The 66,503-nt window shown below is 33.2% G+C and overlaps 1 protein-coding gene across 1 annotated transcript; it reads right to left on the bottom strand.

Annotated features, from left to right (window-relative positions):
* Positions 1-21,315: 21,315 nt before the first annotated feature.
* LOC107866144 (ferric reduction oxidase 4) lies at positions 21,316-29,088 on the bottom strand. The gene is made up of 8 exons (XM_016712321.2): positions 28,843-29,088; positions 28,181-28,277; positions 27,888-28,088; positions 27,383-27,617; positions 26,684-27,011; positions 25,839-26,076; positions 23,631-24,358; positions 21,316-21,723 (listed from the first exon to the last, which is right to left on the bottom strand). The coding sequence occupies exons 1-8, from the start codon at positions 28,991-28,993 to the stop codon at positions 21,584-21,586; spliced, it is 2,118 nt and encodes a 705-aa protein (XP_016567807.1). The 5' UTR covers positions 28,994-29,088; the 3' UTR covers positions 21,316-21,583.
* Between the last annotated feature and the right edge of the window lie 37,415 nt (positions 29,089-66,503).

The raw sequence follows: 66,503 nt of genomic DNA, 5'->3' as shown, positions 1-66,503 counted from the left end.
AAATCCCATTTTTCAGGAGGGTCCTGAACAGAAAGTAAAATCTCATTTTTCAGGAGGGTCCTGAACATAAAGTAAAATCCTATTTTTTTAGGAGGGTCCTGAGCAGAAAGTAAAATCCCATTTTTTTAGGAGGGTCCTGAACAGAAAGTAAAATCCCATTTTTCAAGAAGGTCCTGAACATAAAGTGAAATCCCATTTTTCAGGAGGGTCCTGAACTAAAAGTAAAATCCCATTTTTTAGGAGGGTCCTGAACATAAAGTAAAGTCCCATTTTTTCGGAGGGTCCTGAACAGAAAGTAAAATCCCATTCTTCAGGAGGGTCCTGCTCATAAAGTAAAATCCCATTTTTCAGGAGGGTCCTGAACAGAAAGTAAAATCCCATTTTTCAGGAGGATCTTGAACAGCAAGTAAAATCCTATTTTTCAGGAGGGTCCTGAGCATAAAGTAAAAATCCATTTTTCAGGAAGGTCCTGAACAGAAAGTAAAATCCCTTGGATGTGCATTTCCAATGGTAGCTAAATTAAGTGAAGCGAATTTGCCCCTATATCAACAAAGAAAATTTGTCAGTTAAAAACTTAGTGGTGGCTTGCAGCTCTTGACTTTTCGGGTATCTGCCCCAGCACTCCTTCCTTTCATCTTTGTTCCAAATCGCTAACACTTGCCCTGTCTTGCCACATCATCGACCCGGATCCAGATTGAGGGAAATGATTTCTGACTCAAACAATGGGTTTCCATTTTACCATGCCCCTGAGATGCACTCTTTTCCCAAATCTGAATGCTTCCATGAATCCAATAGCTTGTCAGTTGATAGACTTCCTTTGCTTCGTGTTGAATTACGATCATATTTCTTTCCTGTGCTGTTCCTTGGCTTTTCCTCATATAATTGGAAAGACTGGTAGTAAATTTTGAAATCCTTTCTCGCTTGTGTTGACACAGACTTGACTCAAAATGTAAAGAAATAATGGTGATTTTTATTTTGATAAATGACATAAAAAGACAAAAAGCATGAATATGTAAATGAAAGAAAAGGGCAATGTCCCATCTTCAAAAAGAAAAACTTATCTGAATACGACAACCAACTCCAATGATTATGACATGCATTTTGGATTGAGCTGTCTGATCTTCCTATCCAGACTCCCCATTTGTTGTTGAGTTCATGCCTTTGCCGCTGAGCCGCTTCTTCAAATCCATTGGACTCATTCATCACATTCGATTGTCGATAGCTTAAATGACTTTCGCCAACAAATCTCTTTCTTTTCACTTTTCACTTTTCACTTTTCTCTTGATCTCTCCATCGCCTTACGATGCCCGTGAGGGTTTTCATCAATAAGACTCTCTCATTTTTATTTCTCTCCACTAACCATCGCCTTATGGTGCCTGCAAAGGTTTTCACCAATAAGACTCTCTCATTTTTATTTTCTCTCAACTCACCATCACCTTATGGTGCCTGCAAAGGTTTTCACCAATAAGACTCTCTCATTTTTCTATTTCTTTCCTGATTTCTTATGCTGAGGGAGACAAGTGGTACTTCACAATGTATCACCATATCCATTGCATGTTTAGCCTTAATATTATCAAATATTTATCTGAAGGACTTTCTTTGGTTGTAACTTGGCTTTTGGTTAGGGTTAGAAAAAATGGTAAGGGGCTCGAATGATACTTGAAGTGGGGGTGGGACTTACAACTTTTGGAATCGACTCAAATAACACATTAACTCATGCCCCAGCTTTGTTGACTGGGTGAATCTTAAATCGTTATTTGGTTGGACCGAGCCCAAAATAGGGTAGCCTATGTATCTCACTCCCGAGAGAGGAGAATCAGGTCGCACGTAGTTCCATCAGCTTGTTCTTTGTTTTGATTTGATTTTGATTTTTTCTTTTTTTTTCAAACTCTTTCTTTTATTCTTATTTTCTGGACACTTATCTTTGACTCTATTTTGATTCCAAAAGAGGGATATGAAAGAAAAATAAAATGAATCTCAAACGGGTAAACAAGGGATGACACAATGTTTGGATAGAAGAATAAAATGCCTTTATCATATCAATCTTCAAAAATGCAAGTACAAAACATGCAATAAAATCAACAAAGGATCAAATATCATACATAGTATCTTTTGACCGCATCAGCATTGATAGATATTTCTGCCATTTTGCCTTCAATATCTGTCAAATATAAGGCTCCATTGGGCAACACTTTCTTCACAACAAAAGGACCTTACCAGTTAGGGGAGAACTTGCCTTTCACTTCAACCTGGTGAGGAAGGATACGTCTCAATACCAACTGACCAACTTCAAAATTCCTGGAACGAACCTTTTTGTTATACGCTCGAGCCATCCTCCTCTGATATAACTGGCCATGACACACAGACGTTAGCCTTTTTCCTCAATCAAACTCAAATGTTCCAGTCGAGTTTTTACCCATTTGTCATCATCAATCTCTGCTTCTACAATGACTCGAAGAGAGGGAATTTCAACTTCTGCAGGGATGACTTCTTCCATCCCATACAATAATAAATATGGAGTTGCCCCTGTTGAAGTACGAATAGTGGTGCGGTAACCTAGCAATGCAAACGACAACTTTTCATGCCACTGTCTAGACCCTTGTACCATTTTTCGCAGTATCTTTTTTATATTCTTATTGGCGGCTTCTACAGCACCATTGGCCTTTGGGCGATATGGAGTAGAATTTTGATGCGCAATCTTAAACTGTTGACATACTTCTTGCATCAAATGACTATTGAGATTGGCAGCATTGTCTGTAATGATCGTCTTAGGAATTCCAAATCTACAAATGATATTGGCATGAACAAAATCTACCACAGCCTTCTTTGTCACTGACTTGAAAGTTGCGGCTTCTACCCACTTTGTGAGTAGTCAATGGCTACCAAAATGAATCTATGCCCATTCGATGCCTTCAACTCAATAGGTCCAATCACATCCATTCCCCAAGCCACGAACGGTCATGGAGAGGCCATTGCATGCAACTTAAAAGGAGAAGAATGTATCAGATCACCGAGTACCTGACATTGATGAAATTTTTGAACAAATTGAATATAATCCCTTTCCATAGTAAGCCAGTAATAACCTACTCGAAGAATCTTCTTTGACAAGACATGACCATTCATATGCAACCCGCATATTCCAGAGTGTATTTCAACCATGATTGCCGAGGCTTCTTTTGCATCTACACACCTTAAAAGTCCCAGATCCGGGGTCCTCTTATACAAGATTCCCCCACTTAAGAAAAATCCACTAGCCAAACGCCTAATAGTCCTCTTTTGATCGTTGGTGGCATATGCTGGGTATTCTCCTAACTGAATGTACCGCTTGATATCCAAGAACTAGAGTTCTCCATCGAGCTCTTCTTCAACCACATTATAGTAAGCATGCTAATTACGACTCTGTATATGCACTGGATCGATGTAGGCTTTATCAGGATGTTGGAGCATTGAAGACAGAGTGGCTAAAGCATCAGCAATTTCATTGTGAATCCTTGGAATATGCCTAAATTTTACTAACACAAACCGTTGACATAGCTCCTGCAAGCATTGTCGATACGGGATGAACTTCAAATCTTGCGTCTCCCAATCTCCTTGAATTTGATGGACGAGAAAATCCAAATCTCCCAACACCAATAATTCCTGAACTCCCATATCAACAGCTAACCTCAAACCAAGAATGCAGGCTTCATACTCTGCCATATTGTTAGTACAGTAGAATCGAAGTTGTGCTATTACCGAGAAATATTGTCTCGATTCAGAGATAAGAACCGCACCTATTCCGACTCCTTTCATATTGACAGCTCCATCAAAAAATAACCTCCAACCTGGATCAACATCTATAACGACTTCATCGACACACGGCACTTCTTCGTCAGGAAAATATGTCTTTAATGGCTTGTACTCTTCATCGATGGGATTCTCAACAAGATGATCTGCTAAGGCTTGGGCTTTCATCGCGGTTTGAGTCGCATATACAATGTCGAACTCGATAAGCAATATTTTCCACTTTGTCAATCGACCCGTTGGCATAGGCTTCTGAAAGATATACTTCAAAGGATCCATGCGGGAGATGAGATAAGTAGTATAGGATGAGAGATAATGCTTCAACTTCTGTGCTACCCAAGTTAGGGCACAAAACGTCCTTTCAAGAAGAGTATACCTGGCCTCATATGCAGTAAACTTCTTGCTAAGATAATAAATAGTCAGCTCCTTTTTGCCTGTGACATCATATTGACCCAGGACACAACTGAAAGAATTGTCCATGACTGATAAATATAAGATCAAAGGCCTACCAGGCTCCGGGGGTACCAGCATGGGCGGATTTGAGAAATATCTTTTGATTCGATCGAACGCTTCCTGATATTCTTCAGTCCATTTTACCGCAGGACTCTTTTTCAACAACTTGAATATGGGCTCACAAGTGGTTGTGAGTTGAGCAATAAACCTGCTGATGTAGTTCAGTCTACCAAGCAAACTCATCACTTCCGTTCTATTCTTGGGCGGGGGCAAATCCTGAATGGCTTTGATTTTTGAGGGATCCAATTCAATTCCCCGATGGCTGACTACAAACCCCGACAGCTTTCCAGAGGGAACTCCAAATACATATTTTTCCGAGTTGAGTTTGAGATTATACCTGCAAAGCCTTTTAAAGAACTTTCTTAAATCTTTTACATGGTCGGCTTGACTTTTTGACTTAATAATCACATCATCCACGTAGACCTTAATCTCCTTATGCATCATGTCATGAAACATAGCGGTCATGGCTCTCATGTATGTTGCTCCAGCATTCTTCAAACCGAACAGCATCACTCAATAACAATAAGTTCCCCATGGTGTGATAAAAGATGTCTTCTCCGCGTCTTCATCATCCATAATGATCTGGTGATATCCAGCATAGCAATCCATAAAAGAGGCAACCTCGTGTTTAGCATAGTTGTCTAACAAAATGTGGATATTAGGCAGTGGAAAATCATTTTTCGGACTTGCTCTATTCAAATCACGATAATCAATGCATACTCGAATTTTGTCATCTTTCTTTGGTACGGGAACAACATTGGATAACCACATGGGATAGCGAGCTACTCGAATTACTTTGGCTTCAAGTTGTTTCATGATTTCCTCTTTAATTCTAATACTTACATCCGTTTTAAACTTCCTCAACTTCTGTTTGACAGGAGGGAACGCGGGATCAGTCAACAATTTGTGAGCCACTAATTCAGTGCTTAAACCAGGCATATCATCATAAGACCATGCAAAAACATCTTTATAATCAATTAATGCTTGAATCATTCCATCTTTTAGCTGTGGCAAAACATGTACACTGATTTCAGTTTTCCTAATATCTTCTTGATCCCCTAGATTTATTGGCTCAGTCTCATTCAAATTAGGATTCGGTTTGTCTTCAAACTGTTCCACCTCTTTGCTTATTTCTTCTAGTGCTTCTTCTTCATCATATTCCCCATCCTACTTCATTACATCTTGATTAGTTTGGATTTTAAGATCAGGCTGAAAATTCTGCATGCATATCATGTCATTAGAATCAGCATAAAGAGAACTGTGTAAGAAAAGAAAAATAAAATATATTAGACACGAAACAAAAGGGACATTGCATTTCATTAAATAAAAGATAGGAGGGTTTAAACATAGATGCCAACATAATATAAACAAACTAAAATCCAACTTACAACCCTAAAATAACTTGGATAAACAAAAAGAAAAACAAAATAAACTATCAAAACTCCCTCCTGACGGGGAGAGGAGTGAATTCCCAATTATTAAGCTGGACAACTGGACCTATGAATTGCACGTCTTCCATACTGGTACCTTTTCCTGCTTCGACCATATCAACTTCAATAAAAAGGTTCTGGAAGTCATCAACCAATTCAACTTCAAATTCCACATGCTTCGCGACACCGCTCTTAACAAATGATTCACTGAGTAGTGGCATTGGGCTAGGGAGTGACCATATTTCCTTTTTCCTTCCCTTGGCTTTCTTCAGATCTTCAGCTGTAGGCTTAAATCCCAGACCAAACGTGCCCACGTTCTCACTCGGACATATGGGATGAACTATACCGTGCAGAGACGCTCCCAAACCCTTTCCTGGCTCAAATCCGTATTTCCAAAGTTCACTCACCATCATGATAGAAGCAGAAGACAATTGCGGTCCCAATATAGCCTGTCATTCAAGGATACGATTCACTGGCACTGTATTAAAAATTTAACAAATGAATGTCTCCTCTATGTTATTTGCTTCAATAAGAGATAAGGGAGAATCTTTATAGGCTGACAGATCTCCTTCACCATGAATAACTACTTCTTTCCTGTCATGCTCAAATTTAATCATTTGGCTTGTGGATCCACGGCCTTCCCAAAAACAGATTATAAGAGGAATCTATATTCAATACTTGAAACTCTATGACGAACTCCACAAGCCCTATGATTAACATTAGTTCTATTTCACCAATGGAATTTGATTTTGCACCATCGAAAGCCCTAACACATACATTGTTGGGCCTGATCCTGTCAGCACCAATATTCAACTTTTACAAAGTAGAAATAGGGAAAATATTTGCACCTGAACCTCCATCAATCATAACATGCGTGACGTAGAAATCTTCACACTTCACTATAATGTAAAGGCCCCGGTTATGCCCTATACCTTCAACAGGCAATTCATCGTCAAAAAAGCTGATCCGATTGACCTCAAAGATTTTTCCAACCATTTTCTCAAGTTGGTTGATTGTAATCTCCCTAGGAACATATGCTTCATTTAATACCTTCAGTAAAATATCACGATGCTCCTTGGAGTGTAACAGCAAAGATAAAAGGGAAATTTGAGCAGGGGTTTTCTTCAGCTGGTCTAATATTGAATACTCTGGCAATTTCATCTTTTTCAAAAATTCTTCGGCTTCTTCTTCGGTGATAGGATTTTTGATAGATGACGGTCCACTCGTCATTGGCTTGGACTTTCTTAAGCTTTCAGGCATGAAGCATCTTCCTGACCTAGTCAAACCTCTTACCTCATCTACATCTTCCATGACTTTTTTCCCATGATAAGTCATCACAATCTGCCCATAATTCCAGAGAACCCTTTTCATATCAACTATCGGAGGTTGGGTCACCGGTTTGAGGACAATAGGTGCTGCCAGTGCTCCTTTTACCGTCAAGATGGGCTGACTCAGAGCTCCCACCACCGTCAACTTAGGTTTATCCTGACTTGAATCAACATACCTTTTGGCGCCTTGTACTGTTATCAGGGATTTCTTTGTGCTTTCTTGGGTTTTATCTTCTCTCATTCCTTCCTGGTTCAATAACATTGCTTTCAAAGACTCTGCTATATTTACCGATTTCTCCTCAATGGTCTGTATCTTGACAATAGGCTTATAACCCCTTGATGACTCTTTCCCATCATATATCAATTCTAATATATTGGCTTCAGCATGGGTTGGCAGCGGATTCTGGTTAATGTTTGGACCCTCTGGGGCCTGGACCAGCATCTGATTTGTGTCAATTAAATCATGGACAGCTCTCTTTAAATGCCAGCATTCTCAATGTCATGGCCTGGCATATCAGAACAGTACGCACACCTTAAAGAATAATCGAGATTCCTCGGCGGTGGATTTGAAAGCCTTCCTTGAATTGGGTTCAAAACCTTTAACTTTCTCAACCTATCAAACAAGCTAGCATATGACTCCCCAAGAGGTGTGAATTGATTTTTGACCACCTTCTCCTTCTTATACTCGGTCCTAGGCTGAAAATTGGGACTGGAGGGGTTTTGGTAATTTGGTGGAGCGAATGGGCAATTTTGTGGAGCTTGCACGCGCCATTATGGGTAAGAAGAGGTTTGGGCATATGGTTGCGCGCTATATACTGGGTACGGGGGTGGTGGAATGGAATATAAAGGGTTTTATGAAGGGTATTAATGGTGGGGAGGAATATATGGAGCTTGGGTGTAGACTTGAGCTTGGGATTGGGGATAGGGGCGAGGTAGTCTTTTGGGATAGGAATGGGTTCCAGCTACAACAGTCGCCACGTCCTCTTTCTTCTTTTTACCTCCAAATATTCCAGATCCACCTTGAATCACTTGTGTGGTGGCTTTTAATGCGGCAAAACTCACTATTCGTCCGGTCTTAATTCCATCCTCTATCATCTCCCACATTTTGAGGACTTCCATAAAAGACTTTCCCATTGCCGGAAGTAAATGTTGAAAATAGGTCTCATCCTGCACCTGAATGAAAACTTCTACCAACTTACTTTCTTTCATTGGACGCTTTACCCTGGCGACCTGTTCACGCCACCTTATCGCGTATTCCCTAAAACCTTCAGTGCTCTTTTTCTTCATGTTGACCAAGGATTTTTTGTCCGGAATCAGGTCGATGTTGTACTAAAAATGTTGAACAAATTCAGAATCCAAATCATCCCAGCTGTTCCATTTATCGATATCTCGATCGATAAACCATTCTGAAGCCAGATCAGAAAGACTCTCGCCAAAGAAGGCCATGAGCAGTTCTTTCTTTCCTCCTGCGACCCTCAACTGGTTGCAATAACGTCTTAAGTATGCCATGGGATCACCGTGTCCTGCATACTTCTCGAACTTAGGCATCTTAAAACCGAGGGGAAGGTTGATGTCTGGGAACATGCAAAGATCTTTATAGGAAATACTCCTATAATCTTCGATCCCTTGCAAATTTCTCATAGCCTGCTCTAAACTCTTCAGTTTCCGGGCTATGATATCTTGTTCCTCTACTCAGACAAGTTTCTCCGTATGAAATGGAAATGCAGGCGGCTGAGTGTACCCATACGGTTCATTCATTTGCAAAGTAGGCTCCGGGGCATAATACTGGCCATCTGAAACCTTCAGTACTGGCTCACTGGCAGACCTGGGAAGCCTCATTATGGGACGCGCAACATATATGGGAGTTTTATGTGGTGGCGGAGCCACGAATACCGGTGTGATCAGTGGCACTGGCTGAGCAGCGGGTCTTGATTAAGGAGCTGTCAAGGGCACACCAGAACTGCCAGGATAATAATATCGCGGAGTGAACCCTGGCGCGTGCTCAGGTGACTCAGTAGGAATAGAGAATTGCGCCTGAGAGAGCGGTGGACAATTAGAGATATTCCCAAGACCTTCAGAGAGCGGAGGAGGAGGCATTCCGCTGGCCCATGCCCGGTGTAAATCTATCAATTGTTGCCTGAGCCTTACTACCTCATCATTGTGTTCAGAACTTTCTTCCCTGTGATCCTGATCCGGGTCAATAAGCGAATTTTCAATCTCCCTGCTAGCCATGGCGAGCTTTGCTTTGGATCAAGTAAAGTATGGGTGACTAGCCAGAGTGCTGCAAACCTACCACTGTTATCTGAAAGAACATGCTCATCGAAGACGACATCCGTTAGGATTAGGGCACACAACAAGCATAGGAATCACATTGGTAAAATTGTCCTAAATTCATGTTCATTTCTACCAGCTTTTGAGGGTAGCGAGGTCATTTTAACATCATCCTGATTTTTGTCTACACTTATTTTTTATCTACACTTATTATTATTATTATTATTATATTATTATTATTACATTTTTTTTCGTATCCATCTCTGCTCTTTTCTTTTCTCTCCATATCTACCTTTATTTTATCATTCCTTATGGCTTTTATTTTTCCTTTAAAAGAGGAAAAATAATGAAAAACAATGAAACAAAATGATTAGATCAAACCAAAAAGTGGGTTGCCTACGTATCATGTTGTACATGAATCAGATCTTGCGTAGTTCGGACAGTCTTGCCAAAATGGCCAATTAAACTCTTTTTTCATTCTTTTTCTTGAAACGTTAAGAAGAAAATAACAATTTATCAAAAGAATTGACGAACATCTTTTGCATTTTTTACTTTTAAAATACCTATACAAAACGAAATCGATGATTACCAAAGAAAAATCTTTTGGGGTTTTCAATTTTGAATTTCATATGAAAATGAAACTTGAAACTATTAAAGGAAAATCTTTTTGTAGCTTTCTCTTGAAGATGTATATGAAATACCTACTCTAAATAAAGAGTGAAGAAAATCTTATTTTGAATTTTTTTGGAATAAGATCAACCAAAAATAAAACCTACGACTATTAAGAATTTTTTTTTGTTTTCAAGACATGTATGAAACACCTACTCTAGATGAAAAGTGAAGAAATTTTATTTTATTTTTTTGGATTTTTTAAATAAGATTCGCGAACCAACAATAGGCTGCCTACGTATCTCACTCCCGAAAGAGGAGAATCAGGGGTGCGTAGTTCGTCCAGATTGGACAATTAACGATTAACTACTAAATTGACCCTAACTTAAGAGACACAATAAAAAACAAACGAATAAAAACTTTTTTTTTTATTTTCAACTAAGACTGACACCACCAATTATGAAGGAAAAAATCTTTTTGGTATTTTTTTTTTTTTTTTGACAAATAAGTAGAAAAGGCAAACAAAACTTTTTTTTTTTTGCTTTTACCGTATTTTGAGAAGATAAATGTAAAACGTAAAAAAAATCTTTTTGAGTTTTTGGATTGTGAAGAACAAAAGCTATAAAGAATTCTAAAATAAACTACGAAATTCCTCTTCTTTTTTTTTTCATTCTTTTCGACTCACTTTTTCTATTTTTTTTTTCTTTTTCGTTTTTGCCTATGCATCTTACTCCTAAAATTTTTATTTTTTTTTTTAATTTGAAAAATCAGTCCGTCAAATGATCACGTTACCCTTAAAAATGCGATAGTTAGCACGTAGGGATGCTTTAGAGGTGAGTCTCCTACAAAGGGCCATGTGGGTCCCGCTAAGTCTCCGTATGATGCATATAAGCATGACCTAAAGGCTGACCTACGTTGTGGTTCACTAACAAGGCTGTTCGGGGGAGCGTATGGTCGATAGTGGCTGCTTTGCTTTCCACCTACTCCATAACACCGACGGCTCCCCCCCTAAAATAAGGGTGACTCAACTAGAGGTTGTGTACAACATGTGTACTACGGACTTGTTGCAGAAAGAAGGTCGGGGGGTGGACTCATGATGACAGATATAAAGCAGTAACATAGAGGATAAATACTATAAACAAAGAGCACGAAAAACACACAAAAGTGCAAACAATAACCCAAACAAAATCACAAACAAGCTTATACACTCGTAATGCCAAACAAAGCCGATACGACTCCAAAAATAGCTCGAATCCTGAAAACTTTTTGACATCCCCAGCAGAGTCGCTAGAAGCTGTCACATTCCTTTTTTATGTACTCCAAAAAATGTATATTTTAAGTCCGAAAGAGTTTTATTATTTGAGTGAAAAGAAATGAAAATTTTTTTCGGAAAAGGATTATTTATTCAGAGTCGCCACTTGGCATAATCCGGTGTGCCAAGTCACCTTTGGAAAATCCTTTTCGAAACCATTTGACTCTTAAACTGGTTTGTGAATAGAGATTCTGGCTAAGGAATTCTGTTGACCGAGGGGAAGGTGTTAGGTACCCCTCGATACCGTGGTTCAACCACGGTCGCTTGGGTAGAGTGTATCAATTATTTTGGCATTACGAAATGTATAAACCACACAAAAGCACGTAAAACAATCAAACAAAAACAAAACAATCCAAAATGTAAAATCCAGTCCAATTATACAGTCCAAAAATAAATAATGCGGAAATATAAATCTAGTCTACGCTCCACCGCCTCACCCAACGCCTCGGGCCTTCACCACGAACATCTTCCAAGTATAAGGTACTTCGGGGAATTCCCCGGATAAATCAATACAAATCCTTCGGGGCATTCCCCGGCCAAATGAGTACAATTTAAACTTTTCGTGCAATAAAGTAGAAAGTATCATTCAAGCACATATTCAAAACACTCCAACAAATTGTTATTCCTAAATTTGCCTACCCGGCCTACGTTTGCCTACGCTTTTGGCGGCCTTATCATGGTACTAATGCATTTCAAGCATACTTATATTTAAACCAACTTAAACCACAAGTCTTTAATCAATCCAAATTCACCATTTTATCAAATTCTCAATTCCGCCCCAATTTTCATTTTTATACTAAATTTTCACAATTCACCATTTCTATTTCAACGACCCAACACTCACTTTTCAACAAAATTAAACAACAAGTAAATATCCAAATAATAACCTATCGCCAATCAAGACAACATGCATTCATCACCAACAAGTATCAAACAACACCCGAAGCTTAATCCAAACACTGAAGCATAGTAAACAATAAAATAGAAGAGGAAAAGAGTAGAATTGGACCTTTCGATAGAACGTTTCTTGTAGGATAATAAAAAAACCCGGGACAGGAATCCTCGAACGAAAAACTCCACAATAGCAAAATCCACTCGGTATCAAGAATGTACTACCCGAACAGTGTGAGAATAGACGAACCCAAAACCCCGATCAATACGACAGAAGATCTAACCGACGTAGCTTGAGCTCTGGTGAGCTCAGACAAGACAGAAAGAGACGGACCAAAATTCCAACGATCCTCACTGTTTCTCGATGTTTAGCGACGGTTTCACGACGACAATGAGGAAGGGGGTTCTGACCAGTTTTCTGGCGACAGTTCAACCGAAGTGGAGGGACGAAATCGGAGCAATGTCGCGGCTTCCGATAACCAGAGCTCCGGTCATCGAAAAATTTCAACTTAAGCTTAAATGGGTAGTGACAAAATCGGAGCAACATCGCGGCTTCCGATAACCAGAGCTTCGGTCACCGGAAAAACTTACCTCTAGCTGAACGGTGATGAAACTGTGACCCACTCGACCTCGAATCTCTCTCTTCCTCGCAGATCTCTCTATCTCTCTCTCGCTAATAATTCTCTCTGCTACCCACTCTCAATCTACTCTATTCTCCCATCTCACTGTGTGCATATGGTGTATATGGCGTGAATAATGGTGAAGCCGAAGCAAAAAGGAAAGCCATTCCCCTTTTTGTGTTCCTTTTGTGTATGAGAATTTCAACCCATCGTGAGGATGATTGCTATTTTTTAGTGTATTCTGTGAGTGAGGTATTCTAGTTATGCTTGTGTATGTTGTGTGTTAATGGTGATGAGAGGTTCGGTTTTTGGAGCAGAAAAGAAAAATTTGAGATGTGTTGTATATCTTCTCTGTGAAGAAGATGAAGCTTCTTTTTTTTTCTCCCAATGGTTTCCGTATATGAGCCTTTTTTTGTGTACACGTGGGTAGGGGTAAGGGGTAGGGTATGGGGTGGTGAGGTGGGGGTAGGGGTAGGGTATGGGGTGGTGTGGTTTATTTTGATTGGGTAGGTTGTTAGGATAAGATAGAATTAGTTAGGATAGGTTTTGTTAGGGATTTTGTTATTTATTTTTATTTTTTTTGTATTTTGTGAGGGTATAATAACATGGGTGAGGGTACACGGTAGGATAAAAATAAAAATGGGTAAAAACGACATCGGGGAGGGACAAAATTAGGTGTCTACAGTTGCAACAGACAACACGTCTGTTGGAATCAAGTTCAGGTTCTGTTGCAACAGGTTACTAATCTGTTGCAACAAATGGGCCATATGCTGCAACAGATGACCCATCTGTTCAATTCATGTTACAGCACTATAGAACCATAAAAATGAATCCAACATATAAGTCTTTCATTGAAACATATCTGTTTAAACAGATGGCTCTTATGTTGCATTCATGTTCGCGTGCTATCTGTTGTTGAAAAAATAGCACAATAGCAGTTACCCAGATGACAAATTCAACTAAAAATCATAATTTGACTTACCAAAGTCTCCTATGAAGTAATGCCAAAGTGGAAAGTGATGTATGAAATAAATTTTGACCTAAGAAATTGGTCAAATAGCAACAGTAGCAATAACAACAACAATAACAACAATGGTCAACAAGAAGAAGATGAAGATGATAACAAAGTAGAAAATGATGATAATGAATCAGAAGATGATGAATAAAGCAGCTACAACAATGAGCAACAAAAATTGAAAAGAGAGAGAAAACAACAATAGATGAGAAGAGAGAGAAAGATGTTTTTTTCCCTCTGTTTTCCATTATATTAGGTAAACATTTAGATCAAAGTGTAAATTTAAAAACTTCTGGGCTATTCTCAAACTTACCTAACTTTCTTAATCCATAATAAAGTAATTGTCACCTCTACTCAATTATTAAGACTTGTGTCACCTACATATCATTTTAAAACTCTTTTGTCACCTACAGCCCAAAACCCCTGATAAATTGACATATATTTTGGCTAAAGTGGGTGGAATTAACATTGGAAGGGTAAATTTGAGCAATATTATAACTTTAAATACATTTATGAATTGATAGTATAACATTAAGGATATATATAAATTGATAATATAATGGAGGATTATGGATGTACATGATCGGGGTTTGTTCGAGTTTTTTAAATATCAAATCAAATTCTTTGTGTTGGATTTTTAAATTTATAAATCAAATCAAACCAATAAAATTCAAATTTTTCAACCTTGATTGTTTCAAATTTTTTTATTTTCTTGGATTTTTTCCTGATAAAGTCTTTGTACAAACATATTATAATTGACTTGTGCTTCAAATATTTCTTAGTCCTTGTAAGATACAACTATTTTTAGATATTTTTATAAAAATAAAAAATAACATAAAATATGAAATGGATGATGACAATAAAATATTCAACAACAATAATAATAAAATCATATAAAATAAATATTTTAGATTAATAAGTTATAATAAAAATAATCATAATTTAAAACTATTTAGTCATACTAAAATAAGTTTAGTAAGTATTAGTTACATGACTAAATATTAAATAGAATAATAATTTAGGCTATGTATTTATGTAAAGTTAAAGAATAGATATCCAGTATCGATGTTAGTCCTAGTGTTTAATTGAATATTTATGTTATCATTGTTATTAATTTGGGCTTTGTTTAAGTTACTAATATAATATCTATGAGTTATAAAACTTACGGGTTGTTTGATGGAGTGTATTAAAGAAAATAATACATACTTGAATTGTTCTTGTGTATTACTAGTACCTTTTTTGGTACATTTTTTAAATCTATGTATAACTAATGTTCGTATTAATTATACATTCTTGTGTGTATTGTGTTGTATTATTAGTACCACCCTATTCTATGTATTAGTACAACAACAAAATACCCAGTGTATTCCCACATAATGGGGTCTAAGGAGGGTAGAGTGTACGCAGACATACCACTACCTCAGGTGAAGTAGAGAGGTTGTTTTCGATAGACCCCCAGCTTAGGACTGATAACAGTATAACAAACACAAAATATAAATACATATAAACTAGTACAATAATCAAAATAAACTAACATCGCTAGCATTCTATGAATTAGTAATACAAAAATTTTTAACACATACAGTAGCTTATTAAATGACAAATTTACTCATCAAATTCCTCTCCATCCCCTCAATATCTAATCTTGTTCCATACGAATTATAATACAGTAACTTAAATTGTCATCAAGACAAGCCCCAATTAATACTTATCGGCGAAAAGACATGTCAAGCAACCCAAATTTCCTTCATACGGATACTTTCATAAACATCCTTCCCTTCTATCTTTTATGTTATGATTCGGACATATTAAGCAAACCACAAACAAAAATAAAAACAAGAACACATAGATTTACGTGGAAACCCTTGCGGGAAAAACCACGAGCAGAGAGAGAGTACAACATGGAGACGAATTGTCTCAATGACATATTTTTCTAAATACCCAAAACAACCCACTAAATGCACTTATATAATACGCATCTACAACTAAGTCCTAGGCCTAAAAACATAAAGGTCCATACCATGGGGACTTCGCTCCTGCACCCTATTGGGATCGGCCCGATCCCTACGCTACCACCACAGACCCCATTAAAAATCACAAACATGGGTCGCACCGTAAAATTTTCTAGGCCAAATCAATAAAATTTAGGTCACAACTCTAACAATCTCTACCTTGACACGAATTCTAATTCATAACTCAAATCCATTTCAACACAAACTCTCCACCTCTTCCACAAAAAGCCCCTAAGGGCACATCTTAACAACTAACACTAACCAAGTCCAAGCAATGATCAAACTTGACACTTAGTAGTGTCTTGGTCATTATATCAGCAAAATTATCATGAGTAATCTTGCTCACCACAATATCACCATGAGCAATAATTTCACACACAAAAAGATATCGAACATCGTTGTGCTTTGTCTTCTCGTGAAACATCTGATCTTTCGTATGGAAGATAGCACTATGACTGTCGCAAAATACCATAGTAATCTGTAAGTCTTTGCTAAGTTCACCAAATAGACCCCTTAACCAAATAGCTTCCTTGAAAGCCTCTGTAATAGCCATGTACTCTACCTCAGCAGTTGACAAAGCTACCGTAGTCTGTAAGGTAGCTTTCCAACTGATAGCACAACCACCAATGGTGAAAACATAGCCTGTAAGGGACCTCTTTTTATCATGATCTCCTACAAAATCAAAATCAACATACCCGATTACTTTATCTCTATTTCACCCAAACTGCAAATAAACATCAGAAAATCCATGCAAGTATCTGAAAATCCACTGAACTATTTTCCAATGTTCTTTGTTAAGATTTGCCATGTATCTGCTTACTGCACTAACGGCATAAGATTAATCTGGTCGGGAACACACCATCGCATACATAAGAGACCCAACGGCACTAGAGTATGAAACTCAAGATATATAGTCATGCTCATCATCTATCTTTGGAGATAAAGTGGACGAGAATTTGAAGTGAGCTGCCAATGGAGTAGTTATAGGTTTGGCATTTTGCATATTGAACTTGTGAAGCACTTTCTCAATATACTTTTTTTGACTCAAGTATAACTGACACTTCTCTCTATCCCTCATAAATTCCATGCCAAGAATCTTCTTTGTTTCTCCTAGATCCTTCATCTCAAATTCCTTGATGAGTTGGGCTTTGACTTTTATTATTTCTCTCATATCCTTTGTTGCAATCAATATATCATCAACATACAAAAGAACATACACGAATGAACCATCACGTACCTTCTTGAAGTAGACACAGCTATCATAACTACTCCTTTGAAATATATGAGAGGTCATAAAAGAGTCAAACCTCTTATACCACTACCTGGGAGACTGTTTTAAGCCATAAAGAGACTTTTTTAGCAAGCATACGTAGTCCTCCTTTCCTAAGACTACAAAACCCTCTGATTACTGTATATAGATGTCCTCCTCAAGTTCTTCATGTAAGAATGTAGTTTTGACATCCAACTGCTCAAGCTCAAGATCATGCATAGCCACAATACCAAGCAAGGCTCGAATCAAACTATGTTTTACAACTGGAGAAAACGCATTTGTGAAGTCAACACCTGGAACCTGACTGTAACCTTTAGTAACTAGTCTTGCTTTGTACCTAGCATCTTCAACTCTCGATGTTCCTTCTTTAGTTTTAAATACCCACTTACAACGGATAACTTTCTTATCTTTAAGCAATCTCACTAGATCCCATGTGTTATTCCTATGAAGTGATTCCATCTTCTCCTGCATAGCAATCATCCATCAGTCGAAATCATCACAACTAACTATATCTGAGTAAGAAGAAGGATCTTCATCGAAATCAATACCCTCTGCTATATTCAATACATAAGCAACCAAATCAACTTCAACATATTTTTTAGGAGGTCTAATATCTCTTCTAGGCATGTCTTTAACAATAGAATATTATGGTGTCACTGGTGGTGAAGAAGAAATAGTACTACTCTGTATCTCTGAGATAAACTGAGAAGTAGGCACTGGTGTAAACTCTGCTCCAATCTACAATTCAACGTAAGTTCTTGATTGTTGTTTCTTTATGTCACTAAACTCATTTGGAGGCGAAGCACTAGATTTGGAAGGAGCCCGAAGCATGGTAGTTTCATCAAACACAATATCCCTGCTAATTATAATCTTTCTGCTTTCTAGAAACCAAAGCTTATAACCTTTAACACCCGGCTTATAACCTATAAATAAGAACTTGACACCAGACCATACCTCTTATGGAGTTCTTTTATCAATCAAGACTGAGAGAGAGCGATTAATAAGAAGACAAGTTGTAGAAGCAGCTTCGGCCCAAAAAAACTTGGGTAAACTAGCATTAGAGAGCATACAACGCATCTTCTCCATTATACTCCTATTTATTTGTTCAGCCATACCATTCTATTATGGAGTATGATGAACTGTGCCTCACAATTCCTTCTGGCTTGCACAGAGCATTAAATTCATTAGAATAGAACTTTAAATCATTATCAGTCCAAAGGCGTTTTACCTGCTTCCCTATTTGCTTTTTAATCATAATCTTCCACCCCTTGAAAGTAGGCAACACATCATTCTTTTGCTTCAGGAAGAACACCCAAACTTTTCTGGAATAATCATCAATAATAGTCAACAAGTAATTTGCACTCACTCTAGAAGGTACTCTAGAAGGACCCCAGAGATCATAATGAATGTAATCAAGTGTGTCTTTAGTTGAGTGGATGCCTTTAGTGAATCTGACTCTCGTCTTCTTCCTGAAAATGCAATGCTCACAGAAATCTAATTTAGTAATACTCTGCCCATCAATAAGTCCTCTCCTGCTTAGTTTAGCCATCCTATTTTCACTCATATGCCCCAGGTGCATATGCCAAAGTTTAGCAATGTTACTTTCTGATAGAGAGGAGGTAGAAACAGTTGCATCACCTGTAACCGTAGAGCCTTACATGACATACAAATTTGCAGACTTTCTCTATCCCTTCATTACAATAAGAGCACCTTTAGTAACCTTTAGGACTCTACTTTCACCAGTGTACCTATATCCGTTCGAATCAAGAGTACTCAAGAAAATAAGATTTCTCTTCAGGTCTGGGACATACCGCACATCACCAAGTGTCCTCACAACCCTATCAAACATCTTAATTCTGATTATTCCAATACCATCTATCTTACAAGGTGTGTTATTTCCCATCAACACAGCACCTTTAGAGACTGTTTCATATGTTGTAAACCAATCCCGATTGCGACACATATGAAATATGCAAGCTGAATCAAGAATCAAATCCTCACAGGGTTTGGAGTTACCATCAAAAACAACTAAGAGTTCTCCATCACTATCTTCATCTTCAATAAAACTGGCTTTACTGAACTTCTCTGGTTGGTTTTCCTTTGGTTTTGGAGCTTCTCTTTTCTCTCTATTCTGTAACTTCCAATACTCAAATTTGATGTGGCCCTTCTTCTTGCAGTAATTACAGGTTTTATTTTTGTTTTTGGATTTCGATCTAAACCTATCATCACTTCTGGAGTTTCTCTGACGAATTCTTCCTCAAACAATAAGACCATCTCCTTGAGTCTCCGACCCATTCATAAGATGCTTCATATTCTCCTTAGAGAACAACATATCATAGACTTCATCTATGATCAGGGTATCACGATTATATAAAATCGTAGCCCTAAAGGTCGAGTATGATGCAGGCAGCGAACGCAACAGAATCAACCCTAAATCTTCCTCATCGTACTTAACCTCCAGAGTCTCTAAATCAGAGACTGTTTCCTTAAAAATAGATAGGTGATCCTCCAAGGACGCACCCTTAGACATATAATGGGAATAAAGTTGTTGTTTGAGATGCACTTACTAGTTAGGCTCTTCGTTATACACAACGATTCCATTTTTAACCATAACGCAACGACAGTGGTCTCCTTCAAAACATCCGACAAAATCTTATTAGATAAATGAAGGTGGATCTGAGATAGTGCCTTTCAATCCTTACGCCATTTATCATCACCAATCCACGATGAGGGCGTTTGATCAAACCCTAACAGCGCATCGTTCAAATCCATCTTCGCGAGCTCAGCCCGTATCTTAACCTGCCATAACGAAAATCTAGTATTGCGATCCAACAACGGAATATCATACTTCATGGTTGTCATCCCCGAGAAAATAATCGACCAAGCTTTGATACCAATTTGTTATGATTCGGACAGATTAAGTAAACCACAAGTAAAAAGAAAAATAAGAACACAAAGATTAACATGGAAACCCTTGCGGAAAAAATCATGGGCAGAGGCAGAGAAATTTACTATAATGGAGAGAGAGAGTACAACATGGAGACGAATTATCTCAATGACGTATTATTCTGAATACCCAAAACAACCCACCAAATGCACTTATCTAATACGTGCATACAAATAAGTCATAGGCCCCAAAATATAAAGGTCCATACCGCGGGGGCTTCGCCCCTACACCCCAGTGAGATCGACCCGATTCCTATGCTACCACCACTGACCCCATTGAAAATCACAAACATGGATCGCATCACGAAACTTTCTGGGCCGGATCAACAAAATTTGAGTCACAACTCTAACACTTTACACACACACACACACACATATATATATGTGTGTGTGTGTGTGTGTGTGTGTGCCTTTTTATTTTGACACTGTCAAACATAAAAATGTTGAAGAGCGCCATATACCTATCATTCTTATCTTCTTTGCTCAAGTTATTAAAGTAGTTTTCTGTGGCAGGAAACCCTTCAACTTAATTAGCAAAGTTATATAAAAATTTGCAGGTAGAGGGTATTTTTACAAAAGAACTTTGTTGCAAAGAAAGTGTAGAGTGTACTTTTGTAAATAACTATTTTAAAAAAAATAAAATTATACAAGATATTTTAGTTTTAATACATTAAATCAAACAGTGTATATGAAATAATATCGACATAACTAGCTAATACAAGCATTACTAATTACACTATACTTATTTTACACTATTCGCTTATATATTTTATTAAATAATCCTTATTTGATCATTTAAAATTTTAAGTTTAAACTTGAAATAATATGTTAAAAGATAAAAATAATGAAAAAATTTAAGAAAGATTATAAATTACATCATATTTACGTAGTAAATATTTTTAAAAATAATATAAACGCACTATCAAATTGATTCGGTTCAATTTGAATTTTTTAGTTAATGTCAAAGCAAAACAATTATAATTAATTTTTTTAACACCAAATTAAATCAAACCAAGCTATTAGAAAGCATAGGTGGTTGAAGAAAAAGTGAAGAGGAGGGAGAAAAATCAAACTGTTAGTTCCACGTAAGATTGAGCATCCACCTTGGTCTATTTTAACGGACAAGAGATATATTTGAAGCACTTAGGTAAAGATAAAGTATTTTTATACCAATAATATAGCAAAAGATAAAATTAATCTCTTTTGCGTGGTACGGAAACATATTTAATTCCTTTTTCCTTTTTTCTATGATTTTACTTTATGTACAAAGTTATCGGTTTGTGTGACCGAAACTATACAAGTACACAAGCAAGCATTAATATACACATGTCTAATTATTCATGTTGATCAAATAGTTATTTCACCAAACAAATATGTTCAAACTGATTACATTCAAGTTTAATTAACAAACTGACATTTCAAGTAGACATGTTCATTTTATTATTTTATACAACTTTTGACCATATTATACTGTACAACACACTTCCGAAACCATATTTGAGAAACTTACACATACGTAGTAAAAGACAACACATGCGTCCTTGTTTTTTGTAGTACAACTGTATTACAAGCAAGTAGAGGCATCACCAATTAAAGCTGATAGACTCAAAATGGAGGTTTTGTGCAAGGCCAGAAGCACATATTTTGGCAACCTCATGTCTCATGCTCTTTGGCCCGCAAACTACAACTCCAACGTCTGATGCTTTGCAATCAAAAAGTATTCCTGTCATTCAATTCAAATAATATAAGTTCTTCTTGTACAGGTCTAAATATTGCTTTCTCGATCTTAATTTATGTGAAACTTTTTGATGGAACACAAAATTTAAGAAATAAAAAAAAGAGTCTAAAAAAAGTTTTAGATATTTGTACGATGTCTATAAATCATCTTATTAAGAATAAAATGAGACTTTAAAATTAATATTTTAGAAAGATGACTTAGAGTGGCACATAAGCTAGAATAGAAGGGTAATATTACTTTCTATGCGTGTTTAATAAATCTTTAATTCCCTTAACAAAATTCCAAGTTAGTTACTTTGCATGTGTGTATATCATGTATGAATTAAGTATACGTTCCAAATAATAAGTTTTTCCTGTAATAAAAATTTCAAGAACATGGTTTGCCTATTAGTTCAACTTTATATGCTAACAAGGCAAAAGTTCCTTTTGTTAGGTTTTCAACTTTAATGCTAACAAGGCAAAAATTCCTTTGTTAGGGTTTTTGTCCTGATTTTCTTACTATATTTAAGTTTTATTTTTTCTTAGAAGGAAAATAAAAGTTACCATAATTACTTTTACTTTTCCTGAAAGAAAAAAATATAATTTTTTTCCATATTTGGCTAACCTCTTTCTTGGAGGAAAAGTTTTGGACATCTATAAATAGAAGATCCTCTTCTCATATCATAACACAATAGCATCCACAATGTAGTCTTTTAAGAGTTTCGTTTAGGGGGGATTTTTCTAATATTATTTTTAATATTAGGTTTTATATGTAGGCCAATTGGCCAAATCCTATAATAAAATTATGTTTTTAGTATTGTTTTTCGTTGTCATCTTATTTATTGTCTCATAGTTTGCAACTTATACCTTCCGCATAACGCCCTCTCGATTTCTAACCCAACAAGTGGTATCAGAGCTTACGATTCAATGGTCCAATGGGGGGTGAGACGAGATTAAACAGGTTCAAAGCGGTTTCAAAATATAATCAAGCTGCAACAATTTGGGCGATAATGAAGATTTTTGTCGAACTACATGTGGAGAACAAGTTTCAACCATATTTTCAACACGCCTACTGCTACATCTTTAAAAATTAAAATAAAATATTACTTTTAAATCAATTTTTAACCATGATATTTTAAACATTATTTTTAACCATGGCAAGCAGCAGTTATGAAGATTATATCAAGAACGAAGTTCATGCACGTGATATGAAGAAAAGACGGATCAAGTGAAGAAAATCAAGCCAAAAAGGAGAAATTTGTTAGGGTTTTTGTCCTGATTTTCTAACTATATTTAAGTTTTATTTTTTCTTAGAAGGAAAATAAAAGTTACCATAAGTACTTTTACTTTTTCTGAAAGAAAAAAATATAATTCTTTTCCATATTTGGCTAACCTCTTTCTTGGAGGAAAAGTTTTGGACATCTATAAATAGAAGACCCTCTTCTCATATCATAAACATCCACAATATAGTCTTTTAAGAGTTTCGTTTAGGGAGATATTTTCTCTCATTAGTTTTATGTTTTTTAATATTATTTTTAATATTAGGTTTTATTTGTAGGCCAATTGGTCAAATCATATAATAAAATTATGTTTTTAGTATTGTTTTTCGTTGTCATCTTATTTATCGTCTCATAATTTGCAACTAATAGTTTCCGCATAACGCCCTCTCGATTTCGAACCCAACACCTTTTCATTAGTATCAAGTCATTTAAAAAAATGTACATATTATGACTGTACATAATCAATAGAATTACTAGTAAATTAAGAAGGCAAGTATTCTTCTATAGCATGTTAAACCTCATTGATATTGATAGTGTAACATTTTAATTATACTGTTATCATAGATGTGTAAAATTATTTATATATATATATGTATAATATATGGTGAGAAGTAGCAAGAATTAGTAAACTTACTTTTTAGATCAGGCCTAGCACCATATAACACCTTAGTGGCTTGAACAATTGACTGATGGGGAAGGCTTTCCAGTTCCCTTTCAGCACCACATAAATTAGCAGCAGGTGAATTTGTAGGATTAGTAGGAATCTCCACATTCTGAATTTGTTTCCCCTCAAATTCATTGTCCCTTTTTTGCCACATAAAAATAACACTGGTGGCAATAAATACCGAAGCACAAACCAAGAACATGTCCCAAATAATTTTCGCACTGTAATGATACAATTTTCCATCGCGTTCAATAGGGTAAATAGAGTAACGCGTGACGAGGCCTAACAAAAGGAGAAACATGACGAATGACGATGAAATTATCGCGCCGAGCCAGAGCCAACTGCTATTGCCGAGGGCTGCAGAAATTGGGGAGTCTTTTGGATTTTGTTTGAACATTATTACTTGTTGTTTCGACTTGGCAGCTTCGAGGTTGTTGTCATGTTGTTGTGGGTCGTTTTCTCTAGTGATATAGGCTAGGATTTGGAAATCTAAGTTGGAGATATCAAAAGAAGTTGTGGAGAAGGGTAGCAAAAGATCAAGCATTGTAAGATCGGATGTGTTCTTGAAAGCTGTGATTAGGATGACTTTTGGTACTTTGGTGTTGGGTTGAAGTGTGCTTCTGTAAATAAGCTCACGGAATATGGAAATCATGGGAGTAATTCCACTTCCACCACTGACCATCACTAAGCACTCTCGACTGCAATAATATATACCACATTACAATTTGTTAAATCTTTGAATAATAATATACACACATTAATAGCTTAAAGAATATATATTTTACACTATTAATGTATTTTAATTTTTAACTCGTTCTAGCAGGTAACTGACACGACTTATTTACTCCTATTTATACAAAATCTATACCTCTTGGCTTTAATTTACACTTACTAGACAATTTTTTGTGCATCCGTGGTATCTCAAGTAAACGTATATGCTAAACTAAAACACTGAATAAAAGAAGCAATATTATAAACACGAATGCATAGTGGAGTATAAACATAAGAACAAGGTAAAGGTATTGAGATAAAATTGGCTAACAAATGAACATATGGATGCATGATTATTGTTTTTAATCAAGTACCTTGAATTTGTTGGTGTTTATCCTAACTTTCTTATCATAATTGGGTTTTTCTTTGAGAACCATAATTGGTTTTCCTTTTAGGAAAAGAAACATGTTCTTCATATTTGGTTAATCCTTTTGTAGGAAAAGGTTACAGACTCTATAAATAGAGACCCCTTTCTTCTAATTTTGTAGCATTCACAATGTAGTCTTATGGGTTTGAGAGTTTCGTTTTGGGGGAGACTTTGTGAGACACAAGCGTTGCGGCATCACTATGAACCTCTTTTTATTCTAAGTAAATTGTGTGAGGTTGTCTCTCTTGACAGTTTGTACTCTCTTTTATATAGTGAATTGCTCATCTCCTTTTATGGATGTAGGTCGATTGATCGAACCATGTTAAATTATTGTGTCTCTTTTGGAGTATTACTCATTTATTTTGCTATTCTTGATCTTTCGAGGTTTGCTTTGCTAGCTTCCGCATGACACCTGATTATTTCAAATTTTCAATCCTAACAAAAATTTAAATTAATATTCTAGAGGAAAGGGAGCTGTAGTTGTCCTTGTAGTTTTTACTAAGTAATGGAATAAAAAAAGAAAAAACTGAATGTATGTCCATAATTGGGGTGTCCCAATTTATGTGATGTTGTTTGTATTTTGAATGTCCAACGAGTTATTCTAATTTTATTATATATCTTTAATATATTTTAAATTACTAATTATTGTAACTTATAGTAATAAGTAATTTTTGTATAATAGCTGTACTAGCTTTTAGATATGTAAATTTTAATTCAAAAGGCTAAAAAAATTATAGGTTCAAATGTACAATCAAATTTGGATCTTGAAAAATGAAAATGATTATTTCCTCTTGTCTCAATCTATGTGATGCTTTTTGAATTTCGAGATTCAAACAAATCCTTTTTAACTTATTTTTTTATATATTTTTAAAAAATATCTTTAATAATCAATTATTATTTTCAAATATATAAATTTTATTTTAAAAATTTCATGTTCAAATTCACGTTTAAACTAAGTTATTTAACTCTTGAAATTCGAACTGTGATACATAAATTAGGACAAAGGAGTACATAAATTGATATAGTGGAATTCTAAATACCTTAAGAAATGAGAGGATGAAGGTCCATAAGGTCCCTCGGTTGAGATTTCAAAATGATCCGGAGAAGTAGAAATCTGTTTTCCTAACTTTTGACTCCAACTTCCAACGCATTTAATTACAACACTCAGCTTATCTGACTCCAAATTACTGCTTGAAACTACAGTAAATGGATGCCATTGCAACTTGGATACGCTTGGCACGTTTACAAACATGATGCTTGTAGGGTTGTACGTCAATCCTGTTATAAGGTGAAAAAACAAATATTATAAGTACGTATTTCCATTAACGTACTAGCATATGTACATAGTACTAGTGTCTAGTAGTAGTACAACTGCTGTTGATTTCGATGTGCGTGAACATATTTAATTGGAAATAAAGTTTAATAAAAAGAAAGATTTTAGTTGAAGGTTTAAAACTAAATTATTTCAAATTTAGAGATAGATCGTTTCTTTATAAACGAGCTAAAAAGAAAATAGGTTTAGATATGTTGAAATTGAGGGAGCATGTCTTTATTTAACATCTTGAAAAGGTAACATCCATGCTTAGGTAATTGTAAGGATATACAGTATATACAATTACCTAAGCATGTTTCATTTTATGTGCTTGTATTAGTTGATTATATATGGAACTTAAAAAAGTATATAAAGACTTTGATTCGAATTTTATGGCCTTAAACTAAAGATGTGTGACTATATTCTCTGAGTCTTTCGATCTTAACATGTCATGTGAGATATTGAAATTACAGAAAGTGATATTCCTTTTCAAACGGTTTGCAAAAGAAAAAAAAAAAAAAAAGTAAAACACATATATTAGAAGAGGAGGAATATATGTATGTATACATTTACCTGGATTCTTGGAGAAGGTGAGCTCCAAAGTGCTACAAGGTAAGAGTCGTGAAGAAATTAATCTAGCCCTTCGTTTAGATTGTAAGAATCTCAAGTATCGATCGATGAGGAAGAGAAAAATTCCAGGGAGGATCATGCATGTGTAGGCAACTCCAACATGCAATAGGTAGAAGAAGATGTAGAGAGTATAGAGTTGATGCGTGTAGAAGAAAAGATCAAACATCTTTCTCCTTATCTTGTACAAACTTGTAATCCACATTGCTATCGCAACCACAGTAGCAATTTCTCCAGCTACGTTAGATACATATGTACTACTCCATTCTATCATCTACAAAATATGTATATTTATAACAATCTATATATGACATCAATTTAAAAAAAAAAAAAAGTATATATGACATCAATTAACTAACTGGTAAGTAAATATCTAGGAAGTATGTGTTCTATGTGAAAGCTTAAGTTCTTATTAGATGAAATGATCAGTACTGGTTCTAATCATTGTTTAGTGTTATGTTATTTTATGTGTGCAATTTCAATTTTCTCTTTCTATGTGTATACATAACTTGAGAAAATAATGAACTCAGGTGAATCGGCCATAGAACTTACCCTAAAATCAATTGTGATTAAAGATAGCGTTCTCTAATTAATAGATCTCCAAAACACTTCGAATAATATTGTCAACGAATGTGTAGAAATTACCTCTATCATTTGATTAGAGACAGCATAGTATAAGACGAATCCAACACTATGGAGAATTGCAAGGGCCATAGAGACATGGCCAAGCCATATATGATATTTGATGCTTGATTCTGAAGTTAGCCCCACCAGCGGCAATATTGACGATAATCGGGTCACTGGGAAAAACAAAAACGCATAGCAAACATTCCCAATATATCCAAGCCTCAAAGCTACACTTCTAAACTTGGCCATCCACCTGCAAATTATTAACCCAAAATATTTATACCAATAATCCATCGATACGATACAGGCTACTAACAAATGTTTGAAAAGAGTGCATATAAGAAAAAAGGAGTTCATTTCTTCTATGTTCTCCTGTATCTGATAAGATTGTTTTCTTCGATGAAGAAAACTGGAATCAAGAAAAAGTTGTGTTTCTTACGAAATAATAACTATTAATTGAGTGATTATATGGGAAATCAACCCCAAAATATCGAAATAGGAAGTTGATCGGTGGATGACTTACACTTTTTCGTTAGGATTGTGCATATGGAGATTACCATAGCTGATATAGATGTAGTTGGCTAAAGACCAAATAAGAAGGACGGTAAACATAGCAGCAAAAAAAAGTTCAACGGCGTTCATAATTCCAAGAGGTTCCATCACTAGCACTGGCCGTTTCCATGAACCCAAATATTGCCGCCCCTTATTATTGCCATTAGTACTACTGCAGTACAACAGTATATTTATATTAATTAAACATGCTGAGAAGAGATCGAAGATGAAATTAATAATTATTGTAATTAATAACCGACTAACCTGTGATCAGAAGTTGACTTGCTGCAAAGATGAAGATAGATGCAGCTCACAGCAGCTATCAACATTATGGGAAATGTAAATAAAAGGAGATTTGTCCCTGTAAATTAAAAGAGGTGCAAACGTTTATTAGCTATGTTGCGGAATACTGACAGTTAACTAGGCACATAATCAGGCACGACGCAAATAGAAAAAAGTAAATAACAAAAGGACTCAACAAGGTTAGTACATGAGATCGATTAATAGATGATGAGAATCTCCAATTACAATCATCTTTATATGTTCTAAGTTCCCCCCAAACCTACAGGGTCAATTAATGGGCCTTAAAATTGGACCAAAACACGACATGAATCGGATTCAGGCGGTGTGACCGCATTATGATCGCGCTAGGATCTTGCAACAATGAGCAGTTGCTTACTGGCCGCGCGTGCATGGGTGCACAACCCTCAGAAGTTGCTCCATGACCGTGTAGTAATCGCACCCTCAAGCTCCACTAAGATTTCCATTTTTCTCCAGTTTGGGTTTCACCGTGAGCTTTTTAGGGTTAGGTTGCAATTTGGATCCACGAGAATTCATGGCATAATTTAAAAGCTAGGACCATTTAATCTGGAAATCAAACAGGAAGAAGTTAGTATATATATATATGAGTAAACCAATATAATTACCTTGTTCCCTGAAATATGTAGAGTTGAGCTTGTTTAGGAGCTCAGGAGTCCATGAATTCTTGTAAGTCTTTGTAGGTAACATTACCCATATGAAAAGCCATCCAACAAACACCAACATCACAAAAATATTCAAAACAGATCTGCTCCCCATCTTCGCCAAAACTACTGAACGATTTTTTTTTCCTTTGAAATTAACAATCTCAGTAGTTTCTGCTTGTACATGAAATGAGATTGGCTTATAAAGAATGCTAAATATATAGAGTATCATGCATCATGCTTTTTGGTTTACCTATTATGATTGGTGTTAGCTACAAATTCCCTTGCGTGGACTTCTCAAGTGGTACTATTTTCTTAGTTTTTAAATTGAGATTTCAAAGTTGAATAGCAGTATAGTAAACTTGTGTGTTTAAGATAGTATACATTTGCCTTTAAACAAACAGGAAGAGCCAATTTACCTCTTTTGACAAGGTAAAAAAGAGTTTTAAGTTGAAAAGATCTCTCTCATGGCTCTCAGCGCACGTAGTTTACATAAGCCGATTTGAGGTGATTTTAACTGTTTGGTGTACCTGCTAAGGTCCGTAAAATCGTTAATGTTTATTATAGAAATGCTTAATTGTTGTTGTACCAACATTATACATCACAAAGAGACCTTAATGGCTTGGGATACACTTTATGTGTCCCCAACTCTGCAGGAAGGTTGAACCTAATCAATATCCATTTGTGGAACAAGGTTATCATTGTAAACATTTATTGGAATCTTGCACGTAAACATGAGAAACCAAGGATCAGACGGACTCATAACTACTATATCGAGAACCATTCTCTCTTGGTTGTTCTTGTACCTCAACAAGCTTCTTGCATTGCCGGTAAGAGTAGACGGATACTCAATTCTAGAGAAACACTGAAGTAAACTCAAGTTACTGATGATCAGATTCTGAGCAAAAATACCATTAGACACATTTATTTACAACTGCGAGATGATAAACTTAGAGGAACCTGGAAATGCACGATCGATCTTTGGCAATGAAATTAAACTTGTTAGACCGAAAGGAGAGTGTATTTTATGGCTGCAACTGCAATTACAGGAAAAATTGCTGAATACTGATAGGTTGATTAAGTGGAGATTGGACATTGATCGAGATTGCAAGATGCACATACATAAAATAAATTTAGAAATCATTTATTTATTCATTGTGAACTCACTAGGAGACTATGGAAAAGAGTCATGAAGGTTCTCAGGTTCTTCAGCAATCAATAATTCTAAAGGAAAATCCCAAAATTCTCAAATTAATGATTTTATGCAGAATGTATGATGTACCCAATGCAGTGTAATTAATTATTACCAAAAAAAATGCAGTATAATTGGAGAGAAACCTGAGAACCTTTGAAGAGACTGCAGGCAATGCGATGAGATAAAAAATTATGGGATCCATATTTATATGACACTTAAAAAAACAATTTTTTTGTCATGTCAATTTTTTGTGATCTTATTCTGATAAAATAAAGTTCAATGACTTTGATAAATAAATTCTAAGAGTATCCTTTTGAGATATTTAGTGGAGAAATAACATACACATGTAATGTTAGAGTTTCTTTGGGAATAAGAGCAAAAATTCAAGAACTTTCTAATAGCTTTTTGCTTCATTTCACTAGTTTTGTTTTGTTTTTTAAGTAATTCCATTCACCCAGAATACATCTCCTGAGGTGGTGGGGGGTTTGGCGTGACCCCTACCTTGCAAAATTTAGATGAATGAAAGATACAAAGGAGGGGGACATTATACCAATACCTCCCAAGGTACATAGTCTAGGCCTAAAGACACTAATGACTATAAACCAATGGTGCGAGGGGTTAGTGCCAAAAAAGAAAAAAGAAAGGGAAGAGTCTTCAGACTGTGTAAGCCTATATTAGACTCTTCCATTACAGTTCAAGGTGGATGGAACATCCAAACTGAGTGTTTTTTTGGTTGTAATCCTAAAGCTTAGAACTTGCATTCTATCTATTCTCAATGCACCCATCACTTCTCTTGGGAGATCACATTCCCGGAGGAAAATTACTTCCTCAGTGAGTGTTGTAGCATGTTTAGACAGTAGATCCGCAACTTCGTTGGCTTCTCTTAAGCAATGTTGAACAGTGATGGTATGAGCTTGAATATGGTTCTTGATTTGTGAGATAGCTTCTTGAAGTCTCCATGGGATGCTGCAGTTTTCGAGGATCATGTTTACTACGAATAATGAATAAAGTTCAATAGAGAGTTTCTGAAAATTTTGTTGACAACATCATATAATTCCATGCAGTGCAGCTTGCGTCTCTGAGTAATTGTTAGTTAAGAATTGTACGGGTGCTGCAAATGCCATCAGCATTTGACCATCTCTATTCCGAACAACACCGCCAGCACCTGCTCTACCTTGGTTAGCTATGTTGCTCCCATCAGTGTTTAGCTTCCAAGAGTCCATTTCTGGTTTCTCCCATTTCACCATTATGCTTTTCAAGTTTGTCTTGTAGCATTCCATGACTTGACAGATCTTGATCCAATTCCAGCACCAATCCATAGGGCTAAATTTTTGTCCCATAGTGACTTTGACCTGAAAAAAATTGTTGGCATATTCTATATGTAGAAATATATTTATTTCCATACTAATTTCCACATCTGGCTTTTCATATTTCCCAGCACGTTATCATTGGGGTGATATGCAGCAAGAACCTATGAACCATGTTCTTTGTAGGTCTATTCCACCAATAATTTAGAGTTTCTGAAATGTTGGAGCCTCTTGAGTGAAAGCCAAGTGGGTTGGAGAATTGATTCCACACCCTTCTGGCAATACTTCTTGTGACAAAAACATGGTTCATAGTTTCTTCTATTGGAAACTTGCAACAACAACAATCAGATGAAGAGTTAGTGCCAAATCTTTTTGTAATTTCATCAAGTGGAAACCTATTTTTCAGTATCCTCCACACGATGAAAGAGATTTTAAAGGGTAAATCTCTATGCCATATTCTAGTTAGCTCTGGGTTAGGAGATTTTTTTTGTCTCAAACTCTGAAAGACAAATCTACAAGTGAAATTGCCCTGAGAGTTGAGAGTCTAGATAGCTTGGTCCGACTTTGTAGGGATACCAATATTCACTTGATTAACTTCACTAGCCACTGGAAGAGGAATGGAGTTCAACAAAATGTTCATGCTCCAGCTGTGATTAACTAAGTAGTAACTCACTTTTGAATTGTCGGGCTTCTGAGGGAGACTGTAGTGAAGCCTCAAAGGGCTTGTATCCAACCATTTGTCCCACCAAAACACGTTGTACCGCAATTAATTTTCCAAAAATATTAGAATCAATTTTATCTCTAGTATCTAATAGGTTTCTCCAGATATTAGAACCCGTGGAATTCCTGACTTTGGAGAGAGGCTTAGATCTTTGACAATATTTGACCTTGAGAAATCTAGTCCAAAGGTTGTCCTCCACTCTGAATCTCCGCCACTTTTTAGCGGTAAATGCATTACAAATATCATGAATTCTTTTGAATCCAACTCCACCTTCTTCACATGGATAGCTCATGTTATCCCATGAACACCGGTGATAACTATTTTTGCCTTCTTTTTCTCTCCAGAAGAAGTTAGATAAATACCTCTCTATTTGTTTAAAGATGGTTAAAGGAGGAATCATATTTGCTAACTGTTGGATTCAATTGGTGTGAATGGAAAATAAAGGGACACAACCTTTTATGAAAAGACATTATTTTAGAAAAGGAGTGACTGTTCAGATAGTTGTGTCTGTTCAGAAAAAAATATAATATTTCGAATGAACAGACATGACTCTTCCAAGGGATACACCTTTTCAGATAAACCATTGCCACCTTTTGGAAGGGGCACTTGATGGCTATATAAACCTGCATTTATCCACAGGTTTCGGTATGAAAATTTTTTTGAAATACAAACTCTTCTTGTCTTCAAAATCTTCTATGTGATCAATCAAATCGTTGAGTGAGTTCAAAGAGATTCCAATTGTTTGAGGTACCGCTACAGTTGGTTTGTTTGGCCATTTTATCCTGGGAGGAAGATTCCAGAACCTCGGGTACAGTGAGAAAAATTATTCCTTAAGGACACTCCGTGAAGTCGGGGGACTTGGCCTTAAAAATTTTGTTTCATCTTATTTATGAAAATTAACATACTTCTTGGATAGATTATTTATAATCTTATTTTGAAGGTGTTAAGGTACTTCATAAGTATTCTAGTCTTAGACTTGAACTTGTGTTGAAGTTATTATTGCATGTATATATAGATTCTATTTTTTCGAAAACGTTGAAAAAACAACAATCTTAAGGAATAATTTTTAGACAAAAAAAAATTTGCTTGTTTGGTCAAATTTTCTCCCACTAAAGTTTTTTTTTCGAATCTGTATAGCTTGGTTTCTGGAGATTAAAGCTTTTAGCTTTCTACTCCGTCTGAACTTAACTAGTGATTTAAAGAAATAAAATCTTCATCACAAGTTAAAGATCACTCAGTTGACAATTGGAAGTCATAAAAACTTCATCGTTAAACTAGAAACAAGAAGTGTTTAAAGTTGCTACAATTTTTTAATAAGTATTTCGATATACTTAAGGTACTGTCTTATGGTGACAGGAAAATAATGACTGATAGTCAAATACATGATGCTGGAACGACTATGGCGGCAACTAGTATTGCCACGACGAGTCATACTAATGCTCAACAAGTTATGGCCCCGACGGAGAAACCCGAAAAGTTCACGGGTATTGACTTTAAGAGATGGCAACAGAAAATGTTCTTCAACCTCATAACTCTGTGTCTTCAAAGATTTACGGTTGAGGAAGTTCCGTAGGTGCCCGAGGGAATCTCTGAAAAAAGTGCTTCGTGATTATAGAGGCTTGGAAACACTCAGATTTTCTTTGTAGGAATTATATCTTAAGTGGTCTCCTAGATGACCTTTACAATATGTATAGCGGAACCAAGACTGCAAAACAGTTATGGGGAGTGCTAGAACGGAAGTAGAAGATGGAGGATGCCGGAACTAAAAAGTTCTTTGTTGCAAGATTCCTGGAGTACAAAATGATAGACAACAAGTTTGTTGTTTCCCAAGTGCAGGAACTGCAAGTGATCATCCATGATCTCCTAGCGGAAGGTATGATTTTGACAAATACCATTGTTGAATAATTTAAAAATGTTCTTAGTATTCACATGAACTTTATTATAGGTTTGATTGTGAATGAAGTATTTCAAGTAGCGGCAATAATAGAAAAGCTACCACCTATGTATAAAGACTTCAAAAACTATTTGAAACACAAACGTAAGGAGATGTCAGTCAAAGATCTGATTATACGACTATGCATTGAATAAGATAACAAGGCTGCGGAAAGAAGGTCAAGAGGCAATTCTGCAATGAGTGGAGCAAACATTGTAGAACATGACCAAAGCAACTTTAAAAAGTGAAATAAAGCTAGAAATGAAAGCAATCAATCCAAGAAGAAATTCAAGGAAAAGTGCTTCAACTGTGGCAAGATTGGCCACAAGTCTACGGATTGTCATGCCCCAAAGAAAGGGAAGAAGAAGGACCAAGCAAATCTGGTTGAGCTTAAGAAAGAAATAGATGATCTCTGTGCTATGCTTTTCGAATGCAACTTGGTGGGAAATTCTCGCGAATAGTGGATGGATTCTGGTGCCACCCGCCATGTTTGTGCTAACAAGGAGTTATTTTCAATGTTCACTCCGGATCAAGTAGAAGAAAAAATTTACATGGAAAATTCCGCTACTGCAAAAGTGGAAGGAACAGGAAAAATGCTTGAAGATAATTTCCGGCAAAGTGTTGACACTTAACAATGTCTTTATGTTCCTGAGTTACAAAAGAACTTGATTTCTGTTTCACTTCTAGACAGGGACGGATTCAAATGTGTATTTATTTCCAAAAAAATTATACTTAGTAAAGGAGAAGTGTATGTTGAAAAAGGCTACCTCAATGAGGGTTTATTCAAAATGAATGTAATGAATGCTGACATCAATAAAAGTTCAAATTCTTTTTACTTGCTTGAGTCTCCCAATTTGTGGCATGAACGACTAGGTTAAGTCAATTACAAAACATTACAAAAATTAATTAACTTGGAAGTTTTGCCAAACTTTGAGTGCAATGAATCAAAGTGTCAAACTTGTGCGGAATCAAAGTATTCTAAGCATCCGTATAAGTCCGTTGAAAGGAATTTCAATCCCTTAGACTTAATCCATACTGACATTTGTGATATGAAGTCAACACCATCAGTATTTCATAACTTTCATTGACATTTGCACTAGATATTGTTATGTATACTTGCTAAATAGTAAGGATAAAGTAATAGATGCATTTAGGCAATACAAAACTGAAGTTGAAAATCAGTTAGAGAAAAAGATCAAAACTATAAGAAGTGATAGGGGCGAAGAATATGAATCTTCCTTCACCGAAATATGTGTAGAGAATGGAATTGTTCATCAAAATACGACCCCGTATTCACCTCAATCTAATAAAATTGCAGGAAAAAAAATAAACTTTGAAGGAAATGATGAATGCCTTACTTATAAGTTTAGATTTACCGCAAAGCTTGTGGGGGAAGGCTATCCTTACAACCAACCGAATACTCAATAGATTTCCCCATAGTAAGACACAATCAATTCCTTATGAAAATGGAAAGGAAGGAAACCCAACTTGAAATATTTCAAAGTGTGGGAGTGTCTAGCAAAGGTCCAAGTTTCTATGCCTAAAAAGGTTAAGATAGGACCTAAGATGGTGGAATGCATGTTCATAGGATATGCTAAAAGTAGTAAAGCATATCGATTTTTGGTTCATAAATCTAAACATTAGGATATTAATAAAAATACGGTAATTGAATCAGATAACGTTGAATTCTTTAAAAACATTTATCCGTATAAAACTAGACATGAACAGTTTATTAGAGGGTCTAAACGACCTCGAGATGAACTAAGTGAGAATGTACATAATGATGAGAATCCAAGACGTAATAAACGTCAAAGAACATCAACTTCGTTTGGATCGAATTTTGTAATATTTCTCTTAGAAAATGAGCCTCAAACATTTAAGAAAGCGATGGCGTCTTCGGACTCATCCTTTTAGAAAGAGGCAGTCGATAGTGAGATTGATTCAATCTTAAGAAACCATACGTGGGTATCTTAAATACACTCAAGACTACACTTTGCATTATAATAAATATCCTACGGTACTTGAGGATATAGTGATGCAAATTAGATCACCAGATCGAACGAAGTAAAATCCACGAGTGGATATGTATTTACTATCGGTGGGGGAGCGGTCTCTTGGAAATCATCCAAACAGAATTTTACTATCGCATTAGATAAAGTCGGTGAAGAAGCAGAATGGCTACGAAATTTCTTGAAAGATATTTCTTATTGGCTCAAACCAATGGCACCACTATGTATACACTATGATAGCCAAGCGGCGATAGGTAGGGCAAGGAGCATGATGTACAATGGTAAATCTCATCACATAATATGGAGACATAATACCGTTAGAGAACTTCTCTCTAGTGAAATTATCACTGGTTACTTTGTGAAGTCAAAGGATAATGTGTCAGATCTACTTACAAAAGGCCTATCTAGAGAAGGAGTTGAGAGAACATCCAAGGAAATGGGTTTAAGGCCTAGGACAAGTCATCATGGCGGTAACTCTACCTAGCAGACTAGAGATTCCAAGATCTAGGTTCAAGGATATCAAACAAAGTTGTATCTGACAGGTTCAACATTTTCAAAATACAAACCCATTCTCATGATGCAGACAATATTTAGTAAACAAGGATAATAAATAAGGTAAAAAGTCTTTTAATGATTATCTAAATTTGGCAGATTTGATCAAATAGTTTAATCTATAGGATTGAACGTTTAGAAATCACCTATGTGAGGGCGAAGTGGAAGCCGCTTTAAGGAGAATGTTAGTCAAGGCCTATTCTCCAAGCTCACATGAAATCGGGACATGTTCATGGATGAAAAGAACAAAACCGTGAGAATTATAAACAGTAAAAGGTTGGTTGTGTGACATGTGTTGTCTAGGTGTACATTAAAGCTCGACGGTTTAAAGATATCAAATATACCGATTGACCAAGTGCATCCGATGCATGTTCACCGCAGAAAGTTCAAAGGAAAACTCACTTATCCTGATGTAATCAGTCTTTGCTTGATGATCACATATTTTTCCGTAAAGTTTTACAAATAATAGTCATTCCCCATTCATGTGGGGGATTGTTGGGTTCAATTGGTGTGAACGGAAAATGAAAGGATACAACCTTTTATGAAAAGACATTTTGTTTTGGAAAAAGAGTGAGTATTCAGATAGTTGTGTCTGTTCAGAAAAAAGACGATGTTTTGAATGAACAGACATGACTCTTCCAAACGATACACCTTTCGGATAAACCATTGCCACCTTTCGAAAGGGGCACTTGATGGCTATATAAACCTGCATTTATCCATAGGTTTTGGTATGGAAAATTTTCTGAAATACAAACTCTTCTTATCTTCAAAATATTCTGTGTGATCAATCAAATCGTTGAGTAAGTTCAAAGAAATTCCAATTGTTTGATGTACCGCTATAGTTGGTTTGTTTGGCCATTTTATCCTGGGAGAAAGATTCCACAACCTCGAGTACAGTGAGGGGAATTATTCCTTAAGGACACTCCGTGAAGTCGGGGGACTTGGCCGTAAAAATTCTGTTTCATCTCATTTCTGAAAATTAGCATACTTCTTGGATAGATTATTTATAATCTTGTGTTGAAGATGTTAAGGAACTTCATAAGTGTTCTAGTCTTAGACTTGAACTTGGGTTGAAGTTATTGTTGCATGTATATACAGATTCTTGTACCCGAAAACATTGAAAAAACAACACTAACAGGTAAAGAGTTTGGGACTGAAGCACGTGTTTAATGAGAATAGCTTTACCACCAAAGGAGAGAGTTTTAATTAGATAGCAAACTGTGATAGTTTTGCTATGGCGTTTTAATTCTTAGCCTTGGTGATTAATAAAATGTTAATTATAAAAAAGATTAAAGTTAGATATATGATTAGTGTAAGAAAATTTTCTATTATCAAGTTACTTTTTTGTGTACTACATCATCTAATTTATTTTATTTTCAATATTACAAATCTTGTATTTGAGAAACGTTTACCTGTAAACATACTTTAGGTGACCTAGTAGTATAAAAAAATTGTATACTGAGAGCGTATATACCTTAAACTAAAAAAAAGACATATACTTATCACTTGAACCTGGACTATATATACATACCAAATCAAGCAATTTTACCTTAGCATTTTAAAATCAAAGTAAGAATGTTTATCACTTAATCATGATTAATTGATAAATATGTCAATGAAAGAGGTGTCTTGAGTTCATTAGTTTGATATAAATATTGAGTGTACATAAATTTATCATTAAAAAAAAAAAAGTAACGTAACAATTAAAGAAGAATTATCCCTAACAATAGATTGGATTAAAATGATTATATTCTCTTGTACAAACTACTAGCTAATGGATCGTTTGTATATATACTAGATAGTGGTCTTTTTATTGATATATGTGTTTGTTGCACATCTTATTTCAGTATTATAGGGGGAATGGGATATAACCAATAAGTAACCTAGGCATATTAGTTATACTATGTACATAACTGTTCTTGAATACACCAAACCTTACAACGATTAAGAAATAATCTTAACATAATTAATTTTAACATTAGTATTCTCGATATTCCTTATACACATTATTATTCGATATTATATTCATACATCCTACCATTTACAAATGACTCTGAACACTACTCCGAGGTTGGAGTGAGGGAATAATCAAGTTGACCAGCAAGTAGGAAGGATGCATTGATAATTTTAAGACCAATAGATAATTTAATTAAAGATGTCCTCTACTTTAAAGAAACTGGAAAAAGGACAAATTCCAAGATTTCAATTGGTACTACTAACACTGCAAGTACAGTTGACTAACTGCTAGACATACAAATGCAGTACACAAGTTTAGTAGTACGTTCAAGGATTGGCTATCTCAATTTTATTTCTTTAAAAAATGAAACGACAAAAAAGCAAATGCAAATTACATTAAATTAAGAATGCGTAGAGGAAGTGTTCAAGTGTTAGAATGATGCATAATATCCTGTTACAAAAAGTTTAAAATGTTAAAGAAATTGCACTTTTAATAGGTGTTTGTCTATATATAGATTTCAAATATTCTTCACTTTATATGAAAATTTTGAAGATAAAATTATATTTGATTATAATTTTTGTAAAGAATATTTAAAATAATGTTCATATTCGTATATACGTTTCCTAAAAGTTAACATGAAATATATCCATAATTTCTTAAAACTAACAAAAATCCGTAAACTTGACTATTCCATCTTAAACGAACAATCAAATCTACTCTAAAAAAAAATAATATCACATCATGAATAGTCACATAATCTCAAAAATTGAATCTCATATACAAGCTATTATGCATGCTATTACACTTGTCAACTTTTAAATACTAATACAAAATATATTTTCCTTCTTGTTGCAATATGCAATGTGATGATAGTCATTGCTCGGGGAGTGAATGTTTTCAACATTCACTTATATATGTTGACTAAATATCAAATGGTCCGGGAAATATATGTTAATTTTTCTATCTTAAATTATGTGACATAGATAAAATTTAGATAAGTAATTATATTTTTAATATATTTTTAGATATTTAAAATTGTTAGCTATTGTAATTTATAATACTTTTTTTGGCATTATAATTTACTATTTTAAGTTGTTAGCTATTGTAATTTATAATACTTTCATTGTTCAAACTTTTGTGGCATTGATAGTCAATTATATTTTAAAAATAATTTAAGTTTTTAATTATTGTGATTTATGATATTTTTTCTTCTATTCCAATTTAAGTGACACTGATATAATTTTGAGAGTCGTTCAAATATCACGATTGAAGTAGCGAAACAGACATGTCTTAAATGACTCATAATAACATATTAGAAATGATATAGCAAAATTACTATAAAAAATACTTGTGGGAAAAAATTAAACGGATTTCATATAAGATGTCAAGCTAATTTAAAACATCAATAGTTAATTTATCTTTACTTTTTTGTTTACTTTACCTTTTTTATTAGAAATTTTTTTATAAAAGAACAACTTAAGTTACAAAACTATTAAAAATCTCTTCACTTTAAAAATATTACAAATATCCCAACATTTACTATTTTTACCTTGTGTAGTTAAAAGTTGAGATACATGTTAATAACTTCCTTTAACAGGTTATAATTTTACCAAATTAAGCAATAGTTTTCTCCTCTTTCAACGCCTTCTTCTGCTGCAATTTCAATCCCCTATTTTGCTTTAATTCAAGCTTTTGAATTAAGGTAGAATTTCCCCTAAAATCATATTCAATATCTTATTATCAACTTTACCTGGCATTCATCTCTCTAGAAAGCAAAATCATTTGCCTTCTCTCTAGAATTCTCCAATCAAAACCACTTTCATACCACTGAATTCGATGGATTCAAACCAAAATTCTCAATCCATCTCTCCCAAACTGCCAAATAGCAATGAAAATAATATAGAAATGGATGTCTCACCTGTGTCAAAAGTTAGCTTCAAAGACAAGCTTCTACTCAACGAAAAAAATTCTGAAATCAAAATCAATTAGAACCCTTGACAAAAGATGATATGGTGACCAACGAATTTAAAGTCATTCATCATTCCGAGGAAGAAAAAATTTAACTACACTCACCTTGAAAATACTCTCTCATCTAGTTATTGGAGAAAAAATTGTGCATCATTATCTCAAAACAAAAATTCAAGATCTATGGAGACCTTCAGAGCAATTTCTTGTATATCTTATCTCTGTTTTTGCTGTTACATGTATCTCTTATTTTTTAAATTTTAGTGAAATAGGCATATCAAAGATACATATTAGTAAGCTTAAAGATATATATTGTGTACGAGGTTATTTTGTATGTATCTCACACTATTTTTTATTTTGATTCAATTATTTATACTAAAGATACATATTCTGTAAAACAACAGATGCATTTTAAGTTTTTTGTACATCTGATCTTATGTTATTGTGGATTTATATATCTCTTGTTATTTCAGATCTGGGTAATTTTAGGATTAGATACATGTTTACACATACATGATACTTTTTTCAATATCTTGTATCTATTGTTATTTGTTTAAGTTTTATATACATCTCATGTTTTTAAATTTTAGTGAAATCAGCATACTAAAGATACATGTTAGTAAGTTTAAAGATACATGTTAGTAAGTTTAAAGATACATATAGTGTATGAGGGTATGTTATATGTATCTCGCATTACTTTTTTGGGGAGGATTTAATTATTTATATCAAAGATACATATTCTATAAAATAATAGATACAATTTAAGCATTTTGTCTCTCTGGTTTTGTGTTATTGTAAATGTATGTATCTTTTGTTATTGCCTATATATATTTTCTTGATGTTCATACTTCTCTATATTAGTCTTTGCAGGTTTGCCCCATATGTAATGATGAGGTCTCATTCACTAATGTCACCAAGGATCTATAGCTCTATGACACTTTGTATTAAATCAAATTATTGTATTGAAAGCAGTCAAAGATTTATTGAATTTGTTGAAAAAAATACACAAGTTTTTCATTAACATATTCTACTGACATAAATTCTATTTGAATTGAGGGGTATGACCTTCATGTATGCTTATTGAGTATCTTTATATATGAACTTTCACTCTGTTCAAAAAACAAACTACTTTTGTTTCTAAGCTAATCAAAGACGGATCCAGGATTTTGAATGCATGTTGATAAGGATTGGCTCCTGCTTTGACTAACTTATGCAACTTCTTAAGTACCGCGCTGTAAAAGTTCTATACTCAAGAGGTAAAACAAAAATAATGTTGGCAAAGTGGTAAGCAGGAAAACTCAAGATTCATTAGAAATTAAAATTCTTTAGTAAAGTTTGTAGAATAGGAAACAAAAGTTACAGATTCTGACAACTTATGATCCTTAGTAAGTCTTTTCAAGATATAGCACAGAACAATGCTTCTTTGAATTTAAAGGAAGATTGGGGAGTATAAAATATAATGGACTTGAAAAACCTAAAAAGAACAAAAGAAATTTTCTACAAAAGAAAATAGTATTGTACTCGAAAATAGTGTTCGAGCCAATTTGCGCGTACGATGAATATTCCATAAGACAACTGCTATTTACCAACAACACAGATACCAGATAGCTCTGTCCACCAGAGTTTGAACGGATCAATAGAGAAATCATCTAGTGTTTTGACGTCTTATAATTCTAAGTGAGTATTTTCATGTTATAGAACAGAACAATGCTTCCTTGAATTTCAAGGAGGATTTGGGGCATATACAATAGGATGGACATGTAAAACCTAAAAAGAAAGAATAAGATAAATTCTCTACAAACAGAAAATAGTATAGTACAAGTAAAAAGAAAAAAAAATTCTTCTCCTTTCAGCCGAATCACGTCTAATTTATGTTGTTTGGACTCTTTAAAAATGGTGTATGCTTGTTTGAAGGATCCGGCAAAACCGAGACATCAGTTTTTGAGATTCCAGTAACATAGTCTCCAACCAATATGACTATATCCACTTAAAGAGGTCAGTCCCCCGCCGACATGATAATTATGTTAGATACACAATTTATTAAACAAGAGATAATTATTAACTACTTCTGATACGTTAAACAAGATACATACTTTTTCCTGTCCGATATTTTTGCATAGAAATTGAAGGAATGTTCAATGACATACCTTGTCATAACTGAAATTAGAGTACACTTGTCCTTGTAGATTTGTCCAACCTTAACTTCACTATTTTTGCAATCTGTAATGATCTTGTCCCCCTTCATATCAAACAACGAGGGCTATAAGAATGATAGAATTGTTGTTAGTGAACATATAACTTATGATAAACTGATTTCAACTGTTGCTGTAAAACTGAAAATTGACGAAAGCAGAAAAGAAATTGACATAATAACACTGAAATATTCATTGCAATTACCTCAAACAAAATTAAGAAAACAAAAAAAGAAGGTTTTATAAATAGTTTGCTATCTGGAAACTGATTATGGAAATGGAATAGCAAATAAATTTCCCTTTTTTGTGGGATATTATTGTGTTTTTACCATAATTAGTTAGGTTAATTGCTAAATTAATGCTATTTTAGCCGTTACATTCCTTAAATTATGCAACTTAGTTTAATTATTAAATGTATCTGTAGGATGTATCTCACATTATTTATATGCATCATCAAAGGCTAAAAGGTGGGATTTTCAAAAATTTAGAAAAAAATTGAGATTTTAAGTAAATACTAGTAAACATGTCGTTATATAGGTAATTTTTATTTTTTATTAGCTATTATAAATTTTTTAGTACTTAGATTCCTTATAATAATTAATTAAGGATGAAATAATAAAATTACGATTAAAGCAGACATGTCAGAAATGTTTATTTGATCTTTTTATTAAATATTATTAATATTTTAATACATAAATGACATATAATAATTAATTAGGGGTGATATAGTAAAATTACGGAGCAAGCAGACACGTCGACGAAGAGGTGCCTCCTTCTTCGCTCCTCTATGTAGTACTAATGAGGTTGTTTTTATAGAAACCAAATGTTCAGGGCAAAATTTGAAAATAAAAAATAATTCTAAGGGAGGGGAGCCTTAGAGTAACTGGTAAATTAAAGTTGTTGTCATGTGATCAGGAGGTCACGGGCTTAAGCCTTGTTAACAGCCTCTGACAGAAATGCAAGGTAAGGTTGCGCACAATACACCCTTGTGGTGGGGGCCTTCCCCGAACAACGCGCATAGCAGTAGCTTTAGTGCACCGGGCTGTCATTTTTTAAAAAATAATTCTAAGTGGAAATTTAGTCGAAAAATAGTTTAGTTTGAAATACAACTTGAAATTGGATTAGGAATTTTCTTGATCAAATAATAATTTTCAAATAAAATAAAAGATTATTCAAAAAAAAAATGAAAAATATTTTTATGGTCAAATGGGTCCTTAACTATGTATATATGTAACATGTCTCCTGTGGAGTTTGGACCTCATTCTTTTCCCTAACAGGGCCGGTTGGACAGCTTAACAAAAACGGTCATTGTCTTAGGCCCTCAAATTTGGGCTGCCTCATTTTCTTATAATTATTAAAGTAGGTTTTCTTTGAAAAAAAATTACTATCTACACATTTATGTAAAATAAAACTTTTGGGAGGGAAATAAAGTACATAGCTTAAAAGTAGGAATTTGATGAACAAATGATTTGATTGATAAATGACCCACATTTTACATTTTCTATGAAAAAAAGGATGTTAGTCTTATTTTTTGTTTTTTAGGTTATCATTTTTTTTTTCTCTTTCTCAATTTTTATTTCTCACTCTCACTCTTTCTATTCTCTCTTACTTTATTCCTCTTAAGTTCAAGAGTTCATTGTTGAAAAATTCAAAGGCTTAGATTTTGATAATTTTAACTTGAAGAGAGCATCCAAAAAATATTTTGGAATTAAATCTTCATATTGCTTAAATCGGGTAATATTATTTTAACTTTCTTATATTACTTTTATTTTATATATGTTTTTTTTAATTGATATTGTAGCTAGTGTTTAGAATATTTGTTAGGATCTTAAAATGCCAACTAAAAAGTATGAATTTGGTCGTTGAAAACTTAAAAGAAAAAGAAAATTCGATAATCTGATAACGGAAATGTGAAAAAAATGAAATAATGTTGAAATAAATGGAATAATACTCTAATCGAGATATTCAATCAAATAAAAAAGCTTTATTCGTTTCTAAATGCTTATATTGCTTATAGAATAATGTTAACAATTCCTGTAACAATCGCTTCCGCGGAAAGAAGCTTTTTCAAAATTAAATGTTATAAAATCTTATTTAAGATCAACAATATCTCAAGAGAGATTAAGTAAATTACCTATATTATCAATTGAAAAGAGAATTGTTTGAAGAGATCGATTATTAAAAAATTATTAATGACTTTGCATCTCAAAAAGCTAGAAAAATAGATTTTAAATAAGAAAATATATATTTTTATTTTTAATGTAAGGCCTCCAATTTTAATTTGGCCTTAGGCCTCCAATATGCTTGATCCGCCCCTATTCCCTAACAAGCAATAAAATTGTTGATGGATGTATGTACTGAAAATTATGATTACTTTGTGTTTGTCTCATCTAAAAATTTAAATATTCAAAAGAAGACACAATTGCTTACATATTTTAGGTTCGCAAAAGAAAAAATAGTTAATGTTAAATTTTGCATAAAGAAAAATTAAGAAACGAAATTGGACCAGGAAAAAAACAGTATATATTCATTGACAGTAAATTACAAGGAATTATAAATGGAGAGGGGAAAAAGTGCAATTGATTAACAAATTACAATGTCAACACAGTATTATACAATTAAAATAGGTATTGAGTTTGTTTTAATGAAACAATGTCCTCAGATCATAAAAGAGATTTGGGCGGTTGTCATGGTCTACGATGTTAAACGGAGAAAATAAATTTTTTATATAGTTTCAAAAAAAATCTTTACTAATTTAGATTGAGGATATTGTTATAGTTATTATTGTGTGCAAAATAATAGTACGACAAAAAAATGTCGATAAACTATTATAATGTCACCCTCAGTGTTGATATTTTAAAAAAAGTCAATAGTTTTTTATTAAGGTCATATAATCGACAAAAGAAAATAATAATAATAATAAATAAATAAATAAATGAGAAAATAAAGTCAACAATAACTATTTGGATTACATAATTAATTAGAAGAGGATCCAATGAAAGGCTTTCCTTGTTCATTTGCTGAATCAACTAAATCTGACTTCAGATTTTTTTTAAAAAAAAGTATAATTATAAAAGTAAACAAATGGAGCTACTTCAATGTTAAAATTCATCCATGGTTAAGTCGTATCAAGGTGAGAATATACTGTTGTTTTTCACATATACATGGTTGAAAAATAACAGGTGAGAATATACATAAATTACTATTCCTATGATTTAGTGATGAGTAGGGTTGCTTATCCATTGATTCAATCCGATTTTGTACATTATCATTCATTCAGTATATTATGTTGATGATTTATAAATAAATCTATAACCAAATCAATAAAAAAAAAAAAAATTACCAATCAATGTTCTTTAATGATTCAATTTTTTAATTTAGCCGATAAGAAAATAATTTTTAAATTTTTTTTCCCTTTATCTTATTTTCCTTTGTTCATATGCACCGTCTTCACAGGATTGCTAAAACAAATGTTGTGAACTAATAAATATGAGACAAAGGTATAAAAAGATTATTTATCTAGATAGACCTATTTAAAAAAAAAAGTATTATGAAGGACTCATAGGAAATTGTACTTCAAAGACATAATTTTATATGCTTCGAACTATTTTATTAGGGTTAAGGTACTGCTTATTCATGTCAAATCAAAGTAAAGAATTTAAAGAGCCAAGAATATAGTTCTATCATTTAAATAAAGTGTAAACAATATAAATTCCTTAGTTAATGAAATTAATTACTTCCTCTGTTTAAAAAAGAATGACCTATTTTTCTTTTTAGTCCGTTTAAAAAAAGAACGACCTCTTTTCCTTTTTGGCAATACTTTAATTTCAACTTTCCACATGACATTTTTAGGACCACAAGATTGAAGAACATTTTGGTACATTTGACACAACTTTAATTTAAGGCCACAAGATTCAAAAGTCTTCTTTATTTTCTTAAACTTTGTGTCAAGTCAAAGTAGGCCATTCTTTTTTAAACGGAGGGAGTACATAAAATCCCATATGTTTTCTCTCTCCCGAATTTTGGCAAAGATACTCATACATTCGACCAACTATTATACATTGATCGAATGTATGATGAAACAGCTAATCCTAAATTTAAGGTAATTGAAATCATTAATTATTTTACAGTTCCTTAATTAACGACAATAATTAGCTAACATTAACTCGTTTATGGATAAAACTAGTAACTGATATTTGAATTTCAAAACTTTTTTTAAACGTGATTTTTTTTTTTGTAATCTTGAATGCAAGATCTGGAAAGCAAAAAGCAACCAATTTCTTCTACATACGTTCTTCAATACTACTAAAATCAATATGACTATCCCCATATTGCTGCGACATTCTGAAAATTGGGAGTCAGAAATTAGTTATGAATCATACAAAAGTGACGCAATAATTATTTCGAAAAGTATTACTTTCTTGAAATTGGTTTCTACGATCGCCATGGAATTGAATATTGACGAAGTACGTAAAAAAATTGAAGCTAAATATGTGGTTGAAGGAAATTCTTCTCCAATTGTCATAAGAAACGATAATGGATTGAGGGTTTACGTTGAGTTGAAGAAACAATTTTCTGGATTGGTTAATTTTCAGCTTTGTATTTCAACTTTTGACAAATCCAATAGTGAAATAGAGTTTGATAAAGAAACAGGTGTTATATTGTGTATTGAGGGTAGTGAATATGATTCGATTGCGTTAACGAATATTGAAACGGATAATCAGTATGCTTTATATGTTCCTGAAATTGAAGTGAAAAACTTCATTACTGATTGCAAGAACACCAAAATCATGGTGAATCAGATTTACAAGGATAAGAAAACTCTTGTTTCAGTAATGGCAAGACATGCAATAGCTAATGGCTTCAACACCAAAGCGAAACGATTCGACAAAAAAAGGTATGATATAAAAGTGTCAATTTTATTTGCTGAGCTTATAATCTATGGTAATTTATTTTTTGAGGTTTTGATATAAAAGTGTCAATTTTATTTGCTGAGCTTATAATCTATGGTAATTTATTTTTTGAGGTTTTGAAGAAGTGTTTGTTCTAAAGTTGGTTCGTTTGTTGCTGTAGCTCATAAATATATGAATGTATAATGTGTTATTATACATGCTTGCAAATGTATTATGAATCTATGCCAGTTAAAGAAATGTATGATAATATGGTTTAAAACATTCTGAAGTTGCTTGTGTTTTATAGTTAGGTTTTATGTTGAAATACGAATGTATAATATTTGATTATACATTCAGAGAAATGTATAATGTAGTTGGGGCAGTTTCAGGATTTGCATTTTTTCTATTTATTTTTATTTGTAATAGTTTTGTTTATTACATTGACTCAGTTTTTATATATTGATGCAGCTATGTACTGATTTATCGTAATAAAGATTGCAAGTGGGTTTTGAAGGCGTCTTGTATGAATGAATCGGAATTGTTTTTGATAAAAATATTTGATTCGGAGCATACTTGTAATCTTAGCGATAGAGTGCTGAATAATGTGGTTGCGACAACAAATTTTGTGATTGAATTTACAGCTCCAAAATTAATCAATCATAAGAGAATACACACCCCCGCAGATATTATTGAAGAGATGAAGGTTTTTTACGGAGTTGATATTAATTATATGAAAGCTTGGCGCACAAAAGAGAAGGCGATTACGATGATTAGAGGTGGACCAACAGATGAATATAGAAAAATGCCTCGTTATATCTATATGTTAAACCAAGTGTATTCGCAATCACACATTCGGATGCATAAGGCAGTAGATAATTAGTTTAAATACTTGTTTATTGCCTTGTATCCCATAATAAGGAGTTTTGAATTTTATTGACCTGTTGTAGTTGTTGACGGGGCTCATTTAAGTGGTCCATACGAAGGAACCTTTCTATCGACAAGCACATTAGATAGAACAGGTACTGTGCGTTCCCGTTTTATTGTTATGGTGTTTACTATGTATTATATGAGCTTATTTATTAATGTTTTATGTATAATAATTCATAGAGATGCTAAAATTAGCACATTTATCATTGATATTTTTTTTCATTGTTTTCCTTGTTTCTTTTATATTTAGGTTGTATTCTTCCATTAGCTTACGATATTGTTAATTCGGAGAATGACAATGCATGGACTTGATTTTTTCAACAATTTAGAGAGGCATTTGGTGAATGAGACAACATATGTGTTGTATCAGATAGAAATGAAAGTATCATAAAAGGTGTAAGCATTGTTTATCCTAATGTCCCTCATCTAGCATGTATTTGGCATCTATGGAAAAACGTTTGCACCCATTTTAGAAAAAAATAAAGATAGACTTAGTGACCTATATTATTCCATGGCTAAATCTTATAGAAAAGAAGATTTTGATTATATTATGTCAAAGGCTGCTAAGATTGATCAAAGAGTTAAGGAATAGCTGGAGGATGTTGGGTATGAAAAATGGTCTCGATGTCACTCGCCTGTAAATAGAGGTAGAATGATGAGCTCTAATATAGCCGAATGTATTAACGGTTGTTTCGTTGAGGCTAGAAAACTTTCTATTTTAGGTTTCCTTAAAGAAGTTAGAATTTTATTTGCCGCCTGGAATTGTAAGAACAACGAAATTGCATCTTACACCAATATAACTCTTGGGAAAAGGTTTGAAGAAATACTGACTCTTAATGGGGTTAAAGCTTTGCCGATGACGGTATGTATTAGAATAATTATGTAACAGAAACTTTATTTTCCATTGATTATATATTCTTATTTTATCATTTGTACTAAATATGCGTTTTCTAACAGGTAAGCCAGCAGGTAGTTATCTTTATTGTGTATATAATTCGAAACGGAGGTACATTATCCATATTGAGCGTGGCACATGCAACTATGGCCAGTATCAAATTGATGAAATATCGTGTCCATACGAAATTGTCGTATTAAAAAGTAAAAATGTGAATGTAAAGAATTATGATCATTATTGCTCTGAATTGTACAGGTCAAACACCATAGTCAAGACATATGAACTTCCGATAGTTCCAATACCGGACAAGAAGGATTGGAATGTTTCAGTTTTTGTTGATGATGAAGAAGTTTTTCCGCCCAAATATAGAAGACCGCCTAGTAGGCCAAATAAAGGAAGACATTTGAAATCAAGTGAATCACTGTCTTCAAATTCAAACCGTTGCAGTAAATGCGGACGAGCCAATCACAACCGGAGGACGTGCGATTTCTTTTCAAAGGACTCATGGTGAAATAATATGTTTTTCTATATGTTGATGCTTTGAATGATTTTATTTGTATAAACATTTTTATTACTTTTTGTTGGAATGCTGGAACAACTAATATTAAGTTGTTTAATCGCTATTTGATTTTCACTTCTTTAATCAATGTTTTATATTATAAGAACAATTTGAAACATTTTTCATATATCATATTTCGTAACCAAATAACTTGTAGTTATAACTGATGGGTATATTTAGTATGTAACCTGGGAACTATTACAGTAATCAATTTGTTGAAACATAAGCTGTAGCAAACTATTATACATTAATAGTTAATGTGTAAGGAATGTATGATATAGAGTTATACTTTGTTTAAGTGTATTATGTTAGACAGAAAAAAATGTTATTTAACTGACTTCTTTAAAAAAAATAAAAAGCACATAAATCATTTTTTTATGTGTATGATTACACATGATACTTTTATGTAAAATATATGATGTTCATTTACGAATGTATAATATTAGATTATACATTTATATCAATGTATGAAATAGTATCGTACTTTATAAAAGTGTGTGTAAACTATTTTTGTAATTTTTCCCAAGAAAAATCGTATGACAACATGTATTATGTTATGTAATACATATATTTAAACGTATTAGACATTAGTTCAATGTATTTTTAACTTATAAAGAAAATGTACGTAACAATAAAAATATAATGTGTTCAAATACAATATCAGTTTAATTTTATATTTGTTTCTACACGTTTAAAAAAAATGAAAGGCAAACTCAATATCTATCAAGAATTAGTTGGTAACATTACAGTAGTGTGTTAGTAACTGCAAATCATTTTTTCAAAAATAAGAAGACATCCATAAAATGTGCATTAACATCAAGAAAGTAATGTTGGAATTGTTTAACATCAACCACAAAACTAAGAATTAGTTCTTTCAATGCCGACTATTATAAAATAATGCTACTCTAAAGTAATAATTGCACTTGCATCAATTTTTTTGAGAACATTATTCCTTGACCAAGGCGGATCGCCATTATCACTCGTGTACCCTTCATTTGCCTTTTCCACTCCGTAATGCCACAGTAATAAAGCATAGCATGCACGTTGACTTGCAACATCAAACCCACATGAATGAACTTGCTTCCCTTCACTTAATATTTCTGCATAGGCACATATAAAGACGCCATAGTCCCTGATTTTAAAAAGTAAAAAAAATGAAATAATAATCAGTACATTACTTATAACATCGCTATACATGAAAATAAACTATAATTTACTTCCAAACTATCAGACGCTTGTTGTGGGATGTTTTGAACATAGTCAACATCAAATGGGATTTCATTGACAAGATCAGTTTGTTGAGCAAGCTTCTCTTTGTACGCTTTATGTGTTGGCCAGTCAATTCACTCAGTCTTTTCATAAAAACAATTGTCTGACAAGTAAGTAGGCAGCATCACTGCAAGCTTTTGTATTTTGATTGGTGGTTCTTTTTTTCTTTTACTTGACAATGAGTCATACACACGTATCAATATTTTCTTCAAGACAATCACAATTAATACCCAGTGAAATTCTTTTCCACAGTTAATTGGAACATATACCTCATCAACCATGTACCATGGTAACTCAGCAGGCGTACAGAATCCATGAATTACATTTTCAATAGCATCTTCATTTTTAGCCACTACAATTGATTCTGCATAGTCTTATTGCGTGGATAGCTCAACTGTCGATTTCGCAGGATAATACTGTCGATTCCGCTGGATAATATCAAATATGTGTCTTTTCAATATATGCTTTAAAGAAGTAGCTAGTCGTTGTATATCTATAATTATCACCCAACTGAAGCTTTGATTTCTTTCTCAAGTGGTAGAAGATCTAAATGTTACACACGAAAACAGGGTAACAAAGTAAAAACCATTTAAAGAAATCAGTAGCTTCATTATTTGTTGTTTAAAGTAAGTCAAATACAGTGAAGCATGCAGGACTGACACTACATGTATGATATATAGTTATACATTCTTAAATTTGATAGATTTTATATTCCACGGCTGGATGTAATAAAAATTTAATTAATTCATAATTAAAACATAGATGATATGGTGTTAATCTGATGTTTCTAACAATAACTGATGTTACATTTTAATATACATGAAATGTCAATTAAAGTTAGATATTTGATAATGGTAAATACTGCATGTATGATAGCGTATTATACATTGATTCACATGTATGATAAATATTTGACTGTGTTAGGCCGTGTTAGTACAATATGCTAAAATGTACAAAAATGTAATACAACATTGAACCTAGAATATTAGTATTTCAAATTACATTTCAAAAATAAACTTCAAAAAATTTTAGAGCATATTGTAAAAGTAACAGAAGCCGTAAGTTGTCAGATTTATGTTTAGGTGTTGTAGAAAATTAACTATCAGCAAAAGCACTTATGATAGGGATCATATTTAGATTAAGTTACTCATCGTTCCAGCATTTCTTGCGTTCGTACATCAAGTCAAAATCAATTCTTGAACTGTGGGTGTGCAACTACAAAGTTCAATTGTGGGTAACCTAATCCCGAAGCATTTACTCGATAGTGATTGTCCATTTCTTTTCTGAAAAATCATCATTGATTACACATCACAAATATTTATGATGGCATAGTATTGTTAGAAAAAAAAGAATACCAAATTTCTTACTTGGCAGAATGAGTTTTCAGTAATCCTACGACAATTCACTGGGAGTAATCGATCATCAATTCGTTTGGAAAATCTTGGTTAATGGTGTACCCATCAAAAGAATACTTTAGCTTATCCTCTTTATCAGAATCACCCGCATCCTTAGAGCCAGAGCCGTACTTTGTAATGTACGGTGACCTTAAAATCCCAGACTTTTTTCTTTTCCTTTTGGCAGGTTCTTTTGCTTTTGTGGCTTCAAGCTTCCGAACCTGAGCATCAGGAAAATCAGGTGGAATCTGACTGTCCAAAAGGTCCCATTGACTTTCTGTCATTTTATTTGAAGCACCAACATCCAATGACTTTGTAGTCGAAGGCGTTGAAAAACTAAATAAAATTGAATCTACAGCTGCCTGAATTGAATCAGTTACTGTCCCACCAACTTCATCCTACGTAAACACATAAGGATTTGTAATGTATAAATACAATATCTGAATATATAAATATATTAATACTTACGATATTTATGTCTAAGGTGAATGATACTTGTTATTACATATTACATTAAATGTAATTTCACATGTATAATGTTATTCATTCACTTATACAGAACAATTAGTAATCTGGAACAATTATCTTTGCACTAAAAACACCAGTGCATAACCAATAATTTTTGGTACAATTAGTTAATGTTCTATTACCAAAAAAACATTTTGTAGTAGATAATACATACCCAAATTATCATAATAAACATGTTTAAATAATGAGTTATCAGGAAATTATGATCACCTAATGTGCATCAAGTGTAAAACTACTTGTTAAGAGAAGGACAATACAACAATGTTAGAAATCATGGAAGCATCAATATCCCAAAAATTTGATATGCATCAGAGAAACATTAAGTCTCATTACGTACCTTTACCAGGTTGAACACGTAGATAGATATATTTTGTAATAAAAATTAATATTAGGGACCAAAAAATACCTGCACATCTTCCATATCAGTACATTCCTGTTTTTTCAAATCCACTTCATGACCATCTTATTTAGCGGTTACATTCACATCCTATATTAAATAACAATTATCTTGTACGAACAATTATTGCAAGTAAGAGAAAAAAGATGAAAAAGAAGTTTTATACCCGTGATAAGAAATTTCTATCTATAATGGGTGCATAGAAATGTATAAATCTATTGCTTACATATCATATGTTTGTACAAGGTAAAGCATTCTACGACCCTCACTTGAATAAATATAACATGTATGTATGTGTTAGGTGATTCACGAATGATGTTATATCAGTAATAACATAAATATGTATGATCATATTCATAAACTACATGCTTTATGCTCAAGAAACTGTTTGTATGTTGAATGTATGACTCTTCTTTGTACATTTGATTGAATTTTTTATGAACATTTAACTGCCCCAATATGAAGAAGTTAATAGGTTCTACATGTTTATAGAAATATTTTGTAGTAATTAAGCAATATTAGGGACAAAAAAATATCGACAAATCTTCTACATCCGAAATATTCTTTCTTTTCAATTCATCATTGCTATCTTCTTCTTCATAGGCCATAATCTCATCCTATTAGTTATGTGATAATTATCATCATCCAATTTGAATGAAGGCAAAAAATTGTAGTTATTAAGACAACTGTTAAATAATGAATAAAATATTAGAAGCGTCAAGATCCATACAACTTTATATTTAGCCGATAACATTATGATCCCTTTTCAATCAATAATAGGTGCTACATTTATTTAGACATATATTGTTGAAAAAAAATAATTTGATATACAGAAAAATACCTCCAAAGCTTTCAAATCAGAACAGTCCTCATTTATCAAATCATCCTCACGACCTGCCTTTTTATCGACCGCATTCACATCTTAAATTTAATAACAATTAGCGTGTATGAACAGTTATTCATAAATGTGTTATAGGTGATTTAAGAATGATGTTATTTAAGTAATTGTAAATAACATACATATGTATGAAGATATTCATAAATAACATGTATTTTGTTGAAGAAAAAAATAGTAGGATTAATGTATAACTGACCATTATACATGCAAGATAATGTATGATCAAACTGAAACTGCTCAAATTTAAATATTTTAACTGGTTCTACACGTGTATAAACATATTGTTTAGTACTTAACAAATATTAAGAACAAAAAAAATCCCAGCAACTCTTGCTCTTCAAGAATGTGCTGCTTATTAAATTCTTCATCACGAGACTCTTCTATATCGTTGAGTGAGCCTTTAGCATAATCTTCATGCTGTATAAAAAAGAAACAACATTTGGTTTTGATATGGTAGTTATGTAGAGTTATAGTAACACAATAAAATAATTGATAAAAAAAAGTACCTGCATATCCTCCTTATATGGACTCTCATATTTTTTGAATTCGTCTTCTTGACTTTGTTTTTGATCAGCAATTTTTTTCTCCTATATAACATGAATAATCTGAATGTATGAACATTTCATCAACGTTAGACAAAATAAAATGAAATTTAATTGTTATGCCTGTGATTGCTTATTTTCTTCATTCTTCAATTCTTTGACGACCTCAGCATGTATTTTTTATATTAGTGTAACCAGCTCAGCCATCTTTTTAGCAAACTTGTAATGTAAAGAAAAAAAATTAGTAGAAACACATCATGCTTTTAAAAAAAATCAATAAGAAAGTTAATTTACACATTTATTGATGTAATTCTTTATTTCATTACCATCTAAACTTGATTTAGAAGTCTCTTCTGGCTATGTGAAAGATGAAGGAACAGACTTGTGTTGGTGACGCTCAGGAGACACCAATTTCTCCATGTTGATGATGTTCAAATTCAGACACATCAATTTCTCCTTTGTCTGTTGCATCCTTTTGTGTTTCACTATACAAATCAGACACATGATGTACTGGACGATCACGTGTAGATGTATCATCATCCATTATCGCTGGACTATCTTGCTGAAATATCACAATCTTTCTTCTCTTTAAAGGTTGGTCAGGTGATTTAGGTGAAACTAAACCAACCTTTGTGAGGATTTTTCGCGGTGGTATAGTGTTGAAATCATCAAATTCTTCAGCAACGGTACCGGCATGCTGTTGGAATTCATCTGCTGTCTTTTTCAACGTTCCAGCAACGGATGTTGAAGCAGAAGTTGTTGAATCAAATGTCTCAAAATTTTCAGAAAAGGACAAATTCAACCTACTAACTTCTTCGGTTGTAGGTTGTATATTCTTGTACGAATGCTGAAAAGAATAATTTCAAAATGAAATATTTGTACATAAATAAAATGACTTGAACAAAAAAAATAAGTACAAAGTTAAACAATTACCTTACTGAACATGTCAAACATAAAAAATTCGTACTTAGGCCTTATACATTCCATAGACCAGTTTAGTATTCTAAGAATTGCGTTTCTCTCACAAACAACAGTTTTTAATTCTACCTCAGAGCAGCACCCAAACATCCAAATATTTAGAGCGTGCGATATTCCACCCAATGAATATAACTGCTTTGCGATATTGAAATCCTGCTGCCAGGAACTCATTAACTTTTCAAATGTAACCTTCCCCCAAGGAAAGTGAATGTACCAACCGTCCTCGACCATCTGAAAGTGAGCTACGCTGATTGGTGCTTCGTTATGCTAAGAAAACATGAATGTATGAACAAAGAACAATATCGCCAGGTTCAGAGCATCTTCAGAGTTATCGAAGTTTTCCATCTTCACACGTGTTATCAGTTTTAACCTAGTTATTGCTACTTTATTGTCGGAAAAATACTTCAACATCAACGATGATTTTGATGATGAAGTATACATATAATCATCAATATTATCGGTACACTTAAGATCGGTAATAATGGCAAAATCAAGCATTATAAATTTGAGAATTTCCCCTTGTACCCAAACATGAAGCTCGTCCTTATTATCTTGCTGAATTTCAAGCATAAGGAGACATTTTGAAATTTGTCCTATCCAGTTGCACCATGGAAAATCCAGAATATCCCAAAAATGATATTTCTAAATGCTCCTAAAACATCTTCTCCAAAATATTCCTTTATCTCTTCACCGAAAGTACAGTTACATAAGCTCCCGATATGCAATGGGTGTGGTGGGACTTTGTCAATTCGGTATTTCATGCCCTGAAAAACAAAATATACCATAATTAGCTAACAGTTACACATTGTGTGAGGATCATTTATACATTCAAAAACAAAATCAAACAAACATTAAACAATTATTAGTCATGTATGAGGGTAACTTATACATTTATAAATAAACTACATTAATGTATAATAAAATCAAACCAATATATACACTAGAGTAACATATGTATGAGGTTAACTTATACATCTCAAAATTAATATAAGCTGTTAGACATGTATGAGGGTAACTTATTCATTTACAAATAAATTACATTAATGTATAATAAAATCAAACCCTAACCACGCTAGAGTTACACATGTATGAGGGTAACTTATACATCTAACAATTCATAGTAGACTCTAAATAAAACTACATATAATCATGTATGAGGGTAACTTATACACCTAAAAATTTCATTCATGACCATAATTAAACAGCATATACAAATGTATGATGGTTATTTATACATCTAACAATTTATATCAGGCCAAAAATAAACAATAATTACACATGTATAAGGGTAACTTATACATCTCAAAATTAATATCAGCTTTATTAGGCGAATGTATAATCTATAGAACTATATTTCAGAATACCTACATTATACATTACTGTGATGAAAAAGCTAATGTATCATGTCTTATTATACATATGTCAAATTAAACCTAAACTCATAATCAATACCTTTGAAAGACATGGTCGGTCTGAATCATCAAACTTCTTTTTACTTGTTTTTGAACTAGACTTCTTCAATTTAGAAGCGGTCTTATCCCTTAATTTCTTCATTGTAACAGGGTCGTTTCTGTGCTTTGACCGATTGTCTGGGAATTTCGAATACTGTTCATCAAATGTACCAGGAACAAATCCAAGTGGAACATCTTTTTCATTTGCATCTAACTGAGTAATTTCTAAACTAAAACTTAGAGGATAATTCATTACCAATTAACACTATTTTGACTTAATAGTAATGTTAAATCGAACTACAAAACAAGAAAATCAAAGATCTAACTTGTACTATATGAAAAATAACCAAAAAAATGAACTACTGAACTTGAATATGATTGAAGAATGTTGTAATTTGAACATGCAAAAAAATCAACAACGGAAAACCCCTGAATTAGTAAAGTTGAACAAAAAGAATTCAAAAAATTAATGAAGTAAAATATTAAAAACAATTAAATTTTGATAACTTACAATTTGATAACCACTAGGTAGACGTTACTTCAATTTTGCCGTAAAAGATGGGTTTCAAAAATGGAGTAAAAGTCGGATGGATGATGGGAGCAATAGCGAGTAAAAGAAGGAAGTCGAAATTGGTGTTTAACATGTATAATATTTAGGAGAGAGAAATTACTAAATAAGGGAATTTTTGTAATTATTTTAAGATTTGTGTAAATACTTTACTAATTTGAGATTTAATATAATTATGTAACTTTAACTTATGTATATATGTAATTTTTAGTTAAATAAAAGGGATTGCAGGTATAATGCAAATTGCAAATTAAAGTTGGTACTCTAGAAATTTGATGTCTCGCCTTAAAGAAAAAGAAACTTAGAAAACTAAGAAAAAGGCGTATATCTAAATTCTGAAGCCACTTTGATATAATTAATTAAAGATGAAAGTGTAATATAATTTTGATATGGTTTTATTTCATTATCGATTTGCTCATTAACTGAAATTTAAAAATTGAAAATCAAATCGGTAGTTCAATAATAAAAAAAAAAGTTACATCTTACATCAACTTAATTTATTATAACTACTTAAATGTCAATCCTTTTAAATAATTACATAAATTTTCAATTTTACTTAAAAGTTCGGATACATCATCTGAAGAATGTTATGTATATGTGTAAAATTAAATGTTGTATCTGGAAGAATGTGATGTCCCCTTATAAAACTAAGTGATGTATCTGAAAAAATGTGATGTATTTGTGTAAAATTAAATGATGTATTCGGAAGAATGTGATGTATCCGTGTGGACTTAATCGGAAATTTTTAGTAATTTTGAAAAAAAATATTAAAATAAAAAATAATTAGCTCCAAAAGAAATGAGATTTATGTAACTTTTACATTTTTAAAAGAAAACCCTACAAAACTGTTTAAAATCATTAATACAATGAACCCATAATAATAATGATAATAATCCAATAAGATATACTTTTAATGCAGTTTATCGATTAGAATGGATTTTAACACACCTTAGTGATGAGATTGTGTATTATGAATACTTGTGTCACACATATATTTAATTAGATAACGCAAACACCAGGTACGAATAAAATTTTATCATAATCCAATCATGCATCCAGCGTATATCAATCTTGGGAAAATACGGAGATATGGACAATCAGCGCATATCATAATCTGGTCTGTGGGTCGATCCGATTTAGGCCCAATTCTTAATGGGACAGTCAGAGCCAAACAGTTTAGGATGCTCAAACGACTCGTGATCGGCCCACATATACATTGTACCGATTTTAATCGTTCTGGACCGGTTCAGCCCGACCCAATTCGAGTAATGGGCTGGTTACCGGTCCTTTGTGTAAAAAAAAATTAAATTAAAGTCAAATTTTCATGTTTTTTTTCAATATATACTATATATACACACATATACACATTTTAAATACATAAAAATATATATACAATTGGTTGAAAATACTTTTAGAAATATTATACGTTCAATATATACTACTTAAAATACCACTTGATAGTAGAAACATTATACATACAACATATATACATTACATATACAGTACTTTAGAAAACATATACACATGTATACATTAAATATATACTACTTTAGTCTATTGAAAATATATACACATATGTACATACAATATAATATATATACTACTTAAAATACTACTTGAAACAATATACATATGACATATATATATATATATATTATATGTATGCTACTTTAGAAAATATATACACATGTATACATTAAATATATGCTACTTTAGTCTATAGAAAATATATATACAATATATACTACATAAAATACGACTTGATACATTATACATACACCATATATACATTTATATATATATACACACACACACTCTACTTTAGAAAACATATACACATGCATACATTCATATATACTGCTTAAAATACTGCTTGATACATTATACATACACCATATATATATATATGTGTGTGTGTGTACTACTTTAGTCTATAGAAAATATATATACACATGAAAGTTGAAACATATATACATTACAAGTTATAGTACTTTAGAAAAATATGCATACAATATATACTACTTAATATAATAATACTTGAAGTCTTGAACATATATTCAAAAATTTATATGCACTACTTAAAGATAAACTTATATAGTATTTTTATATGTCAATACTAGTTGTCTTAAGTAATTTTTGCTAACATTATTTTTATTTTTTCATTATATGTATATATGTTTGTTATGTTTATGACTTTATGTAAAGTTTGATAGTAACTAAAAATTACACAAATACACAACTTATGTTTTCAATATTACAAAAAATTCCAACTCCCTAAACATATTACAAAAATCCCACATATACACAAAATGTTATGTATATGTCGGCTTTGTTATGTATATTAATAGGGAGAGAGAGTAAAGTAATTAAAAAAATGGGAGAGGGTGTAATTACTTTTAAAAGGTTGGTATTTATGTTATTTATACATATATTAAAAGTATTTAATTCAAATTTGACATTCAATTTAAATGAAAAACAATATGTATGGAGTGAATGAATCTTCTGTTTTATTCATTGCAAAATGATCCAAAACTTATAAGTTACATGATTGACAAATCTACAAATTTTGCATCATTTTTTCCAACTCATGCATGTTAATATTAACGGAAACTTCCATAGGATAGTCAAAACCAATGGGTCCAAAATCATGCATTGGACTTGATTGTGCTGAGCTCTCCTTGAAGTCATAATTTCTTTAAGATTCTGTTCGTCTGCCGGCTCCACCTCCATTCCCTGATTTCTTCGTTCCTCTCTAATCCAATCTCTAAGGAAAACTAGAACATTCATAGCATTGCCTCCCAATGAGTGTCGGTTGTCTCCAAGTTGTCCCTGACTAAAAGCGCTCTCCACGCAGTTGACATTGGAACATTCAATATATCTCTAGCTAATCTTGAAAGCACAGGATATTGTCTTTCATTATTCTTCCATCAATTCAGCTCATTGATCCTTGCTCTACGGTCCTTTATAGGTTGTCGAAGATAATACTTAAGCTCTTCCCGAGAATATATTTTGTGTGATGAAGGTCGCACCCTGTCACAAATATTTAAATTTAAAAAGTAATCAGGATAACTACTATGCATTTGTCTTTTAGAAGATGATGGATCCTCGGGAGCTTGAGGAGCGACAGTTGGAGTGATATTTGTCTGTACGTCTTCATCAAGTAAATCGGCATAAGGGTTATATAATGCTTCCATATAACTGTTCGCACCACTCATAACCGTAAACAAAGAAGGTTCTTCTTCAGGCTTCATCTCTAAAGCATTATAAATAATACAACTAAATTCGAACATAGTATTATATTTCATATATGGATTTATTATAGCACCAATCAAGTAAATTGAGAGCAGCGGATAAAAATATTTTTTAAATTTAGCAATCATCGCAGTAATAGCTTTTTTGTAGCCTTCTTTATTCTTATATTCTGTAAGCAAACAAGAAATGTCAGCTAAATAAGCTAAAATATGACAAATAGTAGGATAATAAACACCATAAAATTCAACCGTAGTTATATAAAAAAATTTCAAAAATTTAACAAGATCATCAATTGCAACCCAATCAGAATCATGTAGCATGCACTCAGGAAGAGAATCAGAATATTGATTACAAGTTATTGTAATAGAAACTATATAAATAAGACAAGTTTTTAAATAATTATAAGTAGCATTCCATCTAGTATCTCATTCTTCAAGCATAAATATCGGTCTAAGTCCATTTTATTCACATTTAGTTTTAAATTCTTTCATTCTAATTTTTTGATGATTTTATTGAATAAAGCCAACAGAAAGCCAAACCTTTTCAATATAAAGCTCAAAAAATTCAAGACCATCTCTTACGATTAAGTTATATATATGAAAAGCACACTTAATTAACATAAAATATTCTGGATAACGGCGAAGAAAGTTCAGTTTTTAACAACTTAATAGCAGTTTTGTTGTTAGATGCATTATCAAAAGATGTACATAAAATTTTTCTTTCAATACCATAATACTCCCTCCGTCCCAAATTGAGATGACACATTAATTAAGAAAAATAATTAATAACATGCCTAGTTTATCATAATACCCCTATTAAATGATGTTTACATTTTAATTTGAAGAAAAAATAATTAATGCAAAGGGTAAACAAGAAAAAAAAATTGTATCTTCTTGATTAATGAAAAAATACAAGTAAAATGAGAAATTAAATAAGGAAATTTGGGACAGAGGGAGTATTTTACAACTTTAGAAATAGATTCAGAAATAAATTTTTTAGTGTGTCTACGATCTTCATCATACAAAAATGTTAGAATACATTTTTGCATGATAAAATTACTATCTATCCAGTGACAAGTAATTGTTAAATAATCATTTTATTAACAACACGACCAAAATCAGAAGTTAAAGCAATTCTACATGGAATATTTTTTTAATAAAATAGATAAATAATAAAACATATTGTGAATGAAATCTAAAAATATCAACCCGACAAGTACTTCTTGGAATACCTGTAAATATGGGATTATAAATTGCTTGAATATAATGAATAAAAGCATTCGAAGAAGCAAAAGAGAAAGACAAACAACCCACAACTATCATTTTGGCTATTTCTTCTAGGTCCTTCATTTTATTATAATTCTTAACTAACTGACCGGTTGTTGGGTTCAATCTACTTTGTGTTGGCCCACCAACAGTCTACCACCTTGTGCAAGACTTAGCTCTACTGAGTTTTTTGCTCTTTAATGTCTCATCAACGAACCTGCACCTCCTTTATTGCCTCCGATTTTATGCTCATATACCAATTAATAAATTTTGCATTGGACCTTGGTTTCTCCTTTTATTTCTGAAAAAAATTTCATGCAATACTAGTTCTTCTACGTGATCTTACAGGGGCACGGGGAGGATGGGAAGGAAGATTAATCGACTCAGATCTAACATTAGCATTATCGACTCCGGGTGTCTCACCAATATTTTCATCATCTACATTTAAATCAATCGCGTCTACTTCATTCTCCTCTTCTATACCATAATTTTTATGAGCTTCTAAATAATTCATATCGTGAGAACTTACACCTATTTCATCCTTAAAAGGTTGACTAATTGATTCCAAAGACACACGGGTAAATATAGTACTTGAACTACCTCTACCGAAATCGCCACCAATTCATTTTTTACTACCACTATCACTTTCGAGATAAATTTTTTTAATACTTTTACCGATGTTTCTTAATTTATCCACATTACAAATTAAACTAATTAATATTCAAAATACATAAAAAAATAATAAAAATAAATATTCAACAAATAATACACTAATTAAAAATTAAAAGCAAGAGATGGAACAACAATATTAAATTTTGAAAGTATCCAAAAGTTGCGACTTTATAAAACTTCCACTCAATATTTGTGATTGCAAAATTAAAAATAAAATTGAGCACTTTAGGGGATAATTAGAATATTTGAGAGAGAATGATAGAACAAGATTGTGTGAAAAATGATTTTGAATTAGGGGTATTTATAGGAAATTTTTGGAATTAATTTTTTTTTTAAATAGGGAAATTAGCCAAAATGGTCATTGGACTACCAGCAGCTATAATGTTGTTGGGCCAAATTAAATCCCAACGGTCCAAAACTGAAAAAAATACTAAATCGGGCCGGTTCAGTCCGGGTCACCAGTGGGCCTGGTCCGATTTCATAACTGAGTCGGTCCATTAGGCTGACCATGTGAGACGGCCTATCCCGGGACCAATGGCCCAGGAACCCAGTTGTAACGATCTAAATATTTGATGAAATATGTGAAATTTATGATTTTGTGTGATTTGATTATTTTTCCCCTCCTCATAGTTGGATTATGATATTTTTGGGGTGTGGGAGTGATTGATATAATTTTCGATGTATTTTGGTACCATTTATGTGATTGTGATTTTTGATGGCTTCGAAAGCCTTATTTTAGATTTATGGAGATATATTTTCATCCGTGCGATGGATGGATGAACGGACTGCGCCAATAGCTCCAGAATATTGATTTTAGGCTAGGTAGATCTTTGGTTCGTGTCCCAGTGCACCCGAGATCATTTTGACATATTGATCGAAAAGTTGAAAAATTAAAAATATGGGTGTGGGACCCACATTTGGTGGAAATGACCTTGGATGAAAAATTTGACTTCACTAACGGACCCAGAACGTCGATTTTAGGGTGGTGACATGTTTGGTATAATTTTACAGCTTTTAAATCTCATTTCGACCCTCGATTTGAAAAATTGTAATTTTGGGTTTCGAGGGTCGACTTTGTGAAAATGATGTTTTTTTCGAAATTCTGATATCGCCATTGAATTCGTAGTGTAGAATTTAGTGTGGTTACATAGTTCATTTGCGTATATCGAACTCCGGTCATCCCATCGAAGTCCGCTTTGAATTAAAAATATTTGGTGCATCAGACAACTAGATACATAAAAGGTAAATCGGGATCGAGGAATGAGTTTTATGTGTTAAATGCCTTGGAACCCGAGTATAGTATAAATAACCCTTTTTATCTGGTTTTTGCTCAATCTTTAACCGTCCTCTTGAGAATTAAACCTAAAAATAGTGTGAGAGCTTAAAAGTGAAGCTTGTGGGAGCATGAGAAGCTAGATTAATATATATTTGTTGATTCTATTACATATTTAAGGTAAAAAATTACTCTTTTCTTAGAAATTTCTTAATTAATTTTTCAAAACTTCAAAAATCTTAGGGCTTAATTTTAAACCTCAATTTCACTTTTTCACTTGAATAATATTTTTATCATATAATTACTAGTTTTTCATCAATTTAACCTTCAAAACAACTATGATTCTTGATTTTAACCCGGATTTCAAAGATTTTACCCGGCAACACTTTAAAATGGGTTTTCTTCAATTTGAACCTCGTTTTTTACTCGATTTGACTTGAATTTTTAGCTATAGATTTCTAAAAATATGCGAAACATGTTTTTGAAGTAAAGTTTTAATTTTGCCTTTTTTTTTTCTAAAACCCATTCCTGGAATCCGTTTTGACCCCGAACCAAAAGTAGTCAATATGGGTGTCGCTGGTTTTGTTTTGATGTGTAAATTTCATATTTGATATTCTTAGTGGAGTTCGAGATTGTTCGTGAAAAGTAAGGTCGTGGGTTCGAAGTGTAGCGGACCGATTTTGGCTTTTGAGGTAGGTTATGGCTTAACACTCTTTCATACTATGTTGGATAGTAAATAATGGTACAAAATACATGTTAAGTGTGGGAACTAATCATGAAAAATATCTATCTATGTATTTTGCCTGTGTGGGGGCCTATATGAGATGTAATTATCGAAATTGAGATATTATGTGATAGGTGTGATCTTGTGGGGTCCTATATGATATTGATAGTCTTGAATACATGTAAATAATTGTATTGTGTTGTTAAAATATTTAATGTGTTACCATTGGCGCATTGTAATTTTATTCATACTTTATTGACATATGAGAAATGTGCAAAAATCATGGATGAAACGAATATAATGAGTGGATATTGGCTCACATGGTTGTGAAAATATATCATTGTGGTTGGTTGTGGAAATATATCATGTGGTTGGTTGTGGAAATATTCATTGTGATTAGTTCTAAGCATTACATCCTCATATCATATTCATTCATGAAACATTGGTATAACTATGGAAACACCCGAGTAACACTGCCAACACCTTCTTAAAAACCCTCTCCAAGGAATGTACCGGGGAGGAGATATTGTAACACCTTATAAAACCCTTTCCGAGGGATATTCCGAAAAGGATATAGGAGATATATGGATTTTATACGGGTTGACGAACCCCCCATGGGTCCTGTATTGAGAGGCTTGCCTCCGTAGATGTAACGAGGATTGTGGAATGATCTCAGAGGTTGTGCGCCAACCTCGTGCATCATCATCATCATCATATACATTGCACTTAGTTTATTGTCTTTATTTTGTGTTGTATTTCCATATTTACTTGCCCTTTATGTAATTGTATTATCTTCTTTTACTTGTATTTGATGATCTTGTGTATGATGTTCCTCCTTGTTCTACTTATATGTGATATAATGCATACTTGTGTTCTACCTGGTTGTGATGTTGCAATATATGTGATATATATATTAGAACTCTTAGTGCAAGCGGTGTGGGCTACCGTTGTAGGATATTTTTTTATTGTAGGTAACGTGCCCTTAGTGTATATTTTATATGCTTTATTTACTACTTTTCTTGATCGACCTATGATACCTATTGAGTACAAGTGGATCGTACTCATGTCTACTGCGTCCTTTTGTTGCAGGTCCTAGCTTGAGTGCACCTCAACTTGCTTGATTCGGGCGATTGTTGGAGCTTTTAAGGTAGCGATTGGACATTTATGCATCCAAAATTCACATCTATCTTTATATAGTAGTTATATCTTTATTAGTATTTAGAGACAGATATTATTCCTTTATGTTTATTTTCTGATATATTTGACTCTTGGATTGTAGTAGTAGTTCTTACACTATTGACACCTGGTTT

The sequence above is a fragment of the Capsicum annuum genome, chromosome 3 (assembly GCF_002878395.1).
Source record: "Capsicum annuum cultivar UCD-10X-F1 chromosome 3, UCD10Xv1.1, whole genome shotgun sequence".
NCBI classification, from domain to species: Eukaryota; Viridiplantae; Streptophyta; class Magnoliopsida; order Solanales; family Solanaceae; genus Capsicum; species Capsicum annuum.
The sequence above is the reverse complement of the archived record's forward strand: the minus strand, read 5'-3'. Positions and strand labels throughout refer to the sequence as shown.

Bases quoted from the DNA above. Each gene is read 5' to 3' on its own strand.
- LOC107866144 (XM_016712321.2), bottom strand. From the start codon at position 28,993: ATGGGGAGCAGATCTGTTTTGAATATTTTTGTGATGTTGGTGTTTGTT. The intron at 28,278-28,842 runs GTAATTATATTG...TTTAATTTACAG, and splicing joins TACATATTTCAGGGAACAAG to GGACAAATCTCCTTTTATTT. The intron at 24,359-25,838 runs GTATTTAGAATT...ATATTATTGCAG, and splicing joins TCATCCTCTCATTTCTTAAG to TCGAGAGTGCTTAGTGATGG.